At 31.3% G+C, this 53,585-nt stretch overlaps 4 protein-coding genes and 1 pseudogene across 5 annotated transcripts in view; 2 read left to right on the top strand and 3 right to left on the bottom strand.

The window, feature by feature from the left end:
• Window positions 1–21, top strand: part of LOC107612687 (uncharacterized) — a 1,150-nt gene extending 1,129 nt beyond the window's left edge. Inside the window, exon 1 of the mRNA XM_016314391.3 lies at window positions 1–21. This exon is cut by the window's left edge and continues 1,129 nt beyond it. The gene's annotated coding sequence lies outside the window, so the exon portion shown is untranslated.
• A 15,385-nt stretch (window positions 22–15,406) lies between these two features.
• On the bottom strand, window positions 15,407–18,889 carry LOC107612688 (uncharacterized). Its single transcript, XM_088497668.1, has 9 exons — window positions 18,407–18,889; window positions 17,931–18,059; window positions 17,726–17,855; window positions 17,287–17,407; window positions 16,761–16,842; window positions 16,628–16,681; window positions 16,223–16,261; window positions 15,824–15,923; window positions 15,407–15,716 (listed from the first exon to the last, which is right to left on the bottom strand). Exons 1-9 carry the CDS (start codon window positions 18,668–18,670, stop codon window positions 15,586–15,588), a joined length of 1,050 nt encoding a protein of 349 aa, XP_088353794.1. The 5' UTR covers window positions 18,671–18,889; the 3' UTR covers window positions 15,407–15,585.
• A 4,770-nt stretch (window positions 18,890–23,659) lies between these two features.
• Window positions 23,660–28,319, top strand: LOC107612686 (pentatricopeptide repeat-containing protein At2g22070 pseudogene; annotated as a pseudogene). Its single transcript, XR_015896929.1, has 2 exons — window positions 23,660–24,312; window positions 25,193–28,319. The product of XR_015896929.1 is annotated as a pentatricopeptide repeat-containing protein At2g22070 pseudogene (transcript).
• A 1,032-nt stretch (window positions 28,320–29,351) lies between these two features.
• LOC107610538 (phosphoenolpyruvate carboxylase 2) lies at window positions 29,352–32,753 on the bottom strand. The gene is made up of 8 exons (XM_088497128.1): window positions 32,446–32,753; window positions 31,412–31,806; window positions 31,212–31,296; window positions 30,800–31,022; window positions 30,504–30,607; window positions 30,312–30,399; window positions 29,988–30,142; window positions 29,352–29,766 (listed from the first exon to the last, which is right to left on the bottom strand). Exons 2-7 carry the CDS (start codon window positions 31,729–31,731, stop codon window positions 30,048–30,050), a joined length of 915 nt encoding a protein of 304 aa, XP_088353254.1. The 5' UTR covers window positions 31,732–31,806; window positions 32,446–32,753; the 3' UTR covers window positions 29,352–29,766; window positions 29,988–30,047.
• Window positions 32,754–39,959: 7,206 nt separating this feature from the next.
• On the bottom strand, window positions 39,960–42,048 carry LOC107611936 (senescence-specific cysteine protease SAG39-like). The gene is made up of 2 exons (XM_016313799.3): window positions 41,518–42,048; window positions 39,960–40,753 (listed from the first exon to the last, which is right to left on the bottom strand). The coding sequence occupies exons 1-2, from the start codon at window positions 41,972–41,974 to the stop codon at window positions 40,161–40,163; spliced, it is 1,050 nt and encodes a 349-aa protein (XP_016169285.1). The 5' UTR covers window positions 41,975–42,048; the 3' UTR covers window positions 39,960–40,160.
• Between the last annotated feature and the right edge of the window lie 11,537 nt (window positions 42,049–53,585).

The raw sequence follows: 53,585 nt of genomic DNA, 5'->3' as shown, positions 1-53,585 counted from the left end.
GAAAGAGTTTCTTTTTTCTTAGTGCAGTTTTGTCAATTTGTCTGCAAAGTTTAGCAGAGAAAGAGAGGAGGTACTTCTGCAATGAGAGATAAGCTTTCATCATTGTTTTGGTATATGGCCCATTTTTCCATGATGTTGATAGGGCAATAATTGAGACAATTTTCTTATTGAGAAGAATTCCATTAAGTCTATTTTATATGTAAATAATTTTCTAATATATACAACTTTTCCAAATAACTCATAACAGGGGATGGCCGTGCAATGACTTGTTTGGAAGAATTATTCAAACTAATTGTAGAAATAATATCTATGTATATTTTAATATAAAATTAGGAATTTTTTAACAAAAAATATTGTTTTGATATACAATTTTTATACATTATACTCACACTTATTTTTTCATTTCTTTTTAAGATCTTACAAAATATTCATTGTAATGTTTTAAATTCTTAATCTTAAGTTTTAATAAAAAAAAAAAGAAACTGGTGAGTATTAGTTTAAATAAAAAATAAAAAAATAAAAATATTAATTATTTAACATTTTTCTTAAATTAGATTAGATGTTAATAAATACTCCACTTTTAATGTTTAAAAAGCACTCCTCATAAGAATCTTGATTTGTTTAATCTTGGTGCATTAACATACTTTTTCTTTCTATCTTCCAATTATTTTGTTACTCTTCCCATAATAATTGAACATTACAATGTAATTGGCTTATAGTAGTGTGGTTGACAAGGAGTTTTCTAAACCAACCAAAATTAGTAAAATAATGTTATATTTAGTGAATTACAAGAAAGTGTGGGCCTAATTGATAGAGACAAGAAGAGAAATAGGGCCACCAAGTAATTATTTTATTTATACACACTTGAGTGGGGGTACCACTTTTCTAGCATAGTAGTGTTTGTATTAGCAAAAAAGTTAATTAAGACCAATGGCAATGGGAATCACACTTTAATCAAAGATGAAGAAAAGTAGCCAATGGGGGGTTGGGATCACCTACACACACCACTTTCCATCCACTCATGCAGCTCCACTGCCCAATGGCCGAATGGGGTCTCAACTCTCAAGTCTCAATACTCAATGCTTTAGGCAATAACTGATTTTTAGAACATGTGAAGCATTATAAATTTAGGGTTTAACTAATTTATACACTAAGAACGTATATTAAAATCATAAAGTGCAAGTATAATACTCAAATTATATTGGTCCTAAAATTACTCAGTTATATAAATATATTATTATATTTTTTTTATTTTTTAAATTTATTAGCATTTTAGAATAAAAAACTAAAGAGCACCTCTAAATTTTCATTACACATTTTTTTTATTGTTTGAATACACAAAATACATAAGGTATATGTGCCTTTATATAGATAATACTTCATACTAATAATTCATGACTCTATTAGCTTTTTAATACATATATTTGTTCAACTTTACTTTTAATTAGGGGTGTTTATGGGCTAGATTGGGTCGGGTTTAAGTAGAACCAGACCCAATCCTAAAAGAATAACGGGTCAACTTTGATCCGACCTAAAATGACCCAAAAAAATCGAGTTAAACCGAGTCGATTCGATAAAACATTAGTATGTACAAATTTGTAAATTTTCTATATTAAAATAATAAAATTTTATTTTAAAAAAATAAATTTAACAAATATTATATCAAAATAAATTATTTCAAAACAAACTAATACCGTATAACATAAAAAATATTAATTCAATTATAAAAGTATAATATAACATTACTAATTAACTTAAATATATATTTTTTATTGTAAAAAGCAACTTCAGGTCGAGTCGGGTGACCCGGAAAAAAAAAAAAAAAAACCTGAATCCAACCCGAAAATAGAAAACAGGTAAAAAATGAAAACCCAAACTTGACAAAATATATCTCGGGTCTGGGCCAAGTTTCGGACCGAGACAGGTCTTGAACACCCTTACTTTTAACTTTGACTATTTAAATAAGTAACTTTTACATCTTTATTAGTTGGCATCTTGTAATTTCTAGCACAACTACTATAAATATCTTAAAAATTCTTTAAACTTAGTCATCAACTTGAAGCTTCCAATGCAATTCATGATTCTTCTAGTATGGATGTGATGAGTACAACTTGTTATATATATAGATGTTTCATGATTCTTCTAACTTGATTTGTAGCCTCTAACTTTGACTAAGAAATAAAGTTTAACTTGTGATTCTTGTAGCTTCTAGTTTCATTACTTGTAATTTTATAGCTTATATTTTCATGATAGTTCTAGTATGGTGTAAGTTGATTTAGTTTTTACTAATATTACCTCCCTTAAATCAAGCTTGTAAAATTAATCATTTCAAGCATATTTTTCAACTTATAAAATAACTCGATCTTTAACGGCTTTGTAAATATATCTGCTACTTATTTTTCAGTTGGACAGTATTCGATCACAACTTCTTTCTCCTTTACCAACTCTCTGATTTTATGAACCCGAATATCAATATTGCTTAGATCTTCCATGTAATACTGGATTTTTGCAAAGTGCAATAGCTGACTTATTATCACACAATATCATTGTTGGAGTACTTTGTTTCTCATTCAATTCCTCAAGAATTTTTCTTAGCCAAACCACTTGCATTGCACAACTTGTTGCTGCTATATATTCTGCTTCTACTGTAGATAGCGCTATTACTGATTTTTCTTCGATGACCATGAAATTGCACCAGAACCAAGATGAAATACAAGTTTCGAAGTATTTTTTCTTGTTTCTATATCTCCGACCCAATCACTATCAGTGTAACCGACAAGATTCACTTCATTAGTATTTTCATAAAAAATACTATCACTTAAAGTACCTTTATATCGAAGAATCTATTTTGCCGCTTGCAAATGATTGGTACAAGACTCCTCCATAAATCTACTAAGCAAACCAACTCCAAACATAATATCTGGTCTGGTCGCAGTTAAGTACCTCAAACTTCCAATCAAGCTTTTATAATATGTAGGATTTACTGCTCTTCCTTTATCTTCTCTCAACAACTTGAACTTCTCTTTGACCGCAGTAGGAATTGGTTTTGAGTGCTCTATTTGAAATTTCTTCAAAATATCATTTGCATATTTCTTTTGAGAAATAAAAATTCCATCATCATTTTGAATTACTTCAATACCAAGAAAGTAAGACATTAAGCCCATATCCGTCATTTCAAAGTGCTTTATCATAGCCTCCCTAAATTCTACAATTATCTTCAAATTGTTGCCAGTAAAAATTAAATCGTTAATATAAAGACACACGATCAAGATATCTCCAAATTCAATGAACTTGATATAAAAGCGTATGCTCAAATGGACATCTTTTGAAACCATGCTGAGTGAAATAAGAATCAATCTTCTTGTACCACGTTCTTGGTGCTTGCTTTAACCCATACAAAACTTTCTTCAACCTGTAAACTTTATTTTTTTCTCTAGGAACTTCATATTCCTGCAGGTTGCTCAACATATACTTCTTCTTCTAAAGTACCATTTAGAAATGCCAACTTAACATCCATTTGATGTATTTTTCACTTATTTTGAGTTGAGAGTAAAATAATCATACGAATAGTGTCTAATCTAGCAACAGGAGAAAATACTTCAAAGTAATTGATACATAGCTTTTGTTTGTATCCTTTAGCAACTAATCTTGCTTTGAAACGATGAATTTTACCATTGGATTTGTACTTAGTTTTGTAAACCCACTTTACTCCAATCGGCTTCTTATCTGCTGGTAAATCTGTCAGTTCCCATGTGTCATTCTTCTCAATGGAATGAATATCCTCATTCATTGCTTTCTTCCAACTATTGTCTCTAGAGGCTTCTTCAAAGTTCAACGTCTCACAATCTAAAAATAGAGCAAAATTTATGATTTTTCATCGAACGGATCGTTGTCATTGCCAACTTCATAATCTGCTAATCTAGTAGGTAGTCTATGCTCTCTTTGAGGGTCTTCTAGATGATTCTGGTTGTTCAGTTGTGTCCGATTGTCTTTCTTCTTCATCATCACGTGTTTGAAATTACAATCGGCTGCTTTTCTGTCTTTGTGTCCCAGTCCCACATGCCTTTCTCACCAAACGTCATGTCTCTATTGATGATTACTTTCTTTGATTCTGGATTATACAGCTTGTATACTTTTAAGTCTGTGCTATAACCGATAAAGATACACTTCTATAGTCACGGTAAAAAACCGTGACCATAGCTAGTAAAAAGGTGACCATAGATCTATGGTCACGGTTTTTTACCGTGGCCTATTCTGTCGTGGCCATAGGTCTATGGTCACGATTACAATTTTTAAATTCTGACACTTTAGGCCACGTTTTTTTACCGTGACCATAGGTTAATCTATGGTCATGCGTAAAAACTGTGACCATAGCCTTAAACCCTAAACCCTAAACCCTCTATGGTCACCCCTCCTTAAAATCGTAACCATAGCCTTATCTATAGTCACCCCTTCTTAAACCGTGAACATAGCTTTATCTATGGTCACTCCTCCTTAAAACCATGACCATAGCCTCTATGGTCACCCCTCCTAAAACCGTGACCATTGCCTTATCTATGGTCACGGTTTTCACCGTGACCATAGCCTCGGTCACGGTTTTCACCGTGACCATAGCCTATTTTGTTTTATGAGATTTTTTTTAAAAGCATAATCACATCCCAAAATGATGATAATTACAAAATAAATCTAAAAATAAAAAATGATAATTGACAATTAAGATAAGTTGTGATTAAAGTAACCAACTAACATATCAATATAGTTGATACTGATTTTCTGCTTCAAAAAGTATACACATGTAGATCTACTAAAATCATTAATAAAAGTGATAAAGTACCTGTTACTACTGTTGCTTGGAATTTCTACAGAACAGAAATCTGAATGCACAATTTCAAGTAATCTTCTGGTTCTCAATGACTTTCTTGTCGAGAGTGGATCTCTGTGCTTCTTTTCTAATTGACAAATCTCACAAACACAATTGAGAATATGAACCCGTAGTAGATCAGAAACAAGTCTTTTTCTTGACAGATAGTTTAGGCTAGAAAAATGAAAATGCCTAAACTGCATATGCCACAACCAGTTATCATCAAGTATCACAGAACTCATGCAAGAGGAATTAACATGTTGAATTTTTAGTGAAAACATTCTCTTTGAAGTTATCTTTGCTTTATCTATGAACCTTCCGTTGTTGTTAAACACAATGCAATATCCACGATAAGTTATCATCTTATATCCCTTCTCAAATAATTGTCCCATACTCAGTAAATTGTAATTAAGTTCAGGAGCATAGAAAACATCATAAATATAACTCAGAGAACCATCATTCAATCTAATTAGTATGTGCCCTTTTTCTTTGACAGGAATCTTTGTACTATTACCAAACTCCAATAATAGTTTAAAACTGAATCATCTAATAAAAAAATAACTCCTTTTTACCCGATATATGATTACTACAGGCATTATTCAAGTACCATATATTTTCATCTTTAGCACATGAATTACTTGTAAAAAATAAAGTCTAAGTACCCGAATTATCATCAGTATTTTGATACTGATTTTCTACGTGTGCTTGATTGTCATTCACCATTTTAAATATGCAATCTGTTGCTTTGTGTCCATACTTTTCACAATGAAAGTAGTTGAAGTTGGTTCTTTCCTGATAAAAATTGTCTCGACCTCTTTCTTGATTGGCATGTCTGAAATTTGTTCCACCTCTTCCTTAATTAGGCAATGTAAAATTATTATAATTTTCTTGGTTGTAATTTCTGCGACCTCTTTCTCTGAAACTTTTTTTTACTCTACTTTGAAAATTGAAACTACGACCTCGTCCTTCTTGTGTACGGCTTGATTCTGTAACATTGTTTAAATTCACTCGTCTTTTCAGAACTTTTTCGGTTGATTTTTCTGACTTCTCTAATATTTTGCTGATGTGGCTTTCCATAGTTCCTTGCAACTCTACAATCGTCAGGGTATCCATATCGTGTGACTCTAATATTGTAGTCACCACATGGTCATACTTCATCGGCATGGTGCGACGAATTTTCTCCACCACTTTGTTATTGGGCATATCTTCTCCATAGACTCTCATCTTATTGACAAGATCTGTAACATGAGTAAAATATTTCTCAATAGTTTTTGAGCTAGACATCTCGTACCTTTCATATTCTCTTCTGAAAGATTGTAGCTTTGCTTTTTGAGCTTTATCTATGCCTTTGTATGACAGCTTCAATGTATTCCATGCTTATTTTGTACTTTTGGTATTTGCTATTTTGCCAAACATTGTATAATCTACAGTTTGATGAATTTGAGAAGCGCCAATTGATCTCTCCTTTGTTGGGCAGCATCTGCTCCTTCTTGCAAATCCGGTTCAATAAAATTTCACAAGTTCTGGGCCTTCAAATGGGTAGACATCAAAGTCTCCCAATAACTATAATCAAGTTTTTCATCTAACTTGGGACCAGACCATACAATATTAAAAGTGTTTGTAATACCGATTCTATGAATAAACAACTATGTGAGAACTCTCTCACACCTTACAAACTTTCAAACACCAGGCGCTGGATTAACCAGATCTGATACCAAATGTAAGTATAATACCCACACTATATTAGTCCCAGGATCACTCACTCACATAAATAACGCTATGATATTTTTTTATCCCTGAGACTCACTAACACTCATAGAATAAAAAACCAAGGAGCACCTCTCAATTCTCATAACACATTTTTCATTGTTTGGAACACACAAAATACATAAGGCATATGTGATTTTATATAGACATGCTTCATACTAATAATTCATGACTCTGCTAACTTCTTCATACAGATACTTCTCTAATTTTATTTTTAACTTTGACTATTCAAATAAGTAACTTTTACATCTTTATTAGTTGGCATCTTGTAATTTCTAGCACAACTATTATAAATATCTTAAAAATTCTTCAAGTTTAGTAATAAACTTGATGCTTCTAATACAATTCATGATTCTTTTAGTATGGAGGTGATGAGTGCAACTTGTTATATATATATAAATGTTTTATGATTCTTTCAATTTGATTTGTAGCCTCCAATTTTGACTAACAGATAAAGTTTAACTTGTGATTCTTGTAGCTTCTAATTTCATCATTTATAATTCTTGTAGCTTCTAATTTTATGATAGTTCTAATATGGTGTAAGTTGATTTAGTTTTTATTAGCATAAAGTAAATTCTTTTTATTAAAATATAAAAAAATAAATATTTATTATATTTATTTTGTATTATTAAAAAAATTTAAAATTTTTTATTAATAATAATTTTATTATGTGTCTTTAAAATTTTAGGACAAATATTAGTTAAATCTATAAATAATAATTAGATAGATTGGGATGGTAAAATCTATTTATCTAACATTTTAAGTACATTATATAATAATAATTTATTTTTTTGGACTTAGTCTAGCTTATAAATTAAATTTTTAGTATATTCAATATGAAAATTATTGAACAAAAAAGTGAAAAACACACAAACTTTGAAAACCAGGGATTTGATGGTACATAGTCAATTAATACATGAAATATTAACAACATGAAACTTTTTAATTGGGAAAAACTGAAAAATGCTTTAAGAATCTCCGAGTCTTCCGACCAATTCCTGGTACAAAATATTATAGTCAACTCTTATACTAGAGACACTATCTCTAATAATCATGTTGACATTGAACAATCAACCAACAAGAACACGTGTGAAAAGGCCCGTTCATTGTAATAAAAAGAATAAGTATACCTTTTTTTTAAGTTTTTGAAAAAATTTAAAGATATTTGTGATATTTAATTTGTTAATTTTTTTTAATGCAGAAAATATGTTTTAATATGATGAAAATTTATATACAGATATCTTTATATAAAAATAATAGTTAAAATTGTTAAATAATTTAATACATTTAACTTAAGAATGATAATGACTCATTTTAATTAAATTATCTTTTATACTATATTTGGATTAAAGGAATTTGAGAGGAAAAAAATGTAAAAAAAAAAATAAATAAAAAATAAGTTTTTCTTTGATTAGATGAAAGAAAAATTGAGTGAAAGACAAAAAAAAAGTGATGTAAAGTCTATGTCAAAATTTTTTTCACAATTATACAAAGAAAATTGATGGAAAGTTAACAAATTATAAATTTATTCTTTGTGTAATATAAAAAATAATAATAAATTATAATTTATATATAATATAAATAAAAATATTAATGTAATTTCATTTTATTAAAATTTTTTTTATTATATTTTTTTTCATCTAAATATTTTTTTTTATTTTTTCTTAATTCAAATAACACAAATTTTTTTTTATTTTTTTTCACTCAGTTTTTTACATGATGATCACATCAAACAATTCTAAACTCGCATGTCAATAATAGGTCATCATATAATTAATTAATTACCACGTTACAGGATGTCAATGTTTAAGAATATATTTAAAAAAAATTATATAAATATTAAGAATAAAATTAAAGTTAAATTTAAAAAATAAAATAAAATTAATATAAATATAAATGTTTAGAATAAAAAATATTTTATTATTCATAATTTTTTTATTAATAAAATATAAAAATATTCTTAAAGCGTGTCATCTTAGAGCATTTTTATAAAGTAACATTTTTATTAAAAATAATTAAGTTTATGACAAACATCATATATTTTTCACATATTTTATATAATACATATATTCTAACAAAAATATTAAAACTATCTTTTTATGAAGATATTTATTCAGTCATACTTTAAAATATGTCTTATAAAAAAAGTAGCGATTTAAAATAAATAATAATATTTTTAGATAAAAATAATATTTTTATAACATACTAAAATTAAACTCTATAATTCACCATTTAATAAAAAATAATTATCTTCACATAAAAAATTATTATAAAATTTTTATTAAAATATTTCTAAAAAAAATCTCTCGCATATCTTATTTCTCTTCAACTTTTATGTTTGGTTTTAATTTTATTTTAATGTTTAATTTTGATTTTATCTCTTCATTTTAATATCCTTAAATATATTTAGACATTGACCTTTTATAATGTGACAATCGTATGCTGTGTTGTGAGATAAAAGATATATATATAATAGAGATGAATAAATAGAAGATTTTAGTATTAAAATAATTAGCTCAATAATAATTTATATATATATATAATAATATTATATGTTGTAATGTGTATATATATACAAAGATAGAAAGAAGTATTAAAAATAAAGAGAGAGAATCGCATTTGTTTATTGTTACAATCTCAATATAATAAAGATGATTAATATTGCTATTAATATTATATGTAAAGAGTAATAGAAAATAGAATTTAAAATACTTATAAAATAAAAGAAGAGAAAGAATTGTAGTAGAAATATAAGGAGAAGAGTATTTGATTGCAGCATAAAATAGGATTATTTTATTTGTATGAAAAGGAAGGGAGAATAGTATTTTGTTATTGCTTGCTTACTTTTCTCGGAGGCAAAGGCCTCTATTTATACATGTACGAGGGGGATCAATTTCAACATTCATTAATTATTATTCCTTCTTTGAGAATGTGAGTACTGCATGGGAATGGGCATCCACGTCCCATTCTTATCACAACACTCCCCCTTGGATGCCCATTTAGGATTATTGCCTCATTAAAACCTTACTAAAGGAAAACCCTGTGGGAAAAACCTTAGTGAAGGAAAAAGAGTACAATATCCCTTGTGATGGGGACTGCCTCATTAAAAACCTTGTCAAGAAAAACCCAATGGGAAAAAAACCTGACCAAGGAAAAAAGAGTACAGTCTCCCCCTCTTGCCGACATCATTTAATGTCTCGAAATCGGCGCATCCCAATCTTATGTACCAATCTTTCAAAGGAGGATTTTGGGAGTGACTTTGTAAATAAATCTGCCAGATTGTCACTTGAACGGATCTGTTGGACATCAATTGTCCCTTGATTTTGAAGATCATGAGTGAAGAAGAATTTGGGAGAAATATGCTTTGTTCTATCACCTTTGATGTATCCACCCTTAAGTTGAGCAATGCATGCTGTATTATCTTCAATCAGGACAGTTGGAGCTATCTTATGATCAATTAGTCCACATGATGACAAAATATATTGAATTAGACTTCTCAGCCAAAAACACTCGCGACTAGCTTCATGAATCGCCAGTATTTCAGCATGATTAGAGGAGGTTGCTACTATCGTCTGTTTCGTGGACCTCCATGATATAGCTGTTCCACCATATGTAAACAGATATCCTGTTTGAGATCTCCCTTTATGTGGATCAGACAAGTATCCAGCATCTGCATAGCCAACTAGTTGTGACTTGGATCCATAGGGATAAAACAATCCCATATCAACCGTTCCATGAAGATATCGAAAAATTTGTTTGATTCCACTCCAATGTCTTCTAGTTGGAGAGGAACTATACCTTGCTAGTAAATTCACCGCGAATGATATGTCAGGTCGCGTATTATTAGCAAGATACATTAGCGCTCCAATGGCACTAAGATATGGTACTTCAGGACCAAGGATATCTTCATTTTCTTCTTTAGGACGGAATTGATCCTTTTTCACATCCAAAGATCTTACGATCATTGGGGTACTTAATGGATGTGACTTATCCATATAAAATCTTTTCAAGATCTTTTCTGTATATGTTGTTTGATGAATAAAGATCCCACCTTTTATATGCTCGATCTGCAGGCCGAGACAAAACTTAGTCTTTCCAAGATCTTTCATCTCAAACTCTTCTTTTAGAGTTTTTATAATTATTGGAATCTCTTCAGGAGTCCCAATGATATTTAAATCATCAACGTACACAGCAATTATAATGAATCCAGATGCAGATTTCTTTATGAAAACACACGGGCAGATATCATCATTCTTGAATCCGTTTTTGGCCAGATACTCAGTAAGACGATTATACCACATTCGTCCAGATTGCTTTAGACCATATAAAGATCTTTGCAATTTGACTGAGTATAACCCTTGTGAATATTCATTGGATGGTTTGGATATCTTTAGTCCTTCAGGGACTTTCATATAGATATCCCGATCTAATGAGTCGTACAAATAGGCTGTTACCACATCCATTAAATGCATATGCAGTTTATGATATGCAGATAAACTGACCAAATAACGCAATGTTATCGCATCCACTACAGGGGAATACGTTTCTTCATAATCTATGCCGGGCCTTTGTGAAAAACCTTGTGCCACAAGTCGGGCTTTATAGCGCACAACTTCATTTTTCTCATTTCGTTTTCTCACAAATACCCACTTATATCCAACAGGTTTTACATCTTCAGGTGTACGGACTACAGGTCCAAAGACTTCACGTTTTGCAAGTGAGTCTAATTCAGCCTTCATGGCTGCTTCCCATTTTGGCCAATCATTTCTTTGTCGACATTCTTCAACTGATCTTGGCTCAAGATCCTTACTTTCATGCATGATATCTAATGCCACATTATATGCAAATATTTCATTGACAATTGTCTTATTTCGGTCCCATTTCTCTCCTGTAAAGACATAATTTATCGAGATCTCGTCATTTTCACAATTTTCAGGTACCTGAACGTCTTCTGGCGTTATATCAGAATTTTGGACAACTGCCGGTGTCTTTACTATGTCTTTTCCAACAGGAATCGTATTTACCTCTTTTCTCTTTCGAGGATTTTTATCTTTGGAACCGACAGGCCTGCCACGCTTCTGGCGCGTATTTGCTTCCGTGGCTATTTGCCCTACTGGGACATCAATTCGAATTGGGGCATTTTCCGCCCTGCCACGCTTCTGGCGTGAATTTGCTTCAGTGGCTACTTGTCCTACTGGGACATCAATTCGAATTGGGGCATTTTTCGCTGGTATATAAGATTTGGTTATCCTCTTTGTATCAGAAAATGCATCAGGCAATTCATTTGCTATTCTTTGCAAATGTATAATCTTTTGAACTTCCAGTTCACATTGCCCTGATCGAGGATCTAAATGCATCAATGATGATGCATTCCAGTTAAGTTCCTTTTCAGGAAACTTATTCTCTCCCCCTAATGTTGGAAATTTTGATTCATCAAAATGACAATCTGCAAACCGGGCTTTAAACACATCACCAGTTTGTATCTCAAGATACCTCACTATAGAGGGAGAGTCATATCCAACATATATCCCCAATTTTCTTTGGGGTCCCATTTTGGTGCGATTAGGTGGCGCAATGGGAACATATATCGCACACCCAAATATTCTTAAATGGGAAACATTTGGCTGCTGGCCAAAAGCTAATTGTATAGGAGAGAACTGATGGTAACTCGTTGGCCTCAAACGAATAAGTGCTGCAGCATGTAACACTGCATGCCCCCAAACCGAGGTTGGGAGATTTGTTCTCATAAGCAAGGGTCTAGCAATTAATTGGAGACGCTTAATAAGTGATTCTGCTAACCCATTTTGTGTGTGAACATAAGCTACTGGATGTTCAACACTTATTCCATTAGCCATACAATAAGCATCAAAAGCTTGGGAAGTAAATTCACCAGCATTATCAAGACGAATTGCTTTAATTGGATTTTCTGGAAATTGTGCTTTTAATCGAATAATTTGAGCCAGTAATCTCGCAAACGCCAGGTTGCGAGAAGATAATAAGCACACATGTGACCATCTCGAAGATGCGTCTATTAGGACCATAAAATATCTAAAAGATCTACATAGTGGATGAATAGGTCCACATATATCACCTTGAATCCTTTCTAGGAATTCAGGGGACTCAAATCCAATCTTTACTGGTGATGGCCTTAAAATTAACTTTCCTTGAGAACATGCAGCACAACAAAATTCACTAGTTTTAAGAATCTTCTGGTTCTTTAGTGAATGTCCATGAGAGTTTTCAATAATTCTTCTCATCATGGTTGTTCCCGGATGACCCAAACGGTCGTGCCAAGTTATGAATTCATTTGGGCTAGTAAACTTCTGGTTTACAGTGGCATGTGATTCAATTGCACTAATCTTAGTATAATACAACCCAGATGAAAGAGAGGGTAATTTTTCTAATATAACTTTCTTATTTGAATCATGAGTTGTGATATATAAATACTCATGATTTCCCTCATTCATTGTCTCAACATGATATCCATTTCGGCGAATATCTTTGAAACTCAACAAGTTCCTCAGAGACTTGGTAGATAATAGTGCATTATTTATTATAAATTTTGTTCCTCCAGGAAACAAAATTATAGCTCTTCCGGAGCCTTCTATCACATTGCCTGAGCCAATAATAGTGTTAACATATTCCTCTTTTGGCACAAGATGGGTAAAATATATATCACTTTTGAGAATAGTGTGCGAACTTGCACTATCCGCAAGGCATACATCTTCATTACATATCCTTGCCATTCTCTTCAAAAACAAATAATAATAAAATGAGTAGTATGCACAGATAAATTGAATACTTGATCAGAATTATTTTTCTAAGAAATACTGTACATAAAATAATGTCATATACTAAAATTTTATTTTAAAATTTGACACATTTAATAATTTCAAAATTCATATTAATATATCATTATTTATGTACATTACATTTGAAACTTAAATACATAGAAAATAAAACTTTAACAATAAATTTTTTTTACATTATTTATTTACATAAATACTTCACAATTTCACACATTAAACTATTTCATCATTGATCAAATGGCCAATATTTCCTTCAGGGTCCTCAAAGAAATAAGATACATCATAATGAGTGGTGGAGTTCTCAGCATCATTTGAAACAAAATTTGTTTCCTTTCCTTTGTCGTTCTTTTTCAAAGATGCCTGGTAAAGATCGACTAGGTGCCTTGGGGTACGACAGGTACGTGACCAATGACCCTTTCCACCACAGCGGAAACACTTTTCCTCGGTTGATTTATTCTGCCCGATATTCTTTTCTTTGTCCCACTTCTGGTGAGATCCTCTCTTTTGAACATAATTCTTTTTCCTTCCATAATTTTTCTTGTTATTAAAAGCTTGCCATTTACCTCTTCTGGGGTAATGATTTGCCGCATTTACTTCAGGAAATGGGGCGGCGCCAGCTGGGCGTGCTTCATGATTTTTTAATAACAACTCATTGTTGCGTTCGGCAACAAGAAGGCAAGAAATTAACTCAGAATATTTTTTAAACCCTTTCTCTCGATACTGCTGCTGCAGGAGCACATTCGAGGCATGGAAGGTTGAGAAAGTTTTCTCCAACATATCATGATCAGTTATCTTTTCCCCACATAATTTCATTCGTGAGGTGATTCGAAACATTGCAGAATTATATTCATTTATAGATTTAAAATCTTGTAAACGCAAATGCGTCCATTCATATCGGGCCTGAGGAAGTATCACCGTTTTCTGATGATTATACCTTTCTTCAAGGTCTTTCCAAAGATCTGCAGGATCTTTTAATGTAAGATATTCATTTTTCAATCCTTCGTCAAGATGACGACGGAGAAAAATCATGGCTTTAGCTTTATCCTTCTGGGATGCATTATTTTCAGCCTTAATGGTATCTCCAAGATCCATTGAATCAAGATGGATTTCAGCATCTAGTATCCATGATAAATAATTGTTTCCAGATATATCAAGAGCATTGAATTCAAGATGAGAGAGCTTCGACATAATGAAAATTCGTTACCTGAGTCTTCTTAAAAATTTGATCAGAGTCTCGTGCTGATAACGTGTTGTGAGATAAAAGATATATATATAATAGAGATGAATAAATAGAAGACTCTAGTATTAAAATAATTAGCTCAATAATAATTTATATATATATAATAATATTATATGTTGTAATGTGTATATATATACAAAGATAGAAAGAAGTATTAAAAATAAAGAGAGAGAGAATCGCATTTGTTTATTGTTACAATCTCAATATAATAAAGATGATTAATATTGCTATTAATATTATATGTAAAGAGTAATAGAAAATAGAATTTAAAATACTTATAAAATAAAAGAAGAGAAAGAATTGTAGTAGAAATATAAGGAGAAGAGTATTTGATTGCAGCATAAAATAGGATTATTTTATTTGTATGAAAAGGAAGGGAGAATAGTATTTTGTTATTGCTTGCTTACTTTTCTCGGAGACAAAGGCCTCTATTTATACATGTACGAGGGGGATCAATTTCAACATTTATTAATTATTATTCCTTCTTTGAGAATGTGAGTACTGCATGGGAATGGGCATCCACGTCCCATTCTTATCACAACATGCTGAAGTATTAATGACATGCCAGTCTAAGATATACCATGTGTCATTCCCTCATCAGTTTTGCATTGTTTCCTCACCATCTCTGATTATCAATCATGTTAATCCCAATTCCCACAGAATAAATTATAATTTACCCAAAATTAAAAAAAATAAACACAAATGCCGTTGTCTGAGAACACTGCAAAATAACTATATAAATCTAGCTTTCCCATGTATATTACTCTAAATCATCTATATCTTCATGAATTCATCTTCTTATCTTAATTATACATATACAAATTGTTGTTTCACAACCATGCAACAAATGAATTAATTACATATTACATTGGATTGAATGACATAAGAAGGTATACTGAAAGTACTGATCAACTGTCCTTCCCTGAACTTGCCTCTGGAAGTTTGAATGTGGGAGGCTTATCAACACCTTTTCTAGAGTACTCCCTCCATCTTCGTGCCGCTGCGGCAGCTCTTTTTGCTCTTTCTTTAACTTCCTCTTCTGCAAAATAACGGTTTCCATTTCAATGACTAAGTAGGATTACAGTCTAACATAATCTATAGCATTTCAGAGTGTACAAATTTTTGGTAATTTCTCATTTTCCATACCTGAACTTTCATAGTCTTTCGGGTTCCCCCAAAGATTTTCCCAGTATGAGTCTGTTCTATCAGAACGTTGCTGCTTCATCATTCTCATTTTTGCTCGTTCCTGCGAAAAATCCATGACAATTCAACTCTGGAGGCAACTCAAGTGCATCACATATTACAGATAACGAAGCCGGAGTGAAATTTCAAGGGTTGTAAGAATTCAGTATTATTCATCAATTATTGTATTATCTTAAATTGCAGAGCATTTCATCTCTGTTAAAAGAATACTATTCCAGATTATGTACAACTTTTTGTTACTTGTATAGTTGTATAGGGCTGGGATGAATTGGAATGCTTGAATTCATTCATATCAAAGCTAAGATGTCTATTCAAATAATCATTTTCGAAACTGAGACTTACCAAGACTCTCGATTGTCTCTTTTCCCATCGAGAACTAGCCTGTAAAAAGTGCATGCTTCTCATGTTAGACGAGGAAAGAACTTAATAAAAACATGCATTAACCCGAACTCTTAAACATTCAGATAAAACATTTTCTCTGAAACCAAGTTTGAAACTTAAAGAGGCATCTAGTGCAGATTGCAGGACGGAAAATGAAATGTTCTTGTAGATTATAACATTCTAAAAATGCTTCCTCAATCCATGTTATGATGTTCTTTCATTATTTAAGCAGAATATGACAACCACTGCTGTGTTTCAACCGAAGAAATCACATCAACCCAGCACTATCCATTGCATGAATATGAAAAGTTGGCAGGAAAACCTATGAATATTTAAATAATCTAACTGTCAATGCACTAGTCTTACCATTCTGAAAACATCAAATGATGCTCCTCCCATTCCTGAAAGCATTAGGGCTACCTGCTCATGATCAAAGGGACACAGTGCATAAATTGTGTACCAAACACTTAACACAAAAACTTTACTTTATAGGCCTTACGTTGACTCTTTCTATTCGACGCATTTCATCTTCAAGTAATGATAGTTGTGCAGCAGATGTCCAATGAATGCAGTCTACAGGGCTAAAATACCCCAAAAGAAAAAAATGGTCAAATTAATTCTAGTAATCTTGATTAGCTTAGTTGCTACACAGAAATATCATTTCCATGCCAGAACTTCTAATACTCAAATATCTGAGATCCCAATGGAAAAGGAAGGAACTGTGAACTTTTAATAGGCAGAGGCATGGATTTTTTAAGTGTGTTTGGGATTGGAATTATCATCAATAAAATCAATACATGGCCAGTTTCATAATTTTTTTATGCTGTTAGAAAACAGTGAATATCATAAAATGTAATTAGCTTGATTCATGAGAGTTCATTCATCATGTAGCCTGTGACTAAGAACTTAATCTTACATTCACTGTCACCAGAAGTAATCTTGTTCAAGGCACGGTCAAGAAAGGTGCAATAATATTAGAAATGATCGATAAATATAGTCTATTAGAGTGATGTTCATAGACATACCAACTGTCAATCGCCTGCTGAACTAATTCAGGGTTCCCACATTGGCTATATACCCTAGCTCTTCCAAAGTCTTCCTCTATTGCAAACACATCAGGGGCTACATTGGTACAATTTTTGCAGCCTGTTGAAGGATTTGAAGCATAATTACATACATGGAAAATCTTTGGAGACTCTGAAGCATCATCTTACACTAAAAATAAAGCATATTATTTAAAGCATTTTGCACTCAGGAAGTAGTCCCTTTTGCATGACTTGAATAAATCCTACTAATACATTTTTAAATACAATTTTCTATAAAAGAATCGTTACAGAGAGAATCACAGCTCTTCTTTGTTTGTAAAGAGGTAAAATAGGTAGACATTAAGGGCATATGAAATGTGTTTGGTGCTGACATGAATATAAAAAACAACACAGTAACACTGTATATAGAGTAAAGTACCTATGCAGCTGAATTCATCAACAAAAGCATGATCCTTGGGGCTAGAATCATCCACAAAAGGATTCATTGAAGTCAAAGAATATCCATGAATTTCATCATAAACCTTGCGCTGGACGGGATCGCTGAGCACCTAATAAAAAGCACAAGGTATAGAACCTCAATAACATTTGTCTCAAACTCAATTGAAGAAACAAATGGAACTCACTGCATAGACTTCATTGATGAACATGCAGAAATTCGTAGTCTCAAGATCATTGCCACTCAAGTCAGGGTGGCAAGATTTCATGCAATCATAGTAAGCCTTCTTGATCTGAGATGGTGTGGCATCTGGAAGCTATTAACAAAGGACCAACCAAGTATTAGACACTATATATATATATCAATCATGCTTAAGATTCAGTAAAATCCACCCAATTTAACAATTATTACGCAACTTCCAATACTTAAGTTTGAATTTTCTAATTTGTGGGCTAATGACTAAAGCGACAGATATAATATAATACACTAGAGAGTCTATTGATTTTCTAATAGGACAGTACCAAAATCAATGAGATCATGGATAACAATTAAAGCAAAACTCTTAAAAGTCATTAAGACATTTTAATTGAATTATTATTTTTTTTTCCCCTTCAAAATGTGTGAGTACTTGAACTTTCTAGAAGAGTTTGATTGATGCATTACCAGGCCCAAAACTGCATAATAATCATCAGCAACAGACTCACTCCGAGAAACTGAGTCCTCAGCAGCAACTCTAACTCTGCCACCACCACCACCTCTTCTCTTGCCACCGCCACAAAGTGGTGGAGTTACAAAGTTACAAGAACTTGCAACCTTGTTAGAAAGCAAGCGCCATGAGCTTCTAGAACTTGACCACCAATTCAGTGAAGGATTCTGGATTTTGAGAGCCTCAGCAGCATACACTGGAGAGAGCAACTGAGCCATCATTCATTTGATTCTTCTAATGAACAATTTTCCAGTGAGAAGAAGCCACCTTGTTTAAACGGTGGAGTGGTTGAACAAAAGTATGAAAATTTAGAAAAGAACAAAAAAGAAATTGGAAGAAAGAAAAATAAGTAAGCAATTATTATTTATTTATTTGGAATTTTTTGAGGTGGAAGAAATTTTGAGCAGAAAAAAATTGGAAAGGGGAATACTGAATGTGCTGACATGGCACTTCCGCAGCCACAAGACATCCTTAGTAACGTGAAATATGACTTAGGAAAAAGGGCTAAAAATGTAATTTACGCCTACATTTAATTGATTTCTTTTTTTGTTTTGGTGTCTATTTAATTGATTTCTAAATTACTTTTGAATGATATATTTTTAAAAAATATGTAGTCTTTTTTTTTTTCTAACTTAAAATTTTAAGAAGTTAAATTGTATATTCTAAAATTTTAAAAATTAAATATATAGAAAGGAGTTTAGTGATCATCTATCATCTCGTGTATGTATATATGCTATTTTTTTGGAATTGAATCTTTTAAATTTTAAACTTTACTTTAGAGGATAAAGTACAATTTTTCATCATTTATTTTATAAATAGGACCAAAAAAAATATAAAAAAAAAACTATTTAAGAATAAAAAATTATATTTTTTTCTCTAAAATAAAAATTTAAAATTTAGAGAATCCAAATTTTATTTTTTGTGCTAGTCTAATATACATGTTCTTTCAGCTATCTTCTTTCATTTTTTCTCTCTCTCTCTTGATAATTATGTTTTTCCAAATATATTTTTAATTAATGGTTGGATTGGAAACTATTTATTTTGTTAATTTATTTTCTTTTGCCCCTAATTCAATGAGTTTTCTAGGGTTCGCGTCTATGTTCTTGCTTCAAGCAAGAGACAATCTAAACCGATATAGTTGCTGAAGCTGAAGGCAAACAAACAAAAGAGATCTTTCTTTGAATTGCATTTGTTGCGTAAAGGGAAGATCATTGTTGAAATAGAAGATAGTGGATAAACAAAATAAACACCGGTATATATTGGTGTCACTGTCACTTCATCTTTGGCCCCAACTTATCTGTGTCTATTTTTTAAGGCACCATTAATTTACTTTATCTTAGTTAGTTGCTCAAGAGAGGTTTACTTCATTTCTAATTCTTGAGTTCAAAATGTGAGGGGCCCAAACAATATTGTAAAAGGTATAGTAAATTTACATTTTAGTCTTCTAAAAATAACCTAAAAAACAAAAATTCACTTGTGCTACCCTAAGACTAATAGTAATAGTTCTTGATAAAATATTTCAAAATACACTTGTTATTGCTTATATTTTATAGTATTTCATCAAATAATATTATCTTTTAGAGGATTATACATATACTCTCTTTTTCTCCCATAAAGATAAAATTATAATCATGATAATTTCAAGGTTTAGAAAACCGAACCGGTCATTAAACCGTTCTAATTATTAGTTTATTGGTTTAGTAATTTAACCGGTTCAACTGTGGTTCATTCGAAATAACCGTTTTATAGTAAAATAATAAACTTTAAAATATCATCCAAATTAAAATTACTACATCAACCACAATGTTGTAATCTCATCTAAATACAAACTTAAAAACTCAAATAAATAGCAAAGGAAACAATCAAACATGAAAGGCCAACATCAAAATTTGTCATTAATAATCAAAATCCGCAAAAATTTGCTCCAGATTTACCAACAACCTAATAACAGATATAGAAGATATAGTGAATAAAATCCTGTGAGCAAAAATTTAAAGGCTGAGCTAAGGAGAGCTATCAAAATAGCAATAGAAGGCTAGAGAATAATGATGAAGGAGTTAGCCAAGCCAACCAAACTCACCCATCGGAGGTGCCAGAAGAAAGCAATATTGTTGTTCAGGACCATGAACTATTGGAGGAAGATCAAGATAACACCAGTAAGCTCCAACGCACAAGCTGTATAGGTAATGAAGATCTTAACACGAGCAAGGAAACAAAGCACTAGACAATGGAGCAAGATGATGAGCATCTGAGAATGATTAAACCGCGAAAATCAAATTTATTCATTATTATCATCTTTCAACAACACATGATTTCACAATTTAAAACCTTATTCATCAGCTTCTCTTCTAATTCATCTGGAATATGCACTTTACAGTATCCAAATATCCAAATACAACAACTCAATAATCTCAGGTTCTCAACTCTCAAGGACAGCAACAGGTATACAACAAAAAAAAATTAACATCGAAAGACAGAAGCAGAACCATAACAGAATCAAACAAAATCAGTCAATCACTATAAAAACTAAAATTCAAAATAGAAATTAAAGACAATAGAACTACAAATTATCAATCTTAAACCACAGACAACAATAATTGAATAAGAAAAATGAAAAATCAGTAAATCACAAATTAAAAATTATTAATTAACAATATTCAACCATTATTCAACCCATTATTCAACCTAGGAATTCATAGATTAATTAACAATTATTCAACCCATAAGGCCATAACAAGTTCAGAGATTATTCAACAATAATTATTCAACAATTATTGTTAAAAAAAAATAGTAAAATACCTAGAAGAACAGAGCTGGTGACGGAGGCATGAACAGAACTGGCGACGGAGGCAGGAACAGAGCTTGCGACGGAGGAACAGAGATGGCGCCGGTGACAGTGGAACAGAGCTACTCGACGGAGGCAGGAGGCGAGCCCGGCGACTGTGCTTCCACTGCTGAGAGTCTGAGACGTTAGCTGAGTGAGGGACCGAGTGAGCTTTGAAGCTCCAACCGGTGACAGCGTCAGGAGCAGTCCGGCGGCTGAACGAAAGGGAGGGATTGAGCTCGTCGGTGTTGAGATGAACGGCCAGCTCGAGGGTGATGGGATGAACGAGGGAGGGAAAGTATGCTGCGCCGTTGGAGAGTTGGGGGGAGTTAGGGTTGGTAGGGTTGGGGGTGTTTTACTGAATGCTAAACGGTTGCGTTTGGCGTTTTTGGGCAAAATAAGAAAACCGGCCGGGTCCCGGTTCAGTTCGACCTACCGGTTACCGGCCGGTTTAGCGGTTCAACCGATTTTCAATTTTTACGGTTTTAGAATATAATCGAACCGTGATTCTCATTGGTTTACGGTTCAATCGGTTCGACCGGTCGATTCGAACCTGTTTTCAGAACATTGATTATTTCAGACTTCAATCTGTGTTAATTAATGCTAAAAAATGATGTTGCATTCATAAGACAAAAAGAATATCCGAAAATTTTCGACTAATTCTTAGTTTCAATAGAATTAAGCTTTTGGTGGAACTAATTACAACACTATCCGTTTTAATATCCTTTTTTTGTTGTATACCTGTTGCTGTCCTTGAGAGTTGAGAACTTGAGATTATTGAGTTGTTGTATTTGGATACTGTAAAGTGCATATTTCAGATGAATTAGAAGAGAAGCTGGTGAATAAGGTTTTAAATTGTGAAATCATGTGTTGTTGAAAGATGATAATAATGAATAAATTTAATTTTCGCGGTTTAATCTTTCTCAGATGCTCATCATCTTGCTCCATTGTCTAGTGCTTTGTTTCCTTGCTTGTGTTAAGATCTTCACTACCTATACAGCTTGTGCGTTGGAGCTTACTGGTGTTATCTTGATCTTCCTCCAATAGTTCATGGTCCTGAACAACAATATTGCTTTCTTTTAGCACCTCCGATGGGTGAGTTTGGTTAGCTTGGCTAACTCCTTCGTCATTATTCTCTAGCCTTCTATTGCTATTTTCATAGCTCTCCTTAGCTCAGCCTTTAAATTTTTGCTCACAGAATTTTCATTCACTATATCTTCTATATCTGTTATTAGGTTGTTGGTAAATCTGGAGCAAATTTTTGCGGATTTTGATTATTGATGACAAATTTTGATGTTGGCCTTTCATGTTTGATTGTTTCCTTTGCTATTTATTTGAGTTTTTAAGTTTGTATTTAGATGAGATTACAACATTGTGGTTGATGTAGTACTTTTAGTTTGGATGATATTTTAAAGTTTATATTATTTTACTATAAAACGGTTATTTCGAATGAACCACAGTTGAATCGGTTGAACCACTAAACCAGTAAATCAATAACTAGAATGGTTCAATGACCGGTTCGATTTTCTGAACCTTAGAAATAGTCTCTTAAGAGATGTATATTTGTTTTGAACATGACATGTATATAATGATATCAGATATATATCATTATGCACAAAAAAGAAAAAAAAAATTAAATAAACAATTCGTTTCTCAAAAAAAATGAAAAATGACGTTTGTTGTATTACCTTTTAATATATATACCAATGTTCTGAAAATCTGTTCGGACTGGTTGGTCAGACCAGTCGAATCGTGAACCGTCAAAAAAACGATTCGAACAATAGATAAAACCGCAGATTTTAAAAACCGATTGGAGATCGGTTGGTCGAACTGAACTATGACCCGATTGGTTTTTAGAGAAGGCAACTAAACGTCGCCGTTTCAATCACCAGCAATCCAAAACTCAGTCTCGCACACACACTCAGTCAGGGGGAAGGCTCCTCAATCCTCTCAATCTCATCGAGCTCACCTCCGTCCAGCCACCGTCTCGTGCCGCCGCCGTCTTCGTTCCTTCGAACAGCCACCGCCTCGTGCTCGCTCACTTCCCCTCCATCGCGCAGCAGCCAGTTTTCAGAACCTTGGCCCTCACTCACTCACCCCCTTCCCCCAACACCCCCTGTTCGTGAATCACTATCTTTGAACTCAAGCAAAGTTCAAAATCACCCAACCAAAACCCTAGGTTCTCCCTGCAATGGTTCTGAGACAGTGCCGCCGCCGTCCGTGCTGTCGGCGCCTCCGCGTCCTCTCTTGTAGCCCAGGCCCTCTCTTGTAGCTCGGCGTCCTCCTTCCCCCTGTCCCCGTCCTCCCTGGCTTCTCTGTTCGAGGTTGGAGTAGCTTGGCGCCGTCTCGCCGGTCGCCGTTCATGTCTCCATCGAAGGTTAGTGCACTGCTTTCACTTCTTCGGTTCTTCTCTTTCTTTTATGCTCTGTTTGCTGATTTTTGAATGTGAAATTGTGAATGGATTAATGGAAATCAAATAATTGATTTTGTGCTGCTGCTCTTTTTTTTTAATTCCGGAATTTTTTGTTGAAATTTTCTTGTTGCTGCTAAAAATGGAAATCAAATCATTATTGAAATTTTTTTGTTTAGCTTTATTGATTTCAGGTTTAGTGTGATTAGGGATTATTTGTTGCTGTTTTGTAATATTTGTTGCTGAATGTTAAAAATGGAAATCAAATCAAATACTGTTTGTTGCTGAATGATAATTTTTGTTGCTGAATGCTGAATGCTGAATGCTGAATGCTGAATGCTGAATGCTGAATGTTGAATGTTGAATGCTGAATGCTGAATGCTGAATGCTGAATGCTGAATGCTGTTGGTAGTATTAATTTTGTGCTGCTATTAATTTTCTGGCTGTGCTGCTGCTGCTGTGGGTTCTGGGTTCTGGTGTGCTGTGGTGTGTTTTGTGGCTCTGCTGTGTTGATCATCTTTCTCAATTGTGGATGTTCACTCCCCACTCTTCACTTGCTTTGTGTTGATCATCTTTCTCAATTCTCTCACTCGCATGAACAAGAAAACTAACTCTTTTTCTGCCCTCTGGTACCACTTCATCTTTCCTTCTATTTCTGCACTCCTTCATTGTATAGTAAGTCAACTCTTTGGATTGTTGGCATAATTGAATTGGAGATTCAAGAGACACAGTTAATTTCTTAATACTGAAAATTCACCCTTAGTTTTGATCTAATTGTTTTGTTTAGTAGGAACTAATAGAATCACTTCATGGCTTTATCATTGTTGTTTTCCAATTTATACTAGTTTCTTGTAAGAGAATTAAAGCTAGCTAGTCTTGCCTTCCATTTTGCACAAATAGGAATATGTAAATAGGGCCATTTTATCAAAACTATAGTCACAATTAGCAAGTTTAATTTAATAGTATGTGATGTAGATATGCCTATGGTACAGATATTTGAATAGAAACGAAGTATTTGTACATTATAGCTTGCATATGTTGCGGAATAGGATAATAACAATTAAGAGTATCGAGTATTGATATACTTGTTATCTCTCTTTGAAATGTTACTTTCTGTATTTACTGTTTTTAATTTAGCTTTGCATTCTCTCAGGACTTCTTGGAACAGCGATTATAGTGTTGTTTATTGGGTTTCTTTCAATATATCATGGTATTATCTGATATCTTCACACTTTGTACTATTTGAATTGGCATTTCTTTCAATAGTCACTCACAAGCTGCTTCTAATGAAAGTGGTTTTCAGAACATTGGTAATAACGCTCTTTTAATGAGAGTGGTTTTTGTTGGTGTTGGACCAACTTGGATAAAACTTAGATAAAAAATACTTGGATGTGTAGCATAGCCCAGAAAATAATTCATTACCACGTCATATATGACTTTAATTTAATAAAATTGTGACAGAAGTTAAAGTTAGTTTATAAACCAACTAACACATGATATAATTTGTAGGTTGATTTCAGAATCTAAATTCTAAATTCCTCCAACTTCTTCGCGACTTCACCAATAGAGCCTCCATCTTCATGCGGGTGCTGAATTCAACACTCTCACTTTGTGTTGATGGGGATCACAAAACCTCCCTGCACTACTTCTTATGCTTCCCATTCCGATTTATACGCCGATGTTCTCCAATCCGCTATCAAATCCAGAGACCCTTTTGTCAGAAGATCCGTTCATGCTCGAATCATCAAACACGGCCTTCACTTGGGTGTCTTCTTGATGAACAATCTCCTCAATTTCTATGCTAAAACTGGTTCCTTCTCTGATGTTCACCGCGTGTTCGCTAAAATGCTGCTGAAGACCATTTTCTCCTAGAACACCATTCTGTCAGCATATGCCAAAAGGGGGAACTTCGAAGCTGCACAGCGAGTGTTTGATGAAATTCCTGAACCCGATTCTGTTTCCTGGACTTCAATGATAGTGGGGTATAACATGTTGGGTCATTTTGATAATGCCATTCATATGTTTCTCAGGATGATTTCATGTGGAGTGTCGCCAACCCAGTTCACATTTACCAATGTTCTTGCTTCATGTGCTGCAACTGAAGCACTGGATATTGGTAGAAAGGTTCACTCCTTCATTGTAAAACTTGGATTATCCAGTGTTGTTCCTGTGGCCAATTCACTTCTTAACATGTATGCAAAGTCAGGTGATTCAGTAATGGCGAAGGTTGTGTTTGACCGGATGAGGTTAAAAGACAAATCAACTTGGAATACTATGATTTCGATGCATATGCATTTTGGTCAACTTGACCTTGGACTTGCCCTTTTTCAGGAAATGATGGATCCAGACATTGTCTCTTGGAATTCGATCATTACAGGATATACTCATCAAGGACATGATGTCAAAGCCCTTGAAATTTTTTCGCTTATGCTTAACAGTTCATCTTCAAAGCCAGATAAGTACACCTTGGAAAGTGTTCTGTCAGCTTGTGCCAATCTTGAAAATTTGAAACTTGGGAAACAAATCCATGCGTACATGGTAAGAGCTAATATAGACATATCTGGAGCCGTGAGAAATGCTCTGATCTTAATGTATGCAAAGGCTGGTGGCATTGAAATTGCTCATAGGATTGTAGATATTACAGGTATCTCAAAACTTGATGTTATATCATTCACATCACTACTAGATGGCTTTGTCAAAATTGGGGATATAAACCCGGCAAGAGATATATTTGACTCACTAGAATTTCGAGATGTAGTTGCATGGACAACCATGATTGTAGGTTATGTACAGAATGGTTTACTTAGCGATGCTTTGGATCTCTTCAGGAAAATGGTTAGAGAAGGTCCAAAGCCAAACAGCTATACTTTAGCAGCGGTTTTAAGTGTGTTTTCAAGCTTGGCTTCTCTTGGTCACGGTAAGCAGCTTCATGCAACTGCCATAAGATTGCAAGAAGCATCATCAATTTCTGTTGGTAATGCTTTAATTACTATGTATTCAAGATCAGGAAGCATCAGAGATGCAAGGAAAGTATTCAAACAGATATGCTCTAACAAGAATAAATTGACTTGGACTTGCATGATTATAGCTCTAGCTCAACATGGTTTTGGAAAAGATGCCGTAGAACTGTTCGACACTATGCTAAAACTTGACATAGAGCCTGACCAAATTACTTATGTTGGTGTCTTGTCTGCTTGTTCGCACGTGGGATTGGTACAACAGGGTAAGAGTTAATAGTTTAATGAAAAATATTCATCACATTGAACCTACCTCTAGCCATTATGCTTGCATGATTGACCTGTTTGGGCGTGCTGGATTGCTTGAAGAAGCATATCATTTTATAAAAAACATGCCTGTTGAACCAGATGTTATAGCTTGGGGTTCACTTTTGGCTTCTTGCAGGGTTCATAAAAATGTGGATTTAGCTAAAGTGGCAGCGAAAAATTTGCTTCTTCTTGATCCCAACAATAGTGGGGCTTACTCAGCACTTGCTAATATGCTTTCAGCTTGTGGAAGATGGAAAGATGCTGCTATGATTAGGAAATCCATGAAGGACAGAGCAATAAAGAAGGAACAAGGAATCAGCTGGGTTCAAATCCAGAACAAGGTCCATATTTTTGGGGTTGAAGATGGGCTTCATCCACAAAGAGATGCAATATATAGAATGATTTCAAAAATATGGATGGAGATAAAGAAAATGGGCTTTATTCCAGACACTGATTCTGTCTTGCATGATCTAGACCAGGAAGTGAAGGAACAAATCCTTAGACACCATAGCGAAAAACTCGCTATTGCATTTGCTTTGTTAAATACTCCAGGATATGCCACACTGAGGATCATGAAGAACCTTAGAGTCTGCAATGACTGTCATTCCGCTATAAAATATATCTCTAAGCTTGTCGGTAGAGAAATTATTGTAAGAGACTCCACACGTTTTCATCATTTCAATGATGGTTCATGTTCATGTCAGGATTACTGGTAGAAGAAACAGTGGAATTTCATGAAGAATCTGACTAGAACTGGGGAGTAATTTACAAATATATTAAACTGAAAATATAAAAATGTACACAGGAGCTTAAAATCATTCACTTTTTTAGATGAGTTTGCCTGAGGTCTGACTTCAAGTGGACGCGTGCTAGAATGCTTCTTGAGTCAATCAAATGCTTGTGTTCTTGTTCATGCATGTCAAGATATCTTGCAGTTGAGGTCTAATCTTACCAAATTGGAGGCGGCACATTTTCTATAACCCTGGATTTGAATCAATCAGTTCAGATAATTCGGTGGTCTCTCTTTACCTGGTCTGCTTTGGTTCATAGTATCCACACCTATTTTAATTGACTTTCATTTTTTATTTTTTTGGGGTATATTGATGACAGTTAATCATTGTATTACTCATAGTGGCTTAAGGGAAATGTATCCTATAGGAATGTAGTTTGTAGCAAGATTAAGAACATTAAGACGAGCATAAATATGTAGGTGTGATGCTTTCTCGAGAGTATATCTGTAAAGCAGAGTAATGAGTAATATGTAAGATGGAAATGTACAAGAACATAATTGACAGAAGTTGCTGATTTTATGTGTTATTTGTGTTATTCATTGGAATAATGAATATATGTCCATGATAGTTTTAATAAAAGCTTGGAAGATATATCCGTTAAGCAATGTAATTTTGCTTAAAATCATGGACAAGTCAATATTTTATTTTACACAATCATGGATCTGCTATGCCGGTGTTGATAGTACGTAGCTTTTGCTTTTTGTTTTCCAACTAGCGACTGCCTAATCTCTATTATATTTACCGTTCAATTCACTTGTAAAGTGCCATTATTTTAAAGTTGAATTATAAAAGTATTTGTCTACGTGTATAAATTATGATGCATTTCTTCTTTCATTCGTGTACATGGCCGTAACCTTTTATATCTTCCTCTTATCCTATAATGCCATGCCATATTGAAGTCTTTTAGTGGTAAAAATGGTGGACACCATACCCTGCCTCTCCAGCGTGTGCATTAATGACAACAGATAATCATCCAAGAATAACAGTGCGCCATCACATTATTTTTCATTGTTGCTGATGTGTTATACATAGTTACTTCTATAAATAATCTTGACTTGTCTCATTCAGATGTCTTTTTCTTTAAGATCTAAATTGAGAGTTTGAACCTCCTTCATCACCAGTGTTACATTTTGCTGTATTTTTCTTTATTGTATTCATATTTATGTCTAATTTTGATATAAAAAATAGTTAGATGGCTCATTTATAAAGTGGCCATTTAATGGATAGGGACCTAACCTATTTATACCTTAGACCTTCCTATTATATTAATATGTGTATGTATATATACCCTACCAAGTTGGCCACTAGTTATATGCAGCAGCAAAACTACATGGCCGTTGTTATGTTTGTGTGTTCATATTTTGTAGAAGGGTGAACAAGCATCACGCAAATTTGTTGCTTTGTCCTTTGAAACTGCCCCACAATATTTGTCAGAGGGGTCATCTGATCTTTGGCGTTATCCATCAAAATGGAGAATAGTAGGTAGGTGTTGGTCAAGCTACCTTTGTGCATGCATATATAAAAATCTAAGATATTTTTCCCCTACATTCTGGATAAGGTATGCATACAACTCACACTAGGGAAAATTAAAAACTAACAAGAAAGAAGAAAATTATGAATGTATAAGAACTTGTATTATATCAAATAGAGCATTTTATGAACCAAGCATACAAGAAAGCATTTCACAACAATAGCATCTCATAAGTAGGTACCTCTAACTAGGAGATGGAGTTGCAACACAAGGGGAAGATTTTGCTTATATTAATGTGATTGTGTTAATCTGTGTATGATTTACATCTGACTCTTTTTCATAACATGTCAAGTTCGAAGTGATTTTCATAGAGAAAAGGGTGCCTAGAACTACGTACACTAAGTTACATCTGGGTTTTCTTTAATTTTACTTACAATGGTGCCCCATTTAATGATGAGAAAATTATGGAAACTTGAGTGGTTTGGAGATTCTAGACATCTACTGCATCAACAGGAAGAGAAGTGGCCCTGTAAAGGGACTGTGTAAGCAAAGCTCCTGCAAAGAATGAAATAAAAAACGTAAGAAATCAATTTTAAGGAGCAACATAAATATTTACTGCTCCAAAACCACCGTGGATAAACCTAAAGAATATGTATGATATAGGTAATTATAAGTGTCCACAAAAATTAGAAAGTACCACGGTAAAGAAGGAACTCAGTATGTGACTACAGACCATAAGGTGATTGCAGTTTATAGGGCTGTTCTGAGGACAATACCTGCTCAACATTTGTGAAGGTTGTCTCTTCGGGGATGTCAGAGGTTCCATTGGCTAATAACTAGCGAGCACGTTTGCGTGTATTGTATAGTTTGTCCCTCACATCACCAAGAATAACACGATATGGCTCATTTGGAGGAATCTGCTTCCAAAATTCTGAAGGAATGAAGAAATTATTACAATGAATGACATTCAAGAGCAACTGAATTTTACTTGCCAAGTATTCAACTATAAATGAATCAATAGGTGTGAACAGTTCAGTTTTGTAGATTCCAATGAAGATTTCAATAGTTCATTATGCAGTTCAGAGAAAAGTAGAACATACCAATGTAATGTTTTGCATCTCTCCTTGAGGACACATGGAGTTCATCAGCACGAACACGAAGCTCATCATTGCAGTGCCACATAGACAGCTAAAAATGCAGATAGAATCAATAATTTAAGAATCATGCTTTTAATGCTTTCACAAAATTATTACATACCAAATACATTGTTATAATAGCAGCATATTTGATACCTCAAACATGAGATCTTCTATCTGAGAGAAGTATAAATTAGCAGCCATCATTCTAGCCAGCAAACACACATCCCTTGTAACTTCAGGGGATACCCTAGGGTTACCTGTAATGGACATTATACATATGAAGCTGAGAATCAAAACTCAAGAAAAACAAACAAAGAAATAGCGAAGCATCATGGACGAGGTGAAGATATTTTAAATCCATGCCACATGAATATTTTAAAGATTATTAAGTTTGAGATTTAACGAGAAATAAGTTTGTGTGCTAATTTTTGGGAAAAAAAGTAAGGTACCATCACGATCTCCTCCCATCCAAGAAGAGAATTGAATAAGAGGGGCATTGTATGGGACACGCTCATTTATTCCGGTGTTCTTCAGAGCTGTATCAACACGGCGCAAAAACTTTGGTACACCTTTCCATATTGTCTCATGAAAGTAGCTCATTCCTGCCCTCATCTCATCTTGTGGTGTTGGAGGACTACTTCGAATTTCATCTGTGCGAAATGCAGCTTGAATCTGCATGAGAGAAACATCTTTAGAGCCATTGCTTTACCATAAACATAGCCACATATATGTAACCACAAATTTGAAACCATAAAATTTACTGACATATCAAAGGGAAATGGTAATAGAAATCATACACAGCTGACAATAAATAAGAAAAGAAACCCAAATGCACAACAGTACACAGAATCAAGAATGCACCTCTCTTTGGAGAGCCTCATCAAGTTCCTGCTTATCATCCGGTGTTATGTCTTTCGCATACAACTGTGTCAGACAGTTCCTTATCCTGAAAAAAGAGGACAATGATTACCAATGAGATCAATGATTTCCAGATTCTGGTGAATTGAAACGATAAATTCGCAGTTAATGGACTATAATTATTCCTGAGTCCAGTGACAAACCTTCCATGCTTTTGCAGCAGAGATCGACGAATGGACTGAGTGGGATGAGCAGTTAGGACCAAATCTACAGTTTGGTTCTTCAAAGCATCAAACACTTCCTGTGGGAACTTCTTCAGTTCAGTCACAAGCCTCTTGAAGGTTTCTTCAATGTCAGATTCAGTGATGGCAGAGTTCTCATCAGCAAAATCGCCCTTCTTTAATAGCTTAATCCTTCTTCGGTAGGCAATTTGGACTTCTTCTGCCAAGTTAGCCAAATTAAGCATGTGGGAAAATGATTTGGCAATGACAATAGAATCCCCAGCATCAAGACCAGTTAGCATATTCCCAAGTTCCTCCAACTTCTCAGTCTTATGCTTCCCTTCATACTCAGCTGAAAGCTCATAACAATCTTGAACCTATTAAGCATCAAATTGTTGAAACTATAAGCCACAACAGGAAAATAACAAAAAGAAAAAATTACAAAACAAAGCGGAATATTTGGTTCCCCTTTTTGAGTCAGTGACAATCCTTAGTATGTAACATGTTTGAGAGTACTTGTGCATATTAAACTTCTCCCCTCTTTTCTAGAGTCAATAGATCAAAATATTACCAGGAAAGAAAAAAAGGAGCAGATTTTGTGCATCATATCAAAGTGGAACTGAATTTATTTACTTAAGAGTTTGCATTTACTTATGACTCTAAAACAAAATAAAAAAGAGTAAAGGCCCCTGGTTCTAGATTAACGTTTCTGTTGCATTCCAATTGCTACAATTGAAGAAAAATTACGAGTAAATGCAGCTGAAACATTGAAGTACTACCATGATAGTGACACAGAGCAAAAATCTACAGAGTAATTTGAAAACTGTATAGTCAACTAAAGATTGGAAAAGTGAAAATTTCTCAAATCCAGGGACACACTACCATACAAATCAAAAGGGAAACGTCCAAACACCAACAAGGATTAATCTTTCCATGAAATTCGAAATGGGGTTTTAAGAAATCAGCTAAAATTAAACCAAAAGTAAAGTCCTTGATAGAAAATTGAGGTGAATTACCGTTTGCCTGATATCTTCACCATGCAAATCCCGAAGAATGTCAAGGAATCGATCAAGCAACAAAGCATCATACTCAACAAGCTTGTCATCATCAGAAACCTTCCTTGGTACCACGCTTTAGGGTTTAAAAGCGTGGTCATATCTCGCTATCGCCACGCTTTTAAAGCGTGGAAAGGGAGGCTTGCTATGCGATATCCTTTAGGACTTACTCGACTCTAGATAGCCTTTGGAACCTATTCCATTAAGCCTAGTGACATCAATCCCCTTAGTTCAAGCGCAAGGGAATGGATCAAAGAACAAAAAACCTTTCCAATTCAGTCCCTTTACTAGGCAGCAGCTCCTGCTGTACCGTCGCCATATCTCACTATTGCCACTTTTAAAAGCGTAGCCATATCTCTAACTATTGGCACCCTTTAAAAGCGTAGCCATATCTTTCGTTGTTGTCACGCTTCAAAAGCATAGCTGTATCTAGTTATTGGCACGCTTTAAAAGCGTAGTCATATCTTCTTGCATATGGCCACTCTTAAAAGTGTGGCAATAGATAAAAGCGTGGCGACAAAAAAACGTGGTCATAGGTCACCAAAAACGTGGCGATAGAGCAACCGGCACGCTAGCAGATGTGATCCTTTCAAAAGCGTGCCGGTTGCTCAAAAAGCATAGCGAAAAGCTATCGCAACGCTTTTTTCCACTTTTCGTCACGCTTTAAAAGCGTAGCAAAATCCTGGTTATCTTGTAGTGAGGGTTTAGAGTTTAGAGTTTTAGGGTTTAGGGGTTTAGGGTTTTAGGGATCTAGTATCAGGGGATAACTTTAAAGGAACCGTAACTTGTTTCGAGTGTGTTTTTCCCTAATTTAAAGGAGTTAGCCAACTCCTTTAATAGTTTGTGATGCACCCTCAATGGCGGGATGTGCATCAGTCCACCAAAACCTAATTTCCGAACAACCGCTTTCTTTGCCTCGCTCATATTTTTAAAATTTTCACTTAATAATCTGGTGGCACAATTCAAGTCTTTGGTTTGCTGTAAAAAAAGTAAAATTAGAGTCATTTAAATAACATATATTTGTATTCGGAAAAATTGATTTGTTCTAAGACATATATTTGTACTTACATTGTATTTTTTTCACTTTGGTTCTTGATTGCCATTTTTACAATTTTACTGCAATGAAAAAGAGATACTGTCATTAGATAAAAAAATAAACCCAAATATCAGAGATATACACCCAAATATCAGTTAGACACACCCAAATATCAGCCACATGCACCCAAATTCAGTCCTATAAATATTTTATTTTTTCAATTAAACGAAATTAAATGAATTCAAAATCATATCTAACTCAACAAAATATGTATAAAATGACACTATAAGGTCAAGTACAATTAGAACAGTACCAGTTAGACTTCAATAATCCTAATATATATATCAGTCCCATACGCCTCTACATTTTTTTGGATTACATGACATTATATGAGTTCAGAAAGATATTTAAGTTTAAAATACCACTAGAAGCAACAGTCGCATTCCAAGTCCGACATATACACCCAAAAATCCGCCATATACACCAAAAAATCCGCAATACACCCAAAAATTATTTAGAAGTGGAAGAGTCTTTCATGTAAACATGCATAAATCTATTTAAAAAACATGTAAACATGCACAAAATATGTACCAAAACAGGTCAAAATATACGTTAAAACATTCACTAGAAGTACGTAAAATAGGGTAAACGAAGAACAGTTTCATCAGAACAGTAATATGATATCTAAACCAAGAACAGTGAAACAGAGAGAGAAATACTGACGATATAGTGCTTCGATTTCGAAATCAGAAACAGAAATGTGAAAAACCTAGAAGAACAGTAAAACAGTACCTTGTATGATGTTTGTTCGTTCTTTTTGGTATTTTTTGATGGAGATTTAAATGATTCCTTCTTGATTTCTTCTACTTTTTGCCAAGAGTTGGACGGTTTCTTCAGAACTTTGTTTTGTTTCGAACTTGGCTTGAATCTCGAGAGTTTGGGTATTGATTGAGGAAGAAGAGGAAGAGTTTTTCATTATGAGTGCGTTTTGGAAAAACGAAACGTTTGAGTAAGGTGCGTGGTTTTTACGTTCGAGTGTGGGGAGTGTGGTGCGCGTCGTTTTTGTTGGGTTCGGGCAAACTTGTAGAACTTGTAACTCAAAAAGGCTTGTATGTATAGCAGGCTTGTAAAATATATTTTTAATAAAATGGCAATTATGATTATTCCTGAGTTTTTTATTTTGATGACTTACTATTGAAAATTTAATATATTCTATCGTATATAAGTTATTAAAATTATTAAATTTGTTTATAAATTTTAATTAATTAATAAATTTTATTTTTATTTATTTTAATTATTTATTTGATATTATAATTTATCTCATAAAATTTGAAATTTTTTTAAATAAATAATTTAATTATTTTAGTTACCAAAATAAATAATTTGTAGCGTATTTATCAATTTACACCACATTTATTTATCTCGTTTACAGTGTAAACGAGAGATGTGTATTTTTTTAATTTTTATATATCTTGTTTACACATAAAAAATTATCTCGTTTATAATGTAAACGAGATATATGTATTTATAAATAATTAAATATAACTTTTGAAAATAATAAAAAATATTAATAATTTAAATTGGACTAAACGTTGTAACAAACTAAGTAGAAAAAATTCTATATTTTATGCCAATACAATTGTGACATTCATTAAATGTGTCATCAAATAAATCAAGTATATTTAAATTATATTTCAAATTTTTATATATTCTCATGTGATAAACGAAATTTGAAATATATATAATTTAAATTTAAAAATTAATACTCAAGAGAGTACTTGAAAAATTTAAAAATTTTGTCAGTTAAAAATTATATCTCAGTTAAAAATTTAAAATATTATTTGAATTGATTTAGTGCAAATCCTAATAAAAAACCATCAGTGATGGAAGTGAGTGAGTGGAAAAAATAATAGTTTTACGAGTGAGTAGTTAAAAAAAAAATAATCGTGTTAATAGTGGGCAGTTTAATGGTGCGCTTAGACGTGTTAACGTGTCCATCTTTTCTATTATTTAAAATAGACGGTTTATTTTCTCTATTATTTAAAATTGTTCATCTTCTCTATTATTTGAAACATTCCATTTTTTTGAGTTTGGTCTAATTTAAATTATTAATATTTTTTATTATTTTCAAAAATTATATTTAATTATTTATAAATAAAAACGAGATCATTTTACACGTATCTCGTTTATAAGATAATGTTGCACGTATCTCGTTTACAGTGTAAACAAGATACGTGTATTTTTTTTTATTTTCATATATCTCGTTTACAATATAAATATAAATTGGTAAAATTATTTATTTTTAAAAAAAGTCTCTAAAATTTGTCTTATATACTACTTTTTTTTTTCATCTATAGCATCATAATTTTAAAAATTAACTATATTATAATGTACCATTTAATTAGGATATATATAAATATATATTAGGAATAGAATTAATATTTTTTTAAGTGTTATTTTAAATTAATTTGTCAAAAGATATTTCAAAAGAAAAAGGAGATATTAAAAACAAATTTAGATTCGTTGAGATACTGTATAAATTTTTTTTAAGATTTTATTGAAGATGTTTATTTTAGATTATTTGTTAAATGTAATTTTAGATTTTTATAGTTAAAACTAAATTTAAAAATAATTTTAAGTAAGTAATCACAATTCAAGGAGCAGAATAATGTTACATTATTATCATATTCGTAACTAGAGTTGTTGCTTCTAATATTTAATCCATGAAATTAGGGTGTAATAGGATTGGTTTGGGTTGAGTTTGAAAGAAATTGAGAACTGAATTGATTAAATTTGATCGTTTTAAAATAGATAGGATAAATATATTTTTGTGATTAAATCCAAAACGATCATATCAGTTGGCATTGATTTGAATACCAATTAGAATTAGATTTCTAAAAAAAAAAAATTACAACGAAGAAAAATAAGAATAAAAGATATATTTTAAAATGATCAAATTTAATGAGTTCAGTTCTTAATTTTTTCCAAACTCAACCTAAGCCCATCCGATTATACCCTAACTTTATGGATTAAACATTAGAAGCAACAACTCTAATTATGAATCTGGCGATAATGTAACACTATTCTACTCTTTGATTTGTGATTACTTACTTAAAATTATTTTTAAATTTAGTTTTAATTATAAAAATCTAAAATTACATTCAACTAATAACCTAAAATAAACATCTCCAATAAAATCTAAAAAAAAAAATGTATACAGTACCTCAATGCATCTAAATTTGTTTTTAATATCTCTTTTTTCTTTTGAAGTATTTTTGACAAATTAATTTAAAATAACGCTTTAAAAAATATTAATTTTATTCTTAATATATATTTATATATATATCCTAATTAAATGGTATGTTATAATATAGTTAATTTTTAAAATTATGATGCTATAGATGAAAAAAAAAGTAATATATAAGACAAGTTTTATGAGATAAATTATAATATCAAATAACTAATTAAAATAAATAAAAAAAATTATTAATTAATTAAAATTTATAAACGAATTCAATAATTTTAATAACTTATATACCAATAGAAGAATATGTTAAATTTCTAATAGTAAGTCATAAAAAAAAAACTCAATAATAATTATAATTATTATTTTATTAAAAATATATTTTAGAGATTATAATTAATGTGTTTGTAGTTTTAAAACTCCTCTTAAAAAGTTAAGAATAAGTTACGATTTTGTAGTTTAAATAATATTTTTTTTGGGTAATAGTTTAAATAATGTTTGGGCTAATGTTATTTTTTTATTTTTATTTGGGCCTGTTTTAGGCTTATTTTATTTTTAAATTGCTATTGGATCTTTACAAAATTATAATAGAAACAAAAATTAAAAACTTCTTAACAAAAAAAAATTAAAAACTTTAGAAAGTTAAAAAGACAAAATACTTCTTTATAGTGAATTTGAAAAAAAAAAAGTATAATATGTTTTAATTAATTGCAAAAAGATAAAATATTTTTTTGGGAATTAGAGTTGTTTTTTTTTTTTTCAAAGATAGGGAGATTTAAACCTACAACTTCTTATATGAGTATGGAAAGACTATGCCATTTGAACTATAACTCATTGACTAGATTAAAGTTGTTTGATTTTTAAAAAATAAAATAAATTATGTTTGAATGTAAAAAAGATAAAATTATTCCTGTTGAAGATTTAGTTTAAACTTTCAAAATATCCATTTAAAGTTTAATTAAAAAGATAAAAATATATTTTTAATATTAATGTTGTTTAAATATATTTAAATTTAAAAATTTGAATTTAATATTAAAAAATTAAAATATTATGTTTAAGATAAATTTTAAAAAGACCAAAATTTTTTTAGTATTAATGTTATTTAATAAAAATTAAAATGTTAATTTTTTTTTTTTTTTTGTCAAGGCCAGTCACCCAGTCCAACACAAACAGAGACCTGAAAACCCCACTCCACCCAACGCCTAATACCATCTCCTTCGTCACTGCAGTTCGTGCACCCTTGAAGCAAGATTGGGATTGGTAGAAAAAGTTTTAACGCGGTCTGTTCTCCATCGCTCTGGTTCTGCAGTCATCTCTGCTCCTCCTTGGTCACATGTAATCTTTCCTCTATACTGGATTCAAGTGCTCCAGTGATCGGCGACGCTTCCTCCACCTCGATTTCAAGAGGTTCACTCTCTGGCGTATGGGTCTTGCCTTCGGCCGACGCCGCCGCTTGTCTTCTGTGGTTCCATGTTGATTCCCTGTTGCTAATTGATCTCCGTCTGCAACGGCTTTAAATCCCTAACGTTTTAAAATTGGCTCAATGTTGTCCTACCGTTTGGGATCTATTAACAGAATTGGCGGTGGGATAAAGTTGAGACGATTTTGAAACGTTAGGAACTTAAATAAGACAAAAATGTCGGGGACAAAAACGATACATAAAAATAAATTTTAATTTTATCTTTCAATAATATCAATTTTTTACGGTATATCGTTATTCAATTATTTTTAACCACATCTAAGTAAATTAAATTTAATCACATTACTTTTATTTTAAATAAATTTATTTTTTTTATAATTTTACTCATCATGAAATTTTTATAAAATGACTTGTACATAAACTTACGAAAAAGAAAAAAATAATACATATACAATAAAGTATAAATTGTACCTTTTGTCTCTAACGTGTCAAAATTCTTTAACGTTTAAGAGTAAAAATTTTTAAAAGTAAAATTATAAAAAAATAATACATATATAAAGTATAAATTATAAAAATCTTCAACATTCTCACTATTTCCTTACACGTGTGAAGATGGAGGTTTTGTGATCCCCATCAACACAAAGTGAGAGTGTTGAATTCAGCACCCGCATGAAGATGGAGGCTCTATTGGTGAAGTCAGCGAAAAAATTGGAGGAATTTAAAATTTAGGTTCTGAAATCAACCTACAAATTATATCATGTGTTAGTTGGTTTATAAACTAACTTTAACTTCCGTCACAATTTTATTAAATTAAAGTCATATATGACATGATAATGAATTATTTTTTGGGCTATGCTACACATCCAAATATTTTTTATTCAAGTTTTATTTAAGTTGGTCCAACGACACCAACAAAAACTACTCTCAAAAAGCGTTATTAATTATATACTCTTTACAGTCTTTTGTATATTTTTTATGGTATTGTTCGGTTGTTCGGTTCCTGAACAGGTTGGGGGTGCTGAATACTCTGAATTGACAGGGGATCTAGATCCGAATCGTTCTCGGGTGATGGGATCTCACGAACTGACGTGGTGGGGAGAGGAGAAGGGCTCGAGGATCTTCCAAACTGGTCGGTGCGACGTGGGGGAAAGCCATCTGCAAAAGAGACTCCGACGCTCAAGTCAGAATCTGTAAAAGGTGGCAGAAAAAATAAGGGATAGGTGTCATACCTCTAGGAGGGGTAGGGCTCTCCCTTTGTATAATCTGTATTGGAGTGGATCTCTCATGGGTAGTCCCACCTTTCAGGAAGTTTCCTTCTCCAGCTGTCAGGTGCCTCGTGGAGGGATATTTGGATCGTTCATCGGTTCGGGTTTTGTCAACCCATCGGATCGACCGGCCGCTCGGACTCGAGCATTGGGCCAGCTGGGCTAGGCCGGAACAGGTATGAAAAATAATTTTTTCATTTTTTATCAATTATTTTTATTGTTAGATATAACAAATGTAGAAGGAAAAAAAAAAAACAAATTCTTAAAAAAATAACGGGAATGGAATAAGCTTCGCTTGGCTACTGAACATGAATCTGTTTGTACATTGTTGATTGTTCCTTCATATGATTAAGCTCTTTATTGTCCTTTTATTCCTTTTAGCTAAGAATACTTAGGATATACTGATATAGCATTCATCTTTATAAAAAAATGTCATTATCAAAGACTATGGCATATATATATTACAATAATAATGCTAGAATCTAAGAGGAAACAAAAGCATTGAATATATGGCATATATACCAAGGACCATTTCTTTATATGATTGAGAATAAGATTATTTTTCATACATAGCACCAGTACTTACAAAAACACACGAGAAGCTTAAATTAAGAGCATGCATATGCATATAATAATAACAATTAACCCTTTATTTTTATTTATAATTATTATTATCACATCATGCATGCATGAACTAGAGTACTTAATTAATTAAGCAAAAGCGACTGGATAAAGAGGATTAATCGCAAGACCACATAAACCCTTGTTAGATTTTATGTCTCTCTTCATCCTCATGTAACCATTTTCGCCCCAATTTTTGCCCCATGAATTTTTTACTATCCAATACTTAGTACCATCTTCGGTTGAACCGTAACCAACTACGGCAACAGCATGGTCGGTCTTAGTTCCACATTTTCCGGCGAAAACCCCGCCGGAGTAGAACTGGAAAGCCTTTTGGCCGGCTTCAATGTCAACTCCGACCGGTTGGTTCGCGACGGCTTTGAGGAGCGCCTTTTCATTGTTTTTAGGAACATTTTCGTAGCCCTTGATAGAGGCTACAGGTTCCTTCTTCTTAGAATTGCAAGTCCTATCAACATGTTTGTAAGGGTATTTTGCTTCACTTGCAATCCCTCCTTTTTTAGCTATGAATTTGAACGCATCTTCCACGAAACCGCCACTACATCCACCAGATTTTCCTCTAACACAATCTACTAGTTCTTGCTCTGAGAGGGATTCTAATTTTCCTGTGCTAATTTGGTGGATACCTTCTACTGTAGCCACGGCTGCAAAAGCCCAACAGCTACCTATAGTGTTGGTTAAAAAAGGAAGAACAAATATCAACGTTACGTTAGCAAATAATTAATTCCATAATGTTAGAGAGTCAAAAAGAAAAATCAGAATTTTTTTTTATTTAATATTTATTAATTATTCAAGTTATAGTTATTTACTTATTTTTAGTTAAATTTTTTTAATTATTAAATAATTTCGTAATTAAATTTTTACATATTAGTGTCTTAACTAATCTAGCTCGTACATTTGTTATTACTGTACATACTTAATTTATAAAAATAATTAGATTAATAGGTATATTAGTGCCTACTAATACATTAATATGATATACATATAACAAAAAAATGTGTATGTTTTAAAATTATATTTCATCTATGTACCAAAAAATAAACAATTTTTCATCATTTTTAGTTTTCAACATTATTTTTAAAACATTCAAATTGAAAATAAATAGCTATATGTTTTTACAATACATAAAAAATGCATATTAAATGTGTTTAAAGAATATCCAAATATCAAATTAAATTTTATTTTTATTTTTATTATTATTATTATTATTATTATTATTATTATTATTATTATTATTATATATACAATTATTTTATATTAGTAATACAAAATTATCGTCTCAAAAATGTTACATGCAAAAACATCTAATATTTAGATGAAAATATGAAACTCAGTTCATCATGATATACTACACGCACGGAAATTCCTTAACCTGAAATAATAATAGAAATAAACATGAAAAATACAATTATATATGGTAATTACATACCACAATCTTTCTGGTCCTTGATTGGAGTAACAGCACCTCTTTTCCTCCAGTCCATAGTTTCAGGAATGTCTGTGACATTTTCATACTTAAAAGGTGTTTCAATTTCTTCCATGCCCAATAAACCAAGTGACCCCTTTTTACCATTAAGTGATGAAGCCTTAAATTCTTCAAAGGTTTGGTCAGCAAATTGATTAACACCAAGTTTGAAAGTTAAGTTCTTATTATTAGCATTGAATGACTCAATGAACTCAACGTTTTCTTTGAATATTTGGTAACGTTTTTCTTTTTCAGCAACATCTTTGTAATACTTCCCATGTTCTACCATCCATTGCTCGTGTCTCTCGGGTGACCATGCCTCCAGCTCAACAAGCTTGCGAGACATTGTTACCCGAGAGTTCCATAAAGCAAGGATGACGAACAAAGCTAAAACATAAAGGCTTTGGCTAAAGGAAGCCATGGATTGATGCTTGGAATAGTGTAGGGATATATAGGTGATGAGGGTTTTTGTTATGATAAACTGAGAAGGAAAACTTGAATGTAACAAACATATATAGAGGGTGCTATTTATAGTTGCAAACTAAGTGTGTGATGTTATGATTTTCGATTAAAATTTTTAATTTATTTATTTAGTTTTTATGTATTCAAAGAGGACCCGTCCTTATCCAAGTCGTGCGTGCGTCTCATTCCCAATCTCACATTTGGACTCAAATTCTTGAAGATAATCATGGTCTTAATATAAATTTCAATCGAAGAAAAAGTTGAACAAAATAAAAGTTTTAAATTTGAAGTAAGAACGAAAATAAATTATGAAAATATTATAATTAAAAATAAAAAACAAAAAAAGATCACAAATAATAAATACTGCATTTTTCGTCGGGCATGTATATGTATATATAAAAACAACTATATTATGTGTGCACCAGGCCAAAATCAGTCACCAAAATCAATTACTATAAAATATATATTAAAATATAAATAGACATAAAAAAAATAAATTAAATAATACATATATTTATACACAAATATATCTATAATTGATTTTAGTGACTAATTTTAATGTACACATAATATTTTTGATAAAAAATTAAAAAAAGTCTATTTGTGTATCATCTTTAGCCACTACAAATTTTTTTTTTCTTTTAGTTTATCTTTCTTTAACTTACATTTAAGAACTTTAACTGAAAAAAATTCGAATTGAAATTAAAAAAATTAAGAACTTTGTTTAGCATCAAACTTGAACTAACATTCATATAACAATATTTATAATTAAGTTAGCTTGGTCTAATAGTTAGTTCATTAGTCTGTTTAAATAAGTGTTAGGACTCAGAAGTTCAAATCCTGTCTTATGTATGTAACAATTTATTAGCCGACACCTGTCAGACTGAAAAATACTGTGAGAAACCAAAATATATATATATATATATATATATATATATAACAATATTTACAAAAATATATTTAACAAGTACCAATAATGCATGGATAGTTGGTTTAGTTATAAAACACTAAAACATGGCCGTGATTGATCTCAAATTTGAATTCTGTAAATAGAAAATTTGATACTGAAAGCGATTAATTTTTCTTTTATCCAAATTAATGACATTTCTAATAATAAAATCTAAATATCAAATACAAAGAGAGAAAAGTGTATATTATTATAGAGTTTAATTTTAATACAGTATAAATAATTTTATATACATGATTATCTAATTAGATTTATGTATTTAGATTATATTTTAAATAATAAATTTAAAAATTAAGTATTTTTATTAATGTAATAATATATAAGTAATTATTCTATGAAAATTTATACTGAACAGCATGTAAAAATTAAGTTCATTAAATTAATGATTTAATGTAAAGTTAATCTCATATATTTTGGGACTTAATGCTAATAGGTGTCTATGAAATGGGAAGATAATTCCCCATACATAGAGAGTAGTCGTCCATGTATACTTGCTTTAATTTATATCATAAATAATCTTTTACTAAAGATATTTAGTGTCAAAATAACTTTTGTACTATGTATCTATATGACACAAATAGTATGTATAAGAACATTTGTAAAATGTGAAGGAAATACAAAAGAAACTATCTTCTTTTGAAAATAGACAAGTTTACTCCTCAAAAGTCTCTTTTCAAGAGTGGAATATTGATTCTTTCTTAGACTACTATAGTGTAGTGAGCATCTACCACTAATTAAATCAACACCCTTATTATTAATAGTTTTATTACTTCATTTCAAATAACTCAAAAGAAAAAGATGATCAATACAAAAATTAAACTATGTTATCTTATTCTGAGATAAAAATCTACGTGCATGTAAAAAATTAGTTATTAAATACGTAATAATATATTTATATATAAATATATATTATTTAATTTAATTTAACATATATTTTATATGTTTAACCTATATTTTATATGAATGAACTGATTTGGTCAATTGTTAATAATGTATGTATAGAGATTAATTCTCATATATAAACAGTATGTGCTATTCGATCACATTAGCAGACAATTTGACATGGTAGATCCTTAATGATAAAATGAAAAAAAATTGTCTTTTATAAATCTCATATATTATCATGAAAATTAATTTTTTTTAAAGTTTAAATGAATAAAAAAATCATAAAAATAATTATATCTCTAACATATTCTCTTATACAAGAGTTTTTTTTTTGGATTTGTATAAATTTTTTATATAATTTTTTTATTTATCTTATATTATTATTTTTTTTGAAAATAACAATGATCGAATATTAGACATCTTAATCATATAAGTTCTCATATTATATCATGATACTCTTTTTTTTAAAAGTTTAAATTAATAAGATGAGACATGCAAATAATTATATCTCTAACAAATTAAACATAAATTGAATACTAGATTTAATCTCTTTTTAAAATGCATATATTTTTTTTAGATATATCATTATTTATATGTATCTCTATTTATCAAGTAAATTTTTAGAATAAACAATCTTATCATATTCTTGTTGCGATATATATATATATATATATATATATATATATATATATATATATATATATATATATATATATATATATTTTTATCATATTCAGAATGCATATTTTAATTATAAATATCTTTTTAGGTACTTAAAAAAGCATTAAAACATATTTGAATTATCCTACTAATAAGAAAACTACTATCAATTTTTTTAGGAGGGAAATCCATTGCATGTTGTGGGTCCTTTTTCCTTTTATTGAAAAGTAAAGTGTTAAAATGGTCCTTCAAATTTTGTTTGTTAGTTAAATTGGCTTTTTAAGTTTTCACTCGATCAAATTAATCTTTAAAATTTTCTAACGCTAATCATATTTGTTGCTAGTTAATTTTTTTTGTCTATATTCTTATTTTTTACTCACATAAGGAAGGGGTGGGATTGACAACAGGATAGATATATAGAGATAAATTTTTGTCCTACTCAATTCTATTCCATCTTATAATAGTTTATATAAAATTTGTCCCATTGTTATTTATAAATAGTAAAAATTTATACTTTAATTCGCTTCTGTGGATATTTATCTCACTTTTATCCGTTTCTATTAATTATTAAAATCAATAAAATTAAATTTTAAATTTTATATAATCATAATTATATACATAACATATATTAAACTAAAGCTTAAAAATAATATAATATTAAATATATATATCAGGGCGAGTATTCTCTAAATTTGACTCTATTCTATTATGTCCAAAATTCTGTCCTTATTTCCGACCGTCAAAATTCGCCTTGACTGAGTAGGGATAGGTGGAATACTCGTGATTTCGAAAATAGTATTGTCACTTCTAAAGGAATTTTAAATTTGTAGAAATTTTAAATTCTTAATAAAAACTGCAGTAATATTTTAAATATATTGTAAATTTTTAAACCTCTCACAAATTTATAATGTAATTTTAACATAAACTAGGAATCCTCATAAAATTTTAATGATTTTAATTATTTTCCCAAAGTGTATTCCTTTAAAAAAAAACCCTACACTTGAATAAAATATAAATTGAAAGAAATGGGGATTGGGGAAATAAAAAATAATATAATGTAAAAAGAAAATATTCAATTTCTTTTAAAGTGACCGTGATGTTTTAAAAATTTCATGCCACAAATATTTTTACCAGAGATTTAAAACGGCTACAACTTAGAAACGATAAATTTACAAATTAAATGAACGAAAATAACGCAGCATATACAAAAAATAAGGTAAAAATGAATATGATTAATATTACAAAATTTGGGGGACTAGTTGGTATATAGAGTAAAACTTTACAAGACCATTTTAACCATTCACTTTTAATTTTTATTATTGGATGTTAAATTGTAGTTTCATAAACCATATACAGAAATAGTTGCAGTAGTTGATGCAATTTCAATTATTATCAAGTATTGTCACCTGCTGTCACTGAGATTGTTTAATTTGGAGGGAGAGGGACAAGTTTGTTTGTACAACTTAAAATTATAAATCTATTTATTACTTAACAAACCTTAGTAAGTTCATAAAGCCTTGGTAGTTGGTACAACCTATTTACTGCAATGATGTTGTGACATTCTAAAAATTTAAAGTGAATATGTATCCTATATAGCATTAGGGGTAAAAATGGGTAGAGTAGGGTTTAAAGCTAATCCTAATTTTATTAGTGAATTGAGATTTTTATATAAATTCAATCTTATTTTATTCGTGGGTTAAGAATATCTTAATCCTAACCCTATTTGTTCTTAACTGCGGGTATTCGATCATACCCGTGGGTTACAAAAAAAATATAATGTTATTATATAATTTGATGATAATTTAAAATATAACATTTTTATGTAAAAAAAGTTATTAAATTATCAATTAATGATCTTCTTTTAGTGGCTAAGAATCTTTTGCATTTAATGAGAGATCTTTAGTTCAATATCCACTTAAAATATATTTTTAGGATTAATCTCTACATACAAGTGTTTTGCGCCTACAAGCTTTACAAGTCTGAAGAGAACGAAACCCCATAAACGCACTGCTTATATTACGGGCCTTTTTAACAAACTTTTAAATCAATCAAAATCAATTAATGCGTGAATATATAACTTCTATTTTTCAAAAGATTTCGTTTTCTTTTTCGAATTTTTTGCCAAATTTGTTCGATCTCCTTCATGCGTTCTCTGATTCTCTCTTTGCCTTTGATCTCCTTCTGTTTTTTTTTTTCAATTTTCACGGTTTCTGATATCAAGTTTTGAAATTATTTTGAAGATAATGGAACTTCAGAAATACACCCAAACGATTACAGAAATACACCCAAAGGATTATAGAAATACACCCAAAGGATTTAAGAAATACACCCAATATCAGGGAGAGATAGTATATTTCTTCTTGAAATCTTTTAACGTTTTGCTGGTTAAGGATGAGGCACATACATAGAAGAGACAATCTAAAAAAAAAAACCTAGAAGAACAGTAAAACAGTACCTTGAATAATGTTTCTTCGTTTTTTCTGGTGATTTTTTATAGAGATTTGTATCTTTTCTTCTTGATTTCTTCTACTCTTCGCAGAATCGTAGTTTATTTTGAATGTCGCTTGAATCTTGACGATTTGGGTTTGATTGAGGAAGAAGAGGAAGAGTGCGGCATAATGAACTGTTGTAAAGCGCGTGCGTTGGACTCTCAATTTAAAGGAGTGGTGCCCGTATTTTTTTCTTAAACTTGGGCCAACTTGTATAATTTGTAAGTCAAAAATACTTGTATGTGTAGCAGGCCTCATATTTTTATATAAGTATATAATATGAAAAGATATATAAGGGTAAAATTGAATTTGATTGAAACTTAATCTGCACCGTACCGATCCGCACAAAAATTCTATTTGTATCCTACTCTATTTATTGTAGATCAAATTGATAATTCTACTCGATCGAATAGAGTCAGATTAAATACTCATAGATAAGATGTATCACAATTACATGATTCAACAAGTGGCTTGTAATTTAAAACCATGGTTTATTACAATATTACTCCGTATTTGTTTTCTCCGTTTAGTTATGCAATACGGATTATTATTCTTTTTTTCTTTTTATATACATAACTCTATTTATACAACTTTTACCATTCATTTTAGTATATGGTTGGCACATTATTGGTAACAGGCGTACTCATTCTATGCGGAAGACAACAATTAAACAACTTGATTAATAACTTTGACTACATACCAAGATATTCTATATGAAACAAAACGGGACCATGAAGTCCCTCTCGAAATAGAAAAGCTACAAATAAATGAAATAATACAAGAAAGGGGATCATGAATATGGCATATAAATCAAAAGCAATTTGACTTGGAAAAGGATGTTAAATTGAAGGCAAAATATTATGATGAGAAATAGTTTTTTAGAATTGCGTTTGTTTACAGAGACATGACACTGAAACAGGGACACAAAGACACAAAATCGTGTTTGATAGAAGAGACATAAACAGAGACAATGTGTCCAGAGATACTAAATTAGTGTATTTTGTGTCTATCCTAACAGAAAGGATACAAAGACACTAACAAGAGACACAACTTTTTTTTTTTCATTATTCTTGTTGATTTTTTATAATGATATTTTTTATTATTATATTTTTCATCTCAAATATTTTGAATGAAAAAAATGAAAATAAATTGGATTTTTATAATTTGTTCTAGTTTATCACCAAACAAAATACAAAAACATAAAATTTTATGTCTCTAATCCATCAATGTTTTATCCTGTTCTATTCTTAATGTCTTATCCTATTCTGTTCTCAGAAACAAACGCAGTCCAGATGTTCTGATTGTAAGCTAATATTTTGTTAAATTAATTATTTTTTATATCAGTATTATGAGTTCATTATTATTTTTAATTTAAATTTTAAAAACATTAATAAAATATAAACTAACCTCATAGTAACAACATAATAAATAAACATACAGAGAACAAATACATTTATTTATTTAAACACAAAAAAATACATTTATTTATTCTCAGAGCATCCAATAAATTTTCCAATATTATATATTGATTAATGCTATATAATATTCTAGAACTACTCATTATATGATTGTTGTGCACGTGGATGGCGACTACTTAAGTGATAGTGTTTCAACTTTTAAAAGAAAATAAATATTCAAATTAATATGCTCTAATCAAAATAGTATCGATATCCATATCCTTATATTATTTGTGGTTGAAAAATTTACTATTTGTCTTACTTAATTAAACTAACAATTTTATAAGTTTATCATATATTAAATCCCAACCGTTAATTGCATTTCTTTTTATATTAAAAAAACACTACTCACATGCAAAATTAATATAAGACATGAAATAATTAGTTACACAGTTAATATAAAAATAATTATTTTTATTAATATAATATTATATAATTAAATATAAATATAAAATAATTTTACACTCTTAATATATTAAAATTAAATTTGTAACCATACCCTCTTTTTATTAGCTACTTCTTATAAGCTATTACGCATAACCTACACATCATCACTATCATCATCATCATTATTAGACGAAACAAGTACCCTTTTTTCCAATAAAATTAATCACGGTTAAAAAGTGGGGAGAAAGAGAGCAAGAATGCATGGGGATATATATATATATATGCTATTATTAGTTCTCAATTTTCACGCAATTAAAGATGGATACCAACAATAAAGACATACAATAAGTCGCTGGTAGAAGCCTTACTACGCATGATAATATAATTTTTGATAAATCATGTAAAAATTGGACAGGTAATTTGTTGTTTTTAATATAAGAAAAGTTAGAAGATCATTAAAATTTATTATTTTAAAAATTATATTATATATTTAAATTTTTTTATAAATTTAATTTATTCAAATTAAATAATAAAATTTAAAATAAAAATAATTATAATTAATTTTATTATGTTTGATTAATTTAATTAAATTTAATTAACAAAAAAATTTAGATATATAATATTATTTTATTTATAATTATTAATTAATTATTAATTAATTATTAATATTTAAAAATAAAAGTTAAAATATATTATTAAATTATTAAATTAAATAAATTAGATTGATATTAAAAATAATAATTAAAAATAATAAATTTTAATAATTTTTTAATATTTTTCTTTTAATAATTAACTTTGAGGGGACTATTTGGTCTCGTTGTCGTTGACCAGTCAGCGCGCAACTTTTCTGTTTGAAACGCAATTCGCTGCATTATTTGATTGAGATCGGAATCTTGAAATTCTAGAATGAATTTAATTTACAGATATGGACATTCAATTGTATTGTTATTTTAGTAAAAATTGTTTATTTTAATTTATTATTTAAAAAAAAATCTTGTTAATATATATATATATATATGTGTGTGTGTTCTTGATATATATGTTTAAGATTATTAAAAAAATATTTTTATTAAAAAATATTCTTTTTTAAATTAATTTTTTTATTATTATATTTTTAAAATATATTTTTAGAAAAAAGACTAAATTATTAAAAAATAATCTAAAAATTAATTTTATATTGTGAATATATAAAAAATATTGGTATTATTAATACTTTACTAGACTTGATCAAATTCTAGAATATTGCTAGCGTTTAACACCTAGAATTTATTAGTTAGGGTGTCATAGTTTAAAATATAATTTGATTCGTACGTGAATTTACTACTGAAAAATTGTAATTATTACTGCTAGAGAAGGCATCGAAAACTTAATTTTACAGACAGCCACAACCTTGATAAATATTCGTCGGTTGTGTTGGTGTTGAAAAATTTCGACCTATTTTACGATTTTGGTTCCTATAATTTTGGCTGAAAATTTTATTCGTTATCAACTTTATTTTACATTTAAATTCGTCTTTAGTGTTCAACTTAATTTTAAAATTATTATTTTTACCCGAATCTTAAAATTTTGGACCTAATGACCTCTAATAAAAAATTATAAAATAATAAAAAAAAAAGAAAGAGAGAGAAGTTGTCACCCGAAAGAGAGAGAAAAAATGGAAAAAGAAAAAGAAAAGGAGGAGGAGAGAAAGACACTATTCAATACTGCGACCTCCTTACTGCTTCTTTCGATGTGCTTGTCGTTGAGCAAGAGAGCAATGGAGATGGAGAGGGAGTTTGATGGAGTGGACGGCGGCGATAGAGCCACAGAGGTACACAAGGTCGAGGGTTAAGGCGATATGGATGAGGGAAGGGTCGCAGACGGTGGTTAGGGTGCGGTTGTTGGGACGACATTGCTCGTCATTGCGGAATGAAGAGGCCTTGCGGAAAGAGAAGCGGTTCTGTAGGTCTGGCTGGCAGAGGTAACCGTCGAGTTGCAACAAAAATCAGATTGCCTCTGCTGGGTGGAACGATTGTAGGGAATGGGAGAGAATTATCTCCAGCATTATATTGCGGCTGAGAAGAAGTCCGAGAATCTCATTGCCCACGACATGTTGTTCCTCTTCCTCTTTTCCCTCTTGGAAAATCAGAATTTGACACTCTAGGGTTTTGTGTTTGAATCTAATTGGAGATGGGATATTATTGGACAGGGAGAGAAGGAATGTGGTGCGTAGTATTGAGTGTGAATCAAAGCAAGGACATCGTGGGCACGAAGAATAGAATTAGAAGGTGGCGACAATGCCGACGAGGGAGAAGAGGGTTGTTGCAGAAAGGTTGGTAAAAAAGGGTATTTGAATCCGAAGGATAATTTTAAAACGGATTAATCTCTACATACAAGTGATTCTCCTATACAAGTCTTACAAGTCCTCTAATTGATATTACGCTCAAACGCGCCTCTAACAGATTTTTAATTTTTGAAAGGAATTTGTTTCCTTTTTCGAATTTCTTACCTTCTCTTTCTCCTTCTTCATTTACGTGCTTTTCTCTATGTTCTCTTTCTTCGTTATTCTCGATTTTCATTATTTTTTGACATCAATCTCTGAAATCATTTTTGAAGTGTTTCATCTTCATCGTTGTGTTTCTCCTCATTCTTCTTTTGATTTTGCAACATTAGGTATTTTTTTTCTTCTTTGTTTGATTTTTTCCTCCCAAAAAGAATTATGAGAATATAAAATAAGAAAATGAAGATGAAGAAGCAACAGAAGATGAGGAGGAGAAAGAGGAAGAGTTCTGAATTATGCATAAGGTGTACTTCAACGAATTTTAGGTGTATTTCTTAAATCCTTTGGGTGTATTTCTTAAATCCTTTGGGTGTATTTTTGTAATCTTTTGGGTGAGTTTCTGTAACCGTTTGGGTGTATTTTTGTAAACCTTTGTGTGTATTTCTGTAATCTTTTGGGTGTATTTCTGAAGTTCCATTATATTCAAAACGATTTCAAAGCTTCATTTCAGAAACCATGAAAATAAAAAAAAAACGAAGCAAGAATACCAGTGATAAACGCAGGTAAAACAACGAATGAAAAGGCGAAGAAAGAACGCACGAAGGAGATCGAACAAATTTGGCAAGAAACTCGTTTTCATGGAGAAAGAAGAAGAAGAGTCGTTCATAATGCATGGTGAGTAGCGAGCTTTGGAAACATGAAGTGGTTGAATAACGTGCGTGTATTTATTCTTGAATGTGGGAGTGTAATGCGCGTGTGTTTTGTTGGGCTTATGCCAACTTGTAAGACTTGTAAGCCAAAAAGGCTTGTATGTGTAGTAGGCCTCTTTTAAAACCAAGATGAACCTTAGGGATGGATTTTATGCAAAAAAAGTTGGGGACGAATAAAATTTTTCGTCTAAATTTTAGAGACCAAAATCGTACTTAACCCTTGTTATTAATATCGACGCCAGTAATTATCAATAAAATAGATTCGTCGATGATTATATCTATATTATTACCAATGAACTTGACATCCATAATAATTTAAAAAAATAGTTTTTAGATTTTATCGATAACCAATAAGTAACAGTACAAGTAAAACGCTAAGTACTGTCAGAAACATAATTAAAATCCGAGGGACCGTCGAATAGAATCGGATAGTATAAACCTTGCCGGTAAAGTAGTTACCGTCGGATTCTGTGATAGAATACGTGTATCCAGAAAATGAAATCGTATGCAACATACCGTCAAAATTTTCTAACAGAAAAGTTGGCACGAAAAACCGCCATCTTAGCAGTGGACTTATCCGAAGGTAATTCCGACGGAAATATTTTTTTTTCTTTTTTTGGAAATTTAACTTCGCTGTTACTGTCGGTATATTCCGATGGTAATTTCGACGGTAGCTTTTTTATTTTTTGAAATAATATTTTTTTGTCCATCTATAATGTACCCCGATAATTAATAATTGAAACATTGCTTTAAATCTGATGTGAAATATCAAATATAAAATTAAAAATACAGTATAATGATGGTAATTAGAATATCTAAAACAATGCTAATCATATTACATTCTCCTCAAAGTTTGGTAAAGAAACACATAAAACAATGCTAATCATATTCCATTATTCTTAAAATTTGATAAAGAAACACATAAGATAGTACTATATGTACATTAAACCTGATCAAATTCATCATCTTCTTACTCTAGTTCACCATTTTCATCTTCTGAGGTAGTTTCATGATCATCGAACTCGTCTTCCTCTTCGTCGTCATCAATCTTGTCTTCTTCTTGGAGACCATCGTCCTCTTGTGGTAGTGTGGTGCCATCATTTCAATGATGTTATCATCCATAACAGCTGATAAGGTTCCTAACCCTGTGTCCCATCATCAGACTCAATGCAGCATCTTGGCTTAGTCTTAACCATAACCACCTAACTAAACTTGCATGAACTCGGATAAAGCAAATAGTATACCTGTTGTGCGTTTTGCGGCAGAATAAAAAGATCGTAGTGCCTATATTTCCTGGTTACATTAATTTCAGTGATATAGTAGTCCTTGTGCTTTCGTATTTCTTGTCGCGAACTTGGATCATATCATTCATGCACATTTAACACACACACACCTTGTACGTAGTGCGACAGAAATACTGTTATTCAATTATGTTGTGCAACACACCAAACCAATTAGAATGACCACCACCTGAATCCCCACGAACCCAAACTTCTGTGTTATCTATTTTTCTTCCAATTGACCAGTGTAAAGTGT

The sequence above is a fragment of the Arachis ipaensis genome, chromosome B8, assembly GCF_059453495.1.
Source record: "Arachis ipaensis isolate K30076 ecotype BB chromosome B8, ASM5945349v1, whole genome shotgun sequence".
Taxonomy (NCBI): Eukaryota; Viridiplantae; Streptophyta; class Magnoliopsida; order Fabales; family Fabaceae; genus Arachis; species Arachis ipaensis.
Note: the sequence above shows the minus strand (reverse complement) of the source record. Positions and strands in the feature narration are given on the sequence as shown.

Coding starts and splice junctions, on each gene's coding strand:
- LOC107612688 (XM_088497668.1), bottom strand. CDS start 18,670: ATGATGGCTCAGTTGCTCTCTCCAGTGTATGCTGCTGAGGCTCTCAAA. Junction 18,060..18,406: donor ATTATGCAGTTTTGGGCCTG/GTAATGCATCAA, acceptor CTTTGTTAATAG/CTTCCAGATGCCACACCATC. Junction 16,843..17,286: donor CAGCAGGCGATTGACAGTTG/GTATGTCTATGA, acceptor GGGGTATTTTAG/CCCTGTAGACTGCATTCATT.
- LOC107610538 (XM_088497128.1), bottom strand. CDS start 31,731: ATGCTAACTGGTCTTGATGCTGGGGATTCTATTGTCATTGCCAAATCA. Junction 31,297..31,411: donor CTGCTGCAAAAGCATGGAAG/GTTTGTCACTGG, acceptor CTCTTTTTTCAG/GATAAGGAACTGTCTGACAC. Junction 31,023..31,211: donor ATGAGGCTCTCCAAAGAGAG/GTGCATTCTTGA, acceptor TCTCTCATGCAG/ATTCAAGCTGCATTTCGCAC.
- LOC107611936 (XM_016313799.3), bottom strand. CDS start 41,974: ATGGCTTCCTTTAGCCAAAGCCTTTATGTTTTAGCTTTGTTCGTCATC. Junction 40,754..41,517: donor CAAGGACCAGAAAGATTGTG/GTATGTAATTAC, acceptor CCAACACTATAG/GTAGCTGTTGGGCTTTTGCA.